The 71,692-nt window shown below is 42.1% G+C and overlaps 4 protein-coding genes and 1 pseudogene across 10 annotated transcripts in view; 3 read left to right on the top strand and 2 right to left on the bottom strand.

Annotated features, from left to right (window-relative positions):
- The first annotated feature begins 19,146 nt into the window (after positions 1-19,146).
- On the top strand, positions 19,147-34,763 carry LOC124015378 (annotated as a pseudogene).
- Positions 34,764-43,779: 9,016 nt separating this feature from the next.
- Positions 43,780-46,776, bottom strand: LOC124015042 (protein SCO1 homolog, mitochondrial-like). Its single transcript, XM_046329915.1, has 7 exons — positions 46,327-46,776; positions 46,056-46,175; positions 45,802-45,892; positions 45,429-45,626; positions 45,142-45,234; positions 44,917-45,032; positions 43,780-44,799 (listed from the first exon to the last, which is right to left on the bottom strand). Exons 1-7 carry the CDS (start codon positions 46,486-46,488, stop codon positions 44,665-44,667), a joined length of 915 nt encoding a protein of 304 aa, XP_046185871.1. The 5' UTR covers positions 46,489-46,776; the 3' UTR covers positions 43,780-44,664.
- Positions 46,777-47,035: 259 nt separating this feature from the next.
- On the bottom strand, positions 47,036-49,042 carry LOC124015043 (transmembrane protein 220-like). Its single transcript, XM_046329916.1, has 6 exons — positions 48,525-49,042; positions 48,282-48,311; positions 48,106-48,166; positions 47,765-47,888; positions 47,614-47,673; positions 47,036-47,500 (listed from the first exon to the last, which is right to left on the bottom strand). The coding sequence occupies exons 1-6, from the start codon at positions 48,633-48,635 to the stop codon at positions 47,371-47,373; spliced, it is 516 nt and encodes a 171-aa protein (XP_046185872.1). The 5' UTR covers positions 48,636-49,042; the 3' UTR covers positions 47,036-47,370.
- On the top strand, positions 48,756-66,955 carry LOC124015041 (dual specificity mitogen-activated protein kinase kinase 4-like). Of its 7 annotated transcripts, XM_046329914.1 has the most exons (14): positions 49,231-49,451; positions 49,627-49,784; positions 50,697-50,732; positions 52,194-52,226; positions 54,124-54,226; positions 55,367-55,538; positions 55,918-56,037; positions 56,194-56,313; positions 56,435-56,486; positions 56,658-56,785; positions 65,342-65,419; positions 65,579-65,727; positions 66,024-66,069; positions 66,269-66,955. In XM_046329914.1, the coding sequence occupies exons 1-14, from the start codon at positions 49,444-49,446 to the stop codon at positions 66,380-66,382; spliced, it is 1,317 nt and encodes a 438-aa protein (XP_046185870.1). In that variant the 5' UTR covers positions 49,231-49,443; the 3' UTR covers positions 66,383-66,955. The 7 variants fall into 7 exon arrangements, with proteins under 7 accessions (XP_046185866.1, XP_046185868.1, XP_046185870.1 ...); XM_046329910.1 differs by lacking the exons at positions 49,231-49,451; positions 52,194-52,226 and adding an exon at positions 48,756-48,892; XM_046329912.1 differs by lacking the exon at positions 52,194-52,226 and having other exon boundaries at positions 49,226-49,360.
- Positions 66,956-70,379: 3,424 nt separating this feature from the next.
- LOC124015584 (zinc phosphodiesterase ELAC protein 2-like) overlaps positions 70,380-71,692 on the top strand; it is an 8,521-nt gene continuing 7,208 nt past the window's right edge. The window contains exons 1-3 of the mRNA XM_046330926.1: positions 70,380-70,878; positions 71,005-71,055; positions 71,141-71,211. Coding sequence (XP_046186882.1) covers positions 70,550-70,878; positions 71,005-71,055; positions 71,141-71,211 — 451 coding nt within the window. The 5' untranslated portion in view covers positions 70,380-70,549. The remainder of the gene's footprint in view (positions 70,879-71,004; positions 71,056-71,140; positions 71,212-71,692) is intronic.

Genomic DNA, 71,692 nt, shown 5'->3' with positions numbered 1-71,692 from the left:
TAAAGACATGACATAATGACCCCTGAAGGAAGCTGAGCACCACAGCCAAGTAAAGACATGACATAATGACCCAGCTCTACCTCACACATAATGGAGCAGAGACCAGGATAATATGAATCAGAGGGGGATGGATACTCTGTTAGAGAGACATATACAGAAATATATATCAAGGGATCAAGCTATTTTACGAGGTCTCAGAACAACAGTGTGCTGAAATGAAATGGTATTAAGCCTCACTAGGTGGGTATCTGCGGTATCATCAACAGAATGCTCTGCCACATATAGGGAGCCCATGGCGGTGCTGTCATACTCATTCTAGACCCATGGCTGTCTCCATGAATGCTTTGCATTATCCAAGCAGACTGAGTTATGGACTCAGATACAGGCAGTGTAATCTGAGCCCACTTCCTGTTCAACACTACTTCACCCTCTCTAACCTTACCCCCAATCCGCCCAATCTCTAACTTCCTGGGGCTTGTCTCCAGTGCCGGGCCGGGGCATCCAGAGCCCAGGGAGGATTCCGGCTGGACTAGCCAGGCAGAGAGATCCCTCAACCTGGGCTTCATTACTGCCTGCCTCCCCTGGGAGGATTAGTCTTGTCTGGTCTGACAAATCCCTACAGCTGGCTGTTCTCTCCCTGGTTGTTCTCCCAATGTGTGGAGAGAACATGCCAGCAGTGGACTACCATCTACTGGCCTCGGATGGTGTTCCTCAGACATACAGTAATGAGAGGCAGAACCTGAAATGCCCCTAAATAAGCCAACAAGTGTTCCAGCTAGCTAGGTCAAGTTAGATTGCTATGGCTTCAGTTGTACAGCTACTACACAGCGAAGAAGAGGAATTGCTATATCGACGCAAGCAACACTTTTGACACTTATTTAACTCAATAGATATGGTAGATTTAAATCAGAAGAGGCTTGATGTTACCTTCTGGTAAGGAGTTTCTTTGTGCAGGTGGTCTCACTGGGATTCCATAAGTAGCAGAGGGACGTTCCCATGTTGTTTCTGGAAGGACACATAAATGGTTAAAGCCAAATGAGGAGTAAGGCACAATGGACACACAGTTCCACAGTTTCCCTGAACGCTGAATGAAACTCTAAAGAACACAGGTGGAGAGCACAACCATTCAGAAATGTTCAGAAAGTATTGTAGAGGACATGGTCACACAGGACTATAGCAGGCGACTACAGTGTTCTGTTAAACAGTGTTCTCGTTCAGTTGAGAACAGAGAAACAAGACGAGAATACTTTAAATGAAAAGTATTGAAATGAATGATTCACTTGCAGAAAAAACTATTGATATTCTTGACATTCTCTGAGAATGTTCCCGGGGCATCAAAGAAACAAGCAAGAAGTCCTTTATTATCTGAGCAGTGTTAGAGAGGCTTTCTGACTATCAATCAGGCAGACACACTGCATATACAATCATCTGATAACGTCGGCACATTACATGCTCTTGAGTAATAAAAGTGTTAGATTTGCTTGAAAATACAACTGAGTGCCCTTTAAAAATAGCATCTCTAATCAGTGTAATTCAAAAACACATTCTAATCATTATGCAGGTGAATTAATATAATAATGAGTGTTACAGCATGTGGTTTTATAAAATAGCCCCTGGGTCTTTATCTCTACTACAGTGTGTGGTGTGCCAAGGTGCAGTGTTCTGCCAGAGTGTTGGAGCTGCCGTGGGTGAAGCCTGGCTTTGTCCTGTGGGAAACAGTCTTTTTCTCTGGCTCCTATCCCATTGAGGGGCACGCACACGCACACGCACGCACACACACACACGCACACACACACGCACACGCACGCACACGCACACGCACACGCACACACACACACACACACACACACACACACACACACACACACACACACACACACACACACACACACACACACACACACACACACACACACACACACACACACACACACAGAGAGAGCTCTGTCTGTGTAGTGCAGACCACCAAATGAAAAGGGTTTGATAAGCATCTGGTTGGCTGCCTATTAGCCCTGGTATTAAACAAGCAGGTATTTCTTCTGTCTAGTAAACAGGGGTTGTTTAAATGTCATTACACAGGACGGCTTTGTGGAACACATGGGTTGAGCTGCTGAGGTACCTGCAGCAGTGGCTGCCATCACCACACATTTGGGCTAATCAGATGAAAGTGGATGAGATGTTAAGCCCTCCTTCAGATGAATGTGCTGGAGAGATGTTGATGATGGGGAATGGTAATGAGCTCCCCGAGACGGCAGCATTTCACAGCAGAATTGGAAACTATGGTTACCAAACAAAAACGGACAAATGAAACTGATGGTTTCTGATTTAACATTTGTGAACGCTAACCTGACGCAGTAAAAAAAATGAATTAAGCTTTATGTGTGTGGACCCATCACACTGTTTTTGCTCGTGAAAGGATGAAATATGTTTTGGTTCCAGCATAATCGGGAGGTTATATAGCTACAGTAGTAATGCAGATATATACATTATATATACATAGTCAGAGAGGTATTGTAGAAATCTATGGTGCTGGCAGAAGGTGAATCACAGCCAATAGGAGTGGAGGATCTGCCAGATTTCTTCCACCCTCCTCATAATATTGACCCTCCTCTCACATGAGTGAGCATGTCAGTAGGGTTGTGGTGGAGCTGTGTGCCTGGCTTACCTTTGCTGCCGGTGTTGACATAGTACCTGCATCCCTCGGGTGACTTGTAACATCTCCAGCCTTGGGGAAGAGGGACACTCTTACTCTCATCCCCCGGTGCAGGGCTGGTGGCCGCTGACTTCTGTCACAAACATACCACTCGTTTCACTACCAGATAATTCATATAAGCTGGGACTGTTTCCCAGTCTTGCTCATATAAATGGTGAGTACAAATATTAACTATTCATTGAGAAATGTTGATTTTGTTCTGTTTTTTTTTACTGTAATTGATTTGCGCACTTGATTAATACACATAATATTCCATACTACGTATATGCATATCGAGGGGTTGCATCAGCCTCTAATGTTCCCAATTAGCAGTGTCTGCTCATTTCTACCCAGTTACAGTACAAAGTACTCCAACATTTCTAAAGCAGGCTGATCACAGGCGCAGACACAGCTGTGTAGGAAAGATCTGTTTTAATTAGGAACAATGTCATAATTAACATAATGATTAATTCAGGAAATATTGAACTGTGACAAGGAATGGGAAAGCTTGTTTGATTGTAGGAAGGGTGTTCTTTTCTTGGAACCCTTCATGTGGTTGTTGGTAAACTGAGAAGACCCCACTGCTGAAAGAGACAAAAGAAAGCCCCATTGCACTCTGCAAACCCCCACCTAAACAAGCCTAATGGAACCAAATGAGAGCTCTTTGACAACACAGATCTGCCTTATGTTTATCGATGAGCAAAGGAAGCAAACAAAGAAAAGAACACACTCCCTACAATTAAACATGGGCAGGTTTGAAAACGCTGTGGATTTGCTTAGGTGCCTCTGGTACTGGGGGCCTTGAACGTGTGCAAGATATCATGAAATCAGCAGATTATCAAGGTGTTCTGGAGTGCAATGTTCAACCCAGTGTCCTAAAACTGTGTCTCTGTCAGTGGTGTAAAGTACTTAAGTGAAAATATTTTAAAGTACTAAGTCGTTTTTTAGGGTATCTGTACATTACTTTACTATTTATATTTTTGACAACTTTTACCTCACTACATTCCTAAAGAAAATGATGTACGTTTTACTCCATACATTTTCCCTGACAAAGTACTCATGACATTTTGAATGCTGAGCAGGACAGAAAACGGTCCAATTCACACACTTATCAAGAGAACATCCCTGGTCATCTCTACTGCCTCTGATCTGGTGGACTCAGTAAACAGAGAACATCCCTGGTCATCTCTACTGCCTCTGATCTGGTGGACTCAGTAAACAGAGAACATCCCTGGTCATCTCTACTGCCTCTGATCTGGTGGACTCAGTAAACAGAACATCCCTGGTCATCTCTACTGCCTCTGATCTGGCGGACTCAGTAAACAGAGAACATCCCTGGTCATCTCTACTGCCTCTGATCTGGCGGACTCAGTAAACAGAGAACATCCCTGGTCATCTCTACTGCCTCTGATCTGGCGGACTCAGTAAACAGAGAACATCCCTGGTCATCTCTACTGCCTCTGATCTGGCGGACTCAGTAAACAGAGAACATCCCTGGTCATCTCTACTGCCTCTGATCTGGAGAACTCAGTAAACACAAATGCTTTGCTTGTAAAGGATGTCTGAGTGTTGAAGTGTGACCCTTCTATCCATAAATAACAAAAACAAGAAAATTGTGTCGTATGGTTTGTTTAATATAAGGAGTTTTAAATTATTCATACTTTTACTTTTGATACTTAAGTATATTTAAAAACCAAATACTTTTAGACTTTTACTCAAGTAGTATTTTACTGGGTGACTTTCACTTTTACTTTTTTTATTAAGGTATCTTCACTTTTACTCCAGTATGACAATTGGGTACTTTTTCCTCCACTGATCTCTGTTGAAGGTTGTGGGTCTTCCAGCAGAACAACCACCCAAACACAAATGAGAAAGCACCCAGGAATGGTTCAATAATAAATAGTGGACTTCTGCAGTGACCAGCAATGAGTCCAGATCTGAATCCCATCAAAAACCTATGGTGAGATCAGAAAACAGCAATTGGTGAAAGGCTTCACTCAAACATTGAAAAATTGGTGCAGTTTGCAGCTGAAAAATGGGCCGTATTGCCATGTGCAGCAACCCCATTGATGATTACAATAAGTGTTTTTTTGCAGTCATGTTCGCCAAAGGCTGTTTAACCAAGTATTAGCCCTGGGTGCCATGTATTTTGTCCATGCCATTTGTTGAAATGTTATTAATATATATTAATAAATATATTTGTCCACCCTTGAAATCAAACCAAATTAAAGTTTATTTGTCACGTGCGCCGAATAAAATAGATGTAGACCTTACAGTGAAATGCTTACTTACAGGCTCTAACCAATAGTGAAAAAAAGGTGTTAGGTGAACAATAGGTAAGTAAAGAAATAAAACAACAGTAAAAAGACAGGCTATATACAGTAGCGAGGCTACATACAGTAGCAAGGCTATACACAGTAGCGAGGCTATATACAGTAGCAAGGCTATATACAGTAGCGAGGCTATATACAGTAGCTGGCGGAGGCTATATACAGTAGCAAGGCTATATGGCGGACAGTAGCGAGGCTACATACAGTAGCGAGGCTATATACAGTAGCAAGGCTTATATACAGTTAGCGAGGCTACATAACAAAAACAGTAGCGTATGGTTTGTTTAATATAAGGAGTTTTAAATTACATACTTTTACTTTTGATACTTAAGTATATTTACATACACTAGTATTTTACGAGGCTATATACAGTAGCAAGGCTCCATATACAAGGTTGAGGCTATATACAGTAGCAAGGCTATATACAGTAGTGGACTTCTGCAGTGACCAGCAAGGCTACATACAGTAGCGAAAGGCTATATACAGTAGCAAGGCTATATACTGTTTTTAGTCGCCAAAGGCTATATACAGTAGCATGCCATTTGGCTATATACAGTAGTGAGGCTACATACAGTAGCGAGGCTATATACAGTAGCAAGGCTATATACAGCAGCGAGGCTATATACAGTAGCGAGGCTATATACAGTAGCAAGGCTATATACAGTAGCGAGGCTACATACAGTAGCGAGGCTATATACAGTAGCGAGGCTACATACAGTAGCGAGGCTACATACAGTAGCGAGGCTATATACAGTAGCGAGGCTATATACAGCAGCGAGGCTATATACAGTAGCAGGGCTATATACAGTAGCGAGGCTATATACAGTAGCGAGGCTATATACAGTAGCGAGGCTATATACAGCAGCGAGGCTATATACAGTAGCAAGGCTATATACAGTAGCGAGGCTATATACAGTAGCAAGGCTATATACAGTAGCAAGGCTATATACAGTAGCAAGGCTATATACAGTAGCAAGGCTATATACAGTAGCGAGGCTATATACAGTAGCGAGGCTATATACAGCAGCGAGGCTATATACAGTAGCAAGGCTATATACAGTAGCGAGGCTACATACAGTAGCGAGGCTATATACAGTAGCGAGGCTACATACAGACACCGGTTAGTCTGGCTGATTGAGGTAGTATGTACATGTAGATATGGTTAAAGTGACTATGCATATATGATGAACAGAGAGTAGCAGTAGTGTAAAACCTACACTCGATCCCTCCGATGTCAACAACTACAGACCAGTATCCCTTCTTTCTTTTCTCTCCAAAACTCTTGAACGTGCCGTCCTTGGTCAGCTCTCCCGCTATCTCTCTCAGAATGACCTTCTTGATCCAAATCAGTCAGGTTTCAAGACTAGTCATTCAACTGAGACTGCTCTTCTCTGTATCACGGAGGCGCTCCGCACCGCTAAAGCTAACTCTCTCTCCTCTGCTCTCATCCTTCTAGACCTATCGGCTGCCTTCGATACTGTGAACCATCAGATCCTCCTCTCCACCCTCTCCGAGTTGGGCATCTCCGGCGCGGCCCATGCTTGGATTGCGTCCTACCTGACAGGTCGCTCCTACCAGGTGGCGTGGCGAGAATCTGTCTCCTCACCACGCGCTCTCACCACTGGTGTCCCCCAGGGCTCTGTTCTAGGCCCTCTCCTATTCTCGCTATACACCAAGTCACTTGGCTCTGTCATAATCTCACATGGTCTTTCCTATCATTGCTATGCAGACGACACACAATTAATCTTCTCCTTTCCCCCTTCTGATGACCAGGTGGCGAATCGCATCTCTGCATGTCTGGCAGACATATCAGTGTGGATGACGGATCACCACCTCAAGCTGAACCTCGGCAAGACGGAGCTGCTCTTCCTCCCGGGAAGGACTGCCCGTTCCATGATCTCGCCATCACGGTTGACAACTCCATTGTGTCCTCCTCCCAGAGCGCTAAGAACCTTGGCGTGATCCTGGACAACACCCTGTCGTTCTCAACTAACATCAAGGCGGTGGCCCGTTCCTGTAGGTTCATGCTCTACAACATCCGCAGAGTACGACCCTGCCTCACACAGGAAGCGGCGCAGGTCCTAATCCAGGCACTTGTCATCTCCCGTCTGGATTACTGCAACTCGCTGTTGGCTGGGCTCCCTGCCTGTGCCATTAAACCCCTACAACTCATCCAGAACGCCGCAGCCCGTCTAGTGTTCAACCTTCCCAAGTTCTCTCACGTCACCCCGCTCCTCCGCTCTCTCCACTGGCTTCCAGTTGAAGCTTGCATCCGCTACAAGACCATGGTGCTTGCCTACGGAGCTGTGAGGGGAACGGCACCTCAGTACCTCCAGGCTCTGATCAGGCCCTACACCCAAATAAGGGCACTGCGTTCATCCACCTCTGGCCTGCTCGCCTCCCTACCACTGAGGAAGTACAGTTCCCGCTCAGCCCAGTCAAAACTGTTCGCTGCTCTGGCTCCCCAATGGTGGAACAAACTCCCTCACGACGCCAGGACAGCGGAGTCAATCACCACCTTCCGGAGACACCTGAAACCCCACCTCTTTAAGGAATACCTAGGATAGGATAAAGTAATCCTTCTCACCCCCCCCCCCCCTTAAAATATTTAGATGCACTATTGTAAAGTGGTTGTTCCACTGGATGTCATAAGGTGAATGCACCAATTTGTAAGTCGCTCTGGATAAGAGCGTCTGCTAAATGACTTAAATGTAAATGTAAATGTAAAAGAAGGGTTGACGTGTGGTGGGTGGCGGGACACAATGCAGAAAGCCTGTTTAGCCAATGTGCGGGAGCACTGGTTGGTCAGCCCAATTGAAGTAGTATGTACATGAATATATAGTTAAAGTGACTATGCATGTATGATAAACAGAGAGTAGCAGCAGTGTAAAAAGAGGGTTTGGGTGGTGGGGGGGCACACAATGCAAATAGTCTGGGTAGCCTTTTGATGATCTGTTCAGGAGTCTTATGGCTTGGGGGTAAAAACTGTTGAGAAGCCTTTTGGTCCTAGACTTGGCACTCCGGTACGGCTTGCCATGCGGTAGTAGAGAGAACAGTCTATGACTGGGGTGGCTGGGGTCTTTGACAATTTTTAGGGCCTTCCTCTGACACCGCATGGTGTAGAGGTCTTGGATGGCAGGCAGTTTAGCCCCAGTGAATGTACTGGGCCGTTCGTACCCTCTGTAGTGCCTTGCGGTCAGCAATTGCCGTACCAGGTAGTGATGCAACCAGGTAGGATGCTCTCGATGTTGCAGCTGTAGAACTTTTTGAGGATCTCAGGACCCATGACAAATCTTTTTAGTTTCCTGAGGGGGAATAGGCTTTGTCGTGCCCTCTTCACGACTGTCTTGGTGTGTTTGGACCATTCTAGTTTGCTGTTGATGTGGACACCGAGGAACTTGAAGCTCTTAACCTGCTCCACTACAGCCCTGTCGATGAGAATGGGGACATGCTCGGTCCTCCTTTTCCTGTAGTCCACAATATTCTCCTTAGTCTTGGCTACGTTGTGGGATAGGTTGTTATTCTGGCACCACACGGCCAGGTATCTGATCTCCCCTCTATAGGCTGTCTCGTCGTTGTCTGTGATCAGGCCTACCACTGTTGTGTTGTCTGCAAACTAAATGATGTTGTTGGAGTCGTGCCTGGCCATGCAGTCATGGGTTAACAGGGAGTACAGGAGTGGACTGAGCACGCACCACTGTGGAGCTCCAGTGTTGAGGATCAGCGTGGCAGATGTGTTGTTACCTACCCTCACCATCTGGGGGCGGCCCGTCAGGAAGTCCAGGATCCAGTTGCAGAGGGAGGTGTTTAGTCCTAGGTTCCTTAGCTTAGTGATGAGCTTTGAGGGTATTATGGTGTTGAACGCTGAGATGTAGTCAATGAATAGCATTCTCACATAAGCAAACAACATCCGTTCCGATGTGCTGTTATTATTTAGAAGCTATTATTTTTGGCTCACAGTGCTTTCTTCAGGGCTTTCACAGTGCCTTCCCTTGGTTGGAGGGTGTTATTCACAATGATCCACTATCTGGATAAATAACAATAACAGCTTCTGGGACCTTATCAGCAGTTCCCAGAAGGCTCATACACACCCATAAAGCTCCTGGTCACAATGCAACTGCAGAATTTACTGTAGTGTACTTTATAAGGCAAAAATCCTCTTTAATCTACAGGGATGGCCTGACGGACGATTCATTGTCATTAACAACAGTGTGTTGCCCAGTCAAAGCTGTCTGCTGTATCTGACAGAGGGCCTGCTGAACTCTGCCTGTACTACTTCTAACATGGTGACTGGCTGCTAGTCACGACCCTACCCCAGATCCACTGCGTTTTGTGGGGACAGAGGGGGAGGAGAGAGGGAAAGGGAGGAGAGGAGGGAAGGATAATAATGGAATGATAAAGCAGAGAGATCCTGCTGATATCTACACTCGTTTGATGTACAAGATAAAAGGGATTCCTTTCTGTCTCTTTTTCTGATATAAAGCACTGGGCTTGCAGTGAGCAGTTTGCAGTGAGTACAATACAAAGCACCTCGTCTTCATTGACGAGCCATGCTGTTCTGCAGGAAACTGTCCTCGGTCATTTATCATGAGCTCATAAAATGCATTATCTTTCCTCAAGCTCCCAATAAGGACATACTGTATGTGATTTTCACTATGTCAGACAAATCATGAACATACTGTATCACCAAGGAGCACAATGTCCATTAGCTTAACATAAATCAGACTTTATACAAGTATAATGGTCCCTACTAACCCTGACCTAATGCATCTTAGGCAGCATACCATCCTCTGAACCATGGAATAGAAGTGAACTGGTACTTTTTGCCCGGAGGCATGAATCGTTAACTAATTAATCCTCCCAGAGAGATGTAAATGACAGATTCTTATCTTGAGATTTGTATCATATGTGATTTATCTCACTTCCCTGAGCTGTAGCGATTTCACATGTCCCCTGGCAAAAAAACTGTTGAATAAAGTGGAACGGCATCCAAGCTTTCAAAGAATTTAAAAGGACAAAATCCTCTGGATATCTCCTGCCAAATCCCACAATCCTTTGGGGTGGTGCTCCCACTGCAACCCCTGGGAGGAGGCTCTTTATAGAGTATACTCCCCTCCAGTTTCCTCAGTTCCCATTGAATACCAACAAAGCAACAGGACAGGGGAGAGTCTGGGCTCTTGCTGTTAGCATGCCCTTCTGTGGCTTCATTGGTATGACTGGGAATGAATGAGAGCATTAACCCCACATTGTGCTACCTGCAATAGGGGGATTATTATAGTACAGCACCTGAAGCTGGTTAGAGACAGGGGTACTAAAGGAATCAAATCAAATCCAAATCAAATCAAATGTTATTTGTCACATAGACATCGTTAGCAGATGTTAATGCGAGTGTAGCGAAATGCTTGGCATAGTTAAAGTGGCTAGTGATACATGTATTACATAAGGATGCAGTCGATGATATAGAGTACAGTATATACGTATGCATATGAGATGAATAATGTAGGGTAAGTAACATTATATAAGGTAGCATTGTTTAAAGTGGCTAGTGATATATTTACATAATTTCCCATCAATTCCCATTATTAAAGTGGCTGGAGTTGAGTCAGTGTCAGTGTGTTGGCAGCAGCCACTCAATGTTAGTGGTGGCTGTTTAACAGTCTGATGGCCTTGAGATAGAAGCTGTTTTTCAGTCTCTCGGCCCCAGCTTTGATGCACCTGTACTGGCCTCGCCTTCTGGATGATAGCGGGGTGAACAGGCAGTGATTCGGGTGGTTGTTGTCCTTGATGATCTTTATGGCCTTCCTGTAACATCGGGTGGTGTAGGTGTCCTGGAGGGCAGTACCCAGTTGCACAGGAAGTCCAGTACCCAGTTGCACAGGGCGAGGTCGAGACCCAGAGTCTCGAGCTTGATGACGAGCTTGGAGGGTACTATGGTGTTGAATGCCGAGCTGTAGTCGATGAACAGCATTCTCACATAGGTATTCCTCTTGTCCAGATGGGTTAGGGCAGTGTGCAGTGTGGTTGAGATTGCATCGTCTGTGGACCTATTTGGGCGGTAAGCAAATTGGAGTGGGTCTAGGGTGTCAGGTAGGGTGGAGGTGATATGGTCCTTGATTAGTCTCTCAAAGCACTTCATGATGACGGAAGTGAGTGCTACGGGGCGGTAGTCGTTTAGCTCAGTTACCTTAGCTTTCTTGGGAACAGGAACAATGGTGTCCCTCTTGAAGCATGTGGGAACAGCAGACTGGTATAGGGATTGATTGAATATGTCCGTAAACACACCGGCCAGCTGGTCAGCGCATGCTCTGAGGGTGCGGCTGGGGATGCCGTCTGGGCCTGCAGCCTTGCGAGCGTTAATACGTTTAAATGTCTTACTCACCTCGGCTGCAGTGAAGGAGAGACCGCATGTTTTCGTTGCAGGCCGTGTCAGTGGCACTGTATTGTCCTCAAAGCGGGCAAAAAAGTTATTTAGTCTGCCTGGGAGCAAGACATCCTGGTCCGTGACTGGGCTGGATTTCTTCTTGTAGTGATTGACTGTAGACCCTGCCACATGCATCTTGTGTCTGAGCCGTTGAATTGAGATTCTACTTTGTCTCTGTACTGACGCTTAGCTTGTTTGATAGCCTTGCGGAGGGAATAGCTGCACTGTTTGTATTCGGTCATGTTACCAGACACCTTGCCCTGATTAAAAGCAGTGGTTCGCGCTTTCAGTTTCACGTGAATGCTGCCATCAATCCACGGTTTCTGGTTAGGGAATGTTTTAATCATTGCTATGGGAACGACATCTTCAACGCACGTTCTAATGAACTCGCACACCGAATCAGCGTATTCGTCAATATTGTTAACTGACGCAATACGAAACATATCCCAGTCCACGTGATGGAAGCAGTCTTGGAGTGTGGAGTCAGCTTGGTCGGACCAGCGTTGGACAGGCCTCAGCGTGGGAGCCTCTTGTTTTAGTTTCTGTCTGTAGGCAGGGATCAACAAAATGGAGTCGTGGTCAGCTTTTCCAAAAGGGGGGCGGGGCAGGGCCTTATATGCGTCGCGGAAGTTAGAGTAAGAATGATCCAAGGTTTTTCCACCCCTGGTTGTGCAATCGATATGCTGATAAAATTTAGGGAGTCTTGTTTTCAGATTAGCCTTGTTAAAATCCCCAGCAACAATGAATGCAGCCTCCGGATAAATGGTTTCCAGTTTGCAAAGAGTTAAATAAAGTTTGTTCAGAGCTATCGATGTGTCTGCTTGGGGGGGGGGATATATACGGCTGTGATTATAATTGAAGAGAATTCTCTTGGTAGGTAATGCGGTCTACATTTGATTGTGAGGAATTCTCAATCAGGTGAACAGAAGGATTTGAGTTCCTGTATGTTTCTTTCATTACACCATGTCTCGTTAGCCATAAGGCATACGCCCCCGCCCCTCTTCTTACCAGAAAGATGTCTGTTTCTGTCGGCGCGATGCGTGGAGAAACCCGTTGGCTGCACCGCATCGGATAGCGTCTCTCCAGTGAGCCATGTTTCCGTGAAGAAAAAAAACGTTACAGTCTCTGATGTCCCTCTGGAATGCTACCCTTGCACGGATTTCATCAACCTTGTTGTCAAGAGACTGGACATTGGCAAGAAGAATGCTAGGGAGTGGTGCATGGTGTGCCCGTCTCCGGAGTCTGACCAGAAGACCGCCTCGTTTCCCTCTTTTTCGGAGTCGCTTTTTTTTGGGGTCGCAGCATGGGATCCATTCCGCTGTCCTGTTTGAAAGGCAGAACACAGGATCCGCGTCGCGAAAAACATATTATTGGAAAACACTAGCCTGGCCTAGTGTTAAATCCTCACCACTGACTGATTTTCTCTACACTCAGCTCTGCATGTCAATGTATCTCTCTGCCTATTGTATCCATCCTACTTAGGGCCGAGCTCTCTCTCTCAGTGGTGTGGCCCGGTGGACAAAGCCCTCTCACTGTCACTCCAGTTTTAAACTGTTACAGGTATTTGGACATAAAGATTAACTTTATCAAACAAAACAAACATTTATTGTGGAACTGGGATTCCTGGGAGTGCATTCTGATGAAGATCATCACAGGTAAGTGAATATTTATAATGCTATTTCTGACTTTTACTGACTCCACAACATAGCGGGTATCTGTATGGCTTGTTTTTGTGAGCGCTTTACTCCGATTATTGAGCACTGTACTCAGATTATTGCATGGTGTGCTTTTTCCGTAAAGCTTTTTTGAAATCTGACACAGCAGTTGCATTAAGGAGAAGTATATCTTTAGTTCTATGCATAACACTTGTAACTTTTATCAAAGTTTATGATGAGTATTTCTGTAAATTCATGTGGCTCTCTGCAAATTCGCCGGATGTATTCGAGGCACAACATTACTGAACATAACGTGCCAATGTAAACTGAGATTTTTGGATATAAATATGAACTTTATCGAACAAAACATACATGTATTGTGTAACATAAAGTCATATGAGTGCCATTTGATGAAGATCATCAAAGGTTAGTGATTCATTTTATCCCTATTTCTGCTTTTTGTGACTCCTCTCTTTGGCTGTATGTTTTTGTGACTAGGCGCTGACCTAACATAATCGTATGGTGTGCTTTCGCTGTAAAGCCTTTTTGAAATCGAACACGATGGCTAGATTAACAAGAAGTTAAGCTTTAATCTATTGCAGAGCTCAGCTTCCTGACCCTCAGTGACATTATCAGCTTGTCTGTCTCCTTCCGAAGCCTGGGCGGTTTAATAACCCACCATGTTATTCCAGCCCACTGTCCGCTCCTTTCTCACCCAGTGTCCTATAGTGTATTGCACATTATCTTGTGAATGTATGAAAGTTAAATATCTCAAAAAAATATTTCTGTATTACGCGCTCTGCCATTTCAGCGGATGTTGTCGAGGGGTTCTGCTAGCTACACTACAAACATTACCAGGTTCCTTTGAAGCAATTGTAAGGACAGTCCACCACAACATAACCAAGAGTTAGTGAGGCGTAGTCTGTGTAAGGCGTAGTCTGTGTTTAACCCACTGAGGTATGGTTTAATTTCATTATATATTAGAAACAGTTTAAGATCATTTTGAGAGGATTTCGCCAGTGGTTGAATGGGGAATTGGGCTTCTCGGGAAAATGTTGTCCGAGGTTGCAACAGTAACCAAGGGAGGCAGGGCTTAGCAAAAGGTAATTGGGAAATGTTCCAGAGAACGAGAGTGGGAGGAAGAGATGAAATTCCACTGCAAATGTGGTACTTGTGCTAGCTTTGAGTCATCAGTCAATCGAGTTTATTGTCATTGTATGACCCTTTGTTTAGAATGTCTACATACTGAGGGAGGTGATTTCAAAAACACTGCATCTGCATTGATTCAACCTGCTACCTCAGGCTCTGCTATGCACATAATATCTTCCATTCTGTCCAATCGAATCAATTCAAATGAAGTTACTGTGGTGCTTGTTGTCAGTCACCCACATTTGTGTACGTGTTAAATAATATATTGCAACAGAATGTTGCATCCAAGTTCAGTAAGGTAAGTGACTCTTGATCTGAAACACTCACAAAACATTAGACTAAATGTCATTTGTTTTTACACGATTTTCCCTGTGGCTCCAGGGCATGTACAGTACTAACTGTACTGTAAGTTTCAGTAATTATGAGAAAAGTCTTGCAAAACAACATACCGTAACTCCACACATGATAATGATAAAAAGGGCAAACATGGACAAATCAGTGAGCCCTGTTTCTTACACAGGCTAATGAACATGACAATAAACAATCCAGACTTCATTTAACAGGTTCTGTTTTTTAATTTGAAGGGAAACAGAGCCTTCCTGAAGACACAGAAGAAGAGGAAATTTGATTGAGCTAGGAGAGCAGGGTGGCTGAGGCACAGAGGGACATTTAAAACCAACAGTGAAGATCAAAGTGTTTTGGCAGGCCCCCCGCCCCACACGGCACACATTGTGCTGCAGACGAAGCGGGATATGAGAGCTATATCTGGACAGAGACAGACAGACCATGTCTAAGCAGAATAAAAATCCACCAAACTCAAAAGAAATGAGAAATAAAATACAACTCCATCCGACACAAAGGCTTGAACAGAACCAATGAATCTCCGGTACCCATTCTGTCTGAATATCACAATTGTTCCACTGAAGCAACAGTGCTCCATTGAAGCAACTCATTAATATGTCAAAAAATGTAACACCGCACATAAAGTACTGTCAAAAATGTCACTGATAACAGAGACCCGATAATAATAGCATTAAAAACAAAGCCTTACCATGTTGGGCTAAGACTACGTCGTCAGGAAGCAAACAGCCAAATGAGAGAAGTGTCCGTTAACTAGTCACAGTGAACACTGAGTGGGACAAGGCTCTTTTAGAACCAGGAGGAGGAAACATTTGTCACACATATGGGTTCTCATTACTGGCCAGAGTGACATGGCACCCAGGGTCAAAGCTAAGACATGGAAGGAATGGACAGACACTAAACATCTTTCTACTCCGCCTCGTTTCTTTATTTACAAAATGAAGAATAAAACGGTCCAGGAAGAACCATCTTGTGGTATGAGACGTTTTCTATGAGTCTTTGTTAGTGTCCAGCAGATGTAAGGGTCTGGAAGCCCGTTCCCAGATGCTGCCAGGACCCTGCTCCATGGCAGGCCACACAATGGCCAACACTGTGAGACAGAGCTGTGAGGCACTCGCAGGCAACAAGGCCCGTTTGTGTTGGTCCGTCCCTCCATTTCTTATAAATCAAATTGACCCTGTGTGAAGTGTGTTCGAGCTGTCACACTCCCCTCTGATACTGACTGATTGTGACTGACTATCTCTAAGATGGCATGCAGCCGGCCAGGCTACATCATCTGGCAGCTGGCTAGACAGAGATCTAAATGAAAAAGCGATGAGAACTGGAGAAGACAGCAGACACATTTTCAATCTTTTGAAACCCAACTCCCAAGCGGAGTCGTCCTGTTCAACATCAAGTTTGTTTATAGCCAGGATGTCTGACATGCCCTTAAGAGCCCATCAAGGCCATGGGGGACTAATATGTTTATAAGGCCTATTTGTGCCTTCTCACAATCATTCAGCTAAATGCAAATCAGAACAAAGGCTTACATTACCTATAAGACACAGAACTCATACTGATAGCATTAAGTTCCCAAAGCCTGTTACAGTAGTATATCTGGGTACACAATGTGCACTATAGGGACGGCTTCATGATGAGATTCTTGAGATGTTGATGGTTGACAACACATGACAATGTCTGAAACGAACACGTTGTCCTCTTGCATTTGGAATATGAGTTAGAACACATAAGCTCACACTAAACGTTCCATAAATGAGGACACAGTGTTTCTTGTTGACTGAACTTGTTGACAGCTGGCAAAGTACCGTTGATTAGATCCAGAGCATACTGGAGAGCATACTGGAGCGTTATTGACCGACTTCAATGGAGTGTTTCATGTTATCAAACAATCTTCACTGAAGGAGCAGCAAGAATTCAATGTTGGTTCTCTCGTCTGATGTGAGGGGTACAAAACACAAACATGCACCAAAAGCAGCTGTGGAGTATCTGTATCTGATCAGTTAATGAGTGGATCAGACTGATCAGTTAATGGTTAATGAGTTGATCAGACTGATCAGTTAATGGAGTTAATGAGTGTATCAGACTGATCAGTTAATGGAGTTAATGAGTTGATCAGACTGATCAGTTAATGGAGTTAATGAGTTGATCAGACTGATCAGTTAATGGAGTTAATGAGTTGATCAGACTGATCAGTTAATGAGTTCATGAGTTGATCAGACTGCAGAGCATATTGCTCAACTTTCAAATACACTTCATATAGTGTACCTTTGATCACTAAAGTGTAAAGTGTACTGTATATATAGGTACATCACGTGTGTGTGTGTGTGTGTGTGTGTGTGTGTGTGTGTGTGTGTGTGTGTGTGTGTGTGTGTGTGTGTGTGTGTGTGTGTGTGTGTGTGTGTGTGTGTGTGTGTGTGTGTGTGTGTGTGTGTGTGTGTGTGTGCGTGCGTGCGTGTGTGTGTGCGTGTGTGCGTGTGCATGCATTCGTGTGTGGAGGAGGCCTTCTCGTCAGGCAGGCCCTGTTACTGTACATTTTGAAATGAAAGACGACAGGTTTGAAAGGGTTGTTTATTGCCATCGACATCTTGTACTAGAAAAGCTTTTCACACCAGAAGGTGATTGATGTAGCTACGTTAAACTCAGTAAGTAAGCGCCCTCTTGTGGAAGATAACGGTGAAACAAGCAGTGTGATGCTTTCACTCATACAGAATGAAAAGGAATAGCCTTTAGAAGATTTGATTTGACCATTTAAAATCCATAAAATGTTACACCAAGCAACAGATACATAAATAAACACAGTATCTGACATCTCAGTACATGATCTGTAATTCTTCAAATTGAATTACGTTTGTCACCCCAAAGCACAATATTCAGTGTCTAACAACTTGAACTACAATATCTTATTTGATCGTTCTCAGTTTAGGTATGTATTCATTCATTTGTTATCTCATACATTCATTGTGTAAGGACACCTTGTGTGTGGATATTAAGTTCAAAGCCCTTGCAGACTAGGCTATCCTGCTGTCCATGACATATCAAATGTTCAATCAAAGTGAAATATAAATCCTGCTTCATTCATTTCTAGTTGGCATAAGACCTGGATGTCACTATGTGAATACACTGTCCTATCGCTCACCTTGCTGTGACATTGCACTCTACAGTCACATGGTATCATAACGTTCTGATGAAGCCTTGTCTTAAAGGGGTACTTTGGGACTTCCCCAGAGTGAGATGAACTTGTGGATACCATATTTATGTCTCTGCGTGCAGTTTGAATGAAGTTGCTAACCAGCCCAATTGCAAACTAGTGTTAGCTCACTGACTAGGAGCCTACGAATATCTGCTAGCATGCTAGTAGATATCCATAGACTTCCAGTCAGGGGCGGCAGGTAACCTAGTGGTTAGAGCTTTGGCCCATTAACCAAAAGGTTGCTCTGAGCCGACAAGGTAAAAATCTGTTGTTCTGAGCAAAACAGCTAACCCTGTTCCCCAGGCGCCATGGATGTTGATTATGGCATCCACAAATTCATTTGACTCCGAGGAAGTAGATAAAGGGCCAAAATCCCAAAGTATCCCCTTAACAATGAACAAAAGGTCACATGAAAATGATTAACTTTACTTCTTTGTGAATATTGTGGTCAGTAGAGTGGACATATAAGTTATGCTGGTTAATTATGCCACTCTGATGAACAGGAGAAGAACAGGGTTCATACTGTAACTGCTGTTCATACTGTAACTGCTGCTGTATTCTGCTCTCAACAACAGCAGATGAATGCTTTGACAGATATTACTGGCGAAAATGTTTCCCCCCCTATCTTTTGGCTTTTGTTACTATATCATCTTTATATGTAAGTTACAGTATTTCAGCTAGTTTCTCATCCGTGAAATATTGGGAGTATCATGTAATATTGTCATTACTATCCGTGGCTCTATACAATATATTATATGTATGTATAGAGAGAGAAACTTATGACCAGACCACTGAGCATAGAGCTAAACAGTCACAGTTCGTTGCAATCTCTTAATAATGCATTGATGTCAGGTTCTTTATTGAATGGAAATGTGACATATTATAGTGTGCGAGTGGTAGGCCTAAATATAACCATAGAGTACCTTGTGCTTAATGGAGTTATCCATGGACAACAGGTCCATGCAGCTCAAACAATGCATGCCCATGGAAAGGAAGGAGGATTCTCACCAAGGACAATGGCCCAGTATAAAAGAGGCTTCTGCAGCAGGCTATGCTCACCCCCTTAGCATCAGCACCAAGGTAAGTCTCCCCCTGCTTGACAAGAATAGCTGAATTCTTATAACTTCATGTTAAAAAGCAGATTTCCGTGTTATGTGGTTGCATTCTCAGACAGGCTTCTGGACCGTTCAAGCGCACAGCTTTTTTTGGTGTCAAGGGATTCAGTGATTGCAGTAAGCTGCAAGAAGTAGGTAGGTAGATTGACAAATGCCAATTTAATCTTTGACTTTCAAGGGGGGAAAAGCCTGAGGTTAAATGTGTTATGTTATACTGTATTCTTAGAGGCCAAAATGAGCAGGGATGGAGAAATGTCCATCTTCAGGCCAGCTTCCCAGTACCTGAGGAAGTCAGAGAAGGAGAGGATGGAGGCTCAACCTTCGCCCTTTGATGCCAAAACAGCCTGTTACGGCAGTGATGACAAAGAGCTCTATGTGAAGGGGCTCGTCCAGAACATAGACAGAGACAAAGTCACCGTCCAGACCCTGGATGACAGAGTAGGTCCACGGTGGAACCACTGTAGCAGTCAGTGGCAACATGGGCTCATTTCCATTCAATGTGCCAGATTGGAGGCTTGCCTTCAACAGCTTTCAGAACCCTGCTGTATTTTGTTTCTATTTTCCAGACTGTAACAGTCAAGGAGGACCAAGTCTCTCCAATGAACCATGCCAGGTTCGATAAAATGGAGGACATGGTTAGGATGACCCACCTCAATGAGCCCTCTGTGCTTTCTTTTGTATTGACAGACCTACTCTGGGCTGTTCTGTGTGACCCTGTGAAGTGGCTCCCGGTCTGTAACCCAGAGGTGGTGAGCGCCTACAGAGGGAAGAAGAGGATTAGAGGTCCCACCTCACATTTTCGCCCTCTCATGCTAACAGGTATGTCACCCACTGCTTTAAATGTCTATTCATTACATATTGGGATTTTGAACATCCAACTCATTGTGCTTATTTTTCTTTAGATCGGGAACAGTGGAGAATCCGGTGCAGGCAAGACAGTAAACACCATACGTGTCATCCAGTACTTTGCGACAATCGCAGTGTCTGCGGACCAGAAACAAGAACCAGTCAGCAAGATGAAGGTAAGTTTATACCTTTTGTAGTGCAGTGGCTTTGACCGGTGCTGTGCAGAAATTGGCTTTGACAGGTGCTGTATAGAAATGGGATTTGTCTGGTGCTGTACAGAAATGGGATTTGTCGGGTGATGTACAGAAATGGGATTTGTCTGGTGATGTACAGAAATGGGATTTGTCTGGTGATGTACAGGAATGGGCTTTGACTGGTGATGTACAGGAATGGGCTTTGACTGGTGATGTACAGGAATGGGCTTTGTCTGGTGATGTACAGGAATGGGCTTTGTCTGGTGATGTACAGGAATGGGATTTGTCTGGTGATGTACAGAAATGGGATTTGTCTGGTGATGTACAGGAATGGGCTTTGACTGGTGATGTACAGGAATGGGCTTTGACTGGTGATGTACAGGAATGGGCTTTGTCTGGTGATGTACAGGAATGGGCTTTGTCTGGTGATGTACAGGAATGGGATTTGTCTGGTGCTGTACAGAAATGGGATTTGTCTGGTGATGTACAGAAATTGGATTTGTCTGGTGATGTACAGGAATGGGCTTTGTCTGGTGATGTACAGGAATGGGCTTTGACTGGTGATGTACAGGAATGGGCTTTGACTGGTGATGTACAGGAATGGGCTTTGACTGGTGATGTACAGGAATGGGCTTTGACTGGTGATGTACAGGAATGGGCTTTGTCTGGTGATGTACAGGAATGGGATTTGTCTGGTGCTGTACAGAAATGGGATTTGTCTGGTGATGTACAGAAATGGGATTTGTCTGGTGATGTACAGAAATGGGATTTGTCTGGTGATGTACAGGAATGGGCTTTGACTGGTGATGTACAGGAATGGGCTTTGACTGGTGATGTACAGGAATGGGCTTTGACTGGTGATGTACAGGAATGGGCTTTGACTGGTGATGTACAGGAATGGGCTTTGACTGGTGATGTACAGGAATGGGCTTTGACTGGTGATGTACAGGAATGGGCTTTGACTGGTGATGTACAGAAATGGATGTCAGATACATTTCCTTTCTTGTGGCAGGGAACCCTGGAGGATCATCCAGGCCAACCCTCTGCTGGAGGCTTTTGGGAATGCCAAGACGGTGAGGAATGACAACTCCTCTCGCTTTGTGAGTCAAACCAGAATCCAACGGAATTGTTTTTTTTACCCAGAAGCGTAGAAATAAGAGCTGAACAACATTAAACTTACAGTAAGACATTTTTTTTCTTCTCAAAAAGGCCAAATTCATTAGAATACACTTTAGTACAACGTACTAAACTGGTAAACTGGCCTCAGCAGGTATTGAAGTTTGTAAGTACAACATTTGTTTTGTTGCTAAAAATGCATTTCCTGACTTTATCCATATACTGTATGAGTGATGTTGAATGAATTCTGCATTGTTACTGAAAGATCTGCTGGAAAAACCTCGAGGGACATTTCAATTGGGTGCTGAGAGGAGCTACCATATATTCTACCAGCTAACTTGTAACAAGAAGCCAGAGCATATTGGTATGTAGAATCTTGACATACTGCAGTATCTCTCTTACTAAGCCTCTCTCACACAAACACACACACACACACAAACTAGCAAATAATATGGGACCCCCATCATACGGGACCCCCATCATACGGGACCCCCATCATACGGGACCCCCATCATACGTTAACATGTCATGTCATCGGGTGAATCATAACTCCAAACACATTTTCACTAAGAGCATCTTTTATATACAGTATATATATTTCCACACTACAAGGTTTGATTAATACTGTGAAATTTCGAAACATATGATAATGTTCTTTTAGTGTAAAAATGTCAGCCTGTTTTGGTGGTATGGAGTTTTGGCCTTCTATGGCGACATCACTCCATGGTGACATCATTTATTCATTAATAAACCAATAAGAAAGAGAGTTCCAAACCTCTCTGCCAATAACAGCAAATGTTCCATTTTCCCCTCCCCAATCAGACCTCTCCCAGACAGTCCTAGCAACATTCTTGCTTGAGAAATTGCTCTTTGCTAAGAAGCTACTTTTGTTTCTTTTTGACCATTTTAATTGAAAACAAATAACGGCACTTAATTACACAGAAACGATTTGATATTGAGATAACATGCACTGGTACAGTATCCTGTTTGTGGGTGCTTTTCAAAGTCTACGAATGTCAGATACTCCAGTTAGTGTAACTGGCTCCGGTGAGTGTAATTTGCTCAATATTAGTAGTCGAGAAATAAAGTGAGAACGAAGATATTGTCCTCTTTTCTACTGTAGGTACTGTATGTCATTCTAAACTTGTCTATTCTGTTGCTGCTAGCAATATTCATAAAAACATTGAGAAAAATGGACTTAAAAAAATAAATAAATTGGGGACCCCAGTCTAATTGAATTTCCCCCTTTCAGATATGCTTCTCATCACCCCCAACTCCTATGACTTTGCCTTTATAAGTCAAGGAGAAATCACTGTGAAGAGCATAGACGATGCAGATGAATTGATAGCTACTGATGTGAGTTGAGTTAAGGGGATCAAACACGCATGGTTTCTTTTCAGATAGCTTTCATTTGATGTCCCTCTTATATGGCACAGGAAGCTATTGATATCCTGGGTTTTATTGCTGATGAAAAAGTGGGCATCTACAAGCAGACTGGAGCCATAATGCATCATGGGAACATGAAGTTCAAGCAGAAGCAACGTGAGGAACAGGCAGAACCTGATGGCACCGAGGGTGAGGGGGAACACTCTAAAAACCCTTCATCACATGATTGTGTATATCATAACATAACATAATCAAATACAAGTAATCAGGTAGTCATCAATCTTTGTCATAGAGAACAGGTATTAACAAAACAAAAGTTGTAATGTCATAAATTGACAGTTGTCTGCTCTGTTTGTAAAGTATTGTTGTGTTCTCTATACAGAAGCTGATAAAGCAGCATACCTGATGGGCTTGAACTCTGTTGACCTGAGTAAAGGTTGGGAATGAGTATGCCACTAAAGGACAAAGCGTTCAGCAAGTAAGGCAATAAGACATGGACAATACATGTCTTTAGACTAAGCAATGGTCAACTTAGAGGATATGTTCTATATAGTATAAGAGTATAACTCCATTGGAGCCCCTGCCAAATCAGTCTATGAGAAGATGTTCTTTTGGATGGTCTTAAGGATCAACCAACAACTGGATACAAAGCAGTCCAGACAACATTTCATTGGTGTTCTGGATATTGCTGGATTTGAGATCTTTGAAGAATGGTTCCAACACATTGATATCTTTCATTACTAATGTTTTGTGAACTGAAACAAGTATACATTGATCTTCAGGCATTCATTTGCATGATACTTTCATATTCCCTCAGTACAACACACTGGAACAGCTCTGCATCAACTTCACTAATGAGAAACTACAACAATCACCACATGTTTGTGTTGGAACCAGAGGAATACAAGAAGGAAGGAATAGACTGGGAGTTCATTGACTTTGGTATGGACTTGGCTGCCTGTATTGAGCTTAGTGAGAAGGTATTGTCAAAAACCATATAGATTGATTTAATCATGTTGAATGCCCTGCATTTGACTAGTTATTCTCAGTAATTAATAATCTCTTGTCCACCAACCAATGGGCATCTTCTCCATCCTTGAAGAGGATGTTCCCTAAGTCAACAGACACTTCTTTCAAGAACAAACTCTATGACCAGCATCTTGGAAAGAACCAAGATTTCAAAAAGCCAAAGATTATCAAAGGCAAACCTTTAGCCCACTTGTCCCTGGTGCACTATGCTGGTACTGTGGACTACAGTTTCACTGGCTGGCTAGAGAAGAACAAGGACCCATTGAATGAGTGTGTTCTGCAGCTGTACCAGAAGTCATCTGTCAAAATACTGTATGCTTTTACGCAACCTTCTCTGCAACAGACGGTAACCATGCATTTTCTGTTTATATTACCTGATCAAATTAGATCAACTGACTATGAAGACCATCTTAATTCATCTCACATAGCTAAAATAACAGGCCATGCCGTATTGATAATTATTTCAACATTGTTTCTTCAGAGCCTGCGGCAGGTGGTGCGGCCAAGAAAGTTACTAAGAACGGGAGCATCGTTCCAAACAGGTTCCGCTCTGATCAGAGTAAGGTGTTGATCAATGTGCAGTGCTACATAGACAAAATAAGACATCATTCTCTCACCACATGAGCGATTGTATATAGTCTATATACCTACACTTCCTGATACATTTTTACCTTGGCAAGCGCATGACAAACTTGAGAACAACCCATCCTCACTTTGTGCAGTGTTTGATTCCAAATGAGACCAAAACACAAGGTGCTCAGGATAATCTGCTCAATATCAACTCCATTGAACTTTACTGCCTTGAGATACTGCTAAATGTCATTTTATGCTTTCATCATAGGTGCAATGGAAAACCAATTGGTTATCCACCAGCTGCGCTGCAATGGTGTGTTGGAGTGTATCAGAATCTGCAGGAAGGGATTCCCAAGCAGAATCCTTTATGGAGACTTCAAGCAGAGGTAAATTGGGGGGGACATGTTAATGTAACGGAGTTAAGAATGTGCCTTAAGCTCACTCCACAGCTGGCTTGAAATGTCGCCTATGGAGCTATTCAATTTCTACCTTTTGTATAGCTCAAATGGTTGGTAAGTTGTCAAGGAGGGACGGCTGTGTGTTTATGAGCAGAGGATCAATGGTTCGAGGTCGGTATGGGGACAGGGACAGTGGAGGAAGCTAAACTGTTAGCAGCACACTGATGTCGGTTTCATTACGGACTACTTGGTATACGGTTTCTAGTGTATTCAGTAATAATGCTTGGTCCCATGTTTCAGGTACAGGATCCTGAATGCCAGTGCTATCCCAGAGGGACAGTTCACGGATAACAAGAAGGCTGCGGAGAAACTGCTAGGCTCCATTGATGTGGATCATACTCAGTACAGGTTCGGCCACACCAAGGTGCACTTTTCACATTGCATACAACATTCACACTGTAATAGTAATGCACAATCCCTATATTGATAGTAAACCAAACTCCTCTTTTTCAGGTGTTTTTTAAAGCTGGTCTCCTGGGTGCTCTGGAGGGGATGAGAGATGAGCGCCTAGCCCATGTTGTGACATCCACTCAGGCACTGTGTCGAGGATATGTTGTCAGACTGGAGTACCAGAAGATGATGGCCAGAAGGTATGGAAACACGGGTATTTTGCAATATCAACACCGTGAACTCTGGGATATCATTTAAGTCAATTTTGAATGAAAACTAACAGAATAATCTTGACTTTACTTTGATAGGGAGTCCCATTTACACCATACAATATGATTTCTGCTAAATCATGAACGTGAAACACTGGCCATGGATGAAACTATATTTCAACCTCAAGCCTCTTCTGAAGAGTGCAGAATTGGAAAAAGAGATGGCCCAAATAAAGGTGGACTTCACTAAAGTGCAACGAGGAACTGGCCACATCAGAAAGCAGGAGAAAGTAGCTTGAGGAGAAGATGGTCTCTATTGTCCAAGAGAAGAATGACCTTCTCCTTCAAGTTCAGGGTGTAAGTACTCCCAAAATAGTTGAATAAATAGTGAAATACATCAACTAACATTATAACACTTTAGTAGTTGTTATTTCATCAACAAAATGATATTATTTCTGACTAATTAGGAATCCGATCATCTGCTGGATGCTGAAGAGAGATGTGAGGGCCTAATCAAAAGCAAGATCCAGATGGAACAAAAACTTAAGGAGGTAACAGAAAGACTGGAGAATGAGGAGGATGGGAATGCTGAGCTGACTGCAAAGAAGAGGAAGCTGGAGGATGAGTGCTCTAAGCTCAAGATGACTTAGAACTCACCTTAGCCAAAGTGGAGAAGGAGAAACATGCCATAGAGAACAAGGTAATCCACCTACTCCCATTAGGCTTTCTCAGGGTTTAAACCATTTCAACAGTTTCACAACAACACTTCATTATTATTTCAGGTCCCAAGGTGAGAATGGCGTTAAACTGACCAAGGAGAAGAGAACCCTTCAAGAGGCCCACCAACAAACACTAGATGACCTGCAATCAGAGGGGGACAAAGTCAACACTGAACAAAGCCAAATCCAAGCTGGAACAGCAAGTTGATGATGTGAGTTAGTTTATTAAATGAACATGGGTGTGATGATGTGTGAAATGTAAAATAAGGTACATGTACAGTACTCTGTATTTTATCTGTATGAATGTAGCTTGAAGGTTCCCTGGAACAAGAGAAGAAGGTTCGTATGGACCTCGAGAGAGCCAAGAGAAAGCTGGAGGGCGACCTGAAGCTGTCTCAGGACACCTTAATGGACCTGGAGAATGAGAAGCAGCAGCTGAATGAGAAGCTCAAGATGTATGACTACTTTTTCCCCCAAACACATGCACAAAACAGGATCAAACCTTTAACATAAAACTACACCAGTATTGTATGAACCTCACAGTAGTTTGACATTGTCTAATGTTGCATTAAACAGGAAATACTTTGAGGTGTCACAGCTGCTGGGTAAGTTTGAGGAGGAACAGTCTATTTCTGCACAACTTCAGAAGAAAATCAAAGAGCTTCAGGTGAAGAAATTCTTCCGGTATTTGTCTAATGGGTTAATTAACTTGAGGATCTGTTATCTGTTATGGATAAATGCACTATGGATATGTTAGGCAAACTGAACATAGTTTGTTAACCTGTAGGGTCGTGTTGAGGAACTTGAGGAGGAAACTGAGGCTAATCGTGCTGTTCGGGCCAAGCTAGAGAAGCAGAGGGCTGACCTCTCCAGGCAACTTGAGGAGATCAGTGAAAGACTTGAGGAGGCTGGTGGAGTCACTGCTACTCAGGTTGAGATGAACAAGATGCATGAGGCTGTTGTTTCAGAAGCTGCGTCGAGACCTGGAGGAGTCGTCTCTACAGCATGACGCTACCTCTTCTACTCTGCGTTAAAAAAACATGCCGACAGTGTGGCAGAACTGGGAGAGCAGATTGACAACCTCCAGAGAGTTAAGCAGAATCTGGAAAAAGAGAAAAGTGAGCTAAAACTGGAGGTGGATGACCTGTCAAGCAACATGGAGGCTATTGCTAAAGCAAAGGTAAGTTAACAAATATTTGTTAATGTTTGTTTTTGGTTTTGAAATATATATTGAAATAGCTACAGTTTTTTTAATTTGTGAAATCTACAATTTTACAGATCAATTTGGAAAAACTGTGCCATTCTCTTGAAGATCATCTGAGTGAAGTGAAAACTAAAGAGGAAGAACATCAAAGATTAATCAATGATCTTTCAAGCCAGAAGGCTCGACTCCAGACAGAAAATGGTGAAAACTTAACGTCCAAATAGTCAAAGCCAATGTTCACATCTACATATTTCTGAACTTCTATTTTGATAATTTTCAGGGGAGATGTCACGACTGCTTGAGGAGAAGGATTCCTTAATGTCACACCTAACTCGTGGCAAACAAGCCTATGTCCAAAAAATTGAAGAGCTGAAAAGGCAGAATGAGGAGGATGTTAAGGTCAACATAATATATGCTACTAAAATGTTATGTTTGTGAATAAAAAGCCCATGACATTTGCTTTCCATATTAGGCTAAGAAAGCCCTGGCCCATGTTTCGGGAGCAGTATGAGGAGGAGCAGAAGTCCAAGGCTGAGCTGTAGCTCAGCATGTCCAAGGCCAACAGTGAGGTAGCTCTGTGGAGAACCAAGTATGAGACTGATGCCATCCAGTGCACTGAGGAACTTGAAGAGGCCAAGTAAGATCCAACATAACTGATCTATTTTCTCCATGTGATCGCTTCAACCAGAGGGAAAGGTATTATGGAATTCCATGTTTCCCACTACAGGAAAAAGCTAGCCCTATGTCTTCAGGAAGCAGAGGAAGCTGTTGAGGCAACCAACTCCAAGTGCTCCTCATTGGAGAAGACCAAGCAAAGGCTGCAAGGGGAGGTGGAGTATCTTATGATGGACGTTGAGAAAGCCAACTCCGCTGCTGTCTCTTTGGACAAGAAGCAAAGAAATGTTGATAAGGTGCAAGATAGCATACCTACTATTTTAGAAATAAATGTTTATGATGCTTTAACATGTGTTTATTTATATGACAAATATAGCCTGTCTATAATAAGTAATATTTTGTCATTTGCAGATCTTGGCAGAGTGGAAGCAGAAATTTGAGGAGTGTCAGGCAGAGCTGGAGGCATCGTTGAAAGAGGTTTGCTCTATGGGCTCTGAGAACTTCAAAAGGAAGAATGGCTATGAAGAATCTCTTGAACATCTCGAAACACTCAAACACGAAAACAAAAACCTGCAACATATGTTAAGGTTCTTTATTAAGTAAATGCTCTCATGCCACGCACAATCTTTAAGTATAGAAACAATTATGCTTACTGATTTCTTTTCTATTCTAGAGGAAATTATGGATCTTACTGAACAGCTAGGGGAAACAGGAAAAAAACATGAATGAAAAGTCAAAGAAACACAGGAGAAGACAGAGAAGACAACAGGAGAAGACAGAGGTTCAGACTGCCCTGGAGGAGGCAGAGGTAATAGTAAAGATGGGCACCTCATATTTATCCTGATTCCCAACTACAATACCTTCCTGTCTCATGTGACTGTATGTTAACTCCCATTCAGGCATCTCTGGAGCATAAGGAATCTAAGCTCCTCCGTGTACAGCTGGAGTTGAACCAGGTGAAGTCTGAAGTGGACAGAAAGATTTCTGAAAAGGAGGAGGAGATTGACCAGCTGAAGAGAAACAGACAGAGAGTTATTGATTCCATGCAAACCAATCTGGACTCTGAGGTCAGGAGCAGGAATGATACCCTGCGAGTTAAGAAGAAGATGGAGGGAGACCTCAATGAGATGGGGATTCAGCTGAGCCATGCTAATAGACAGGCCAGTGAGTCACAGAAACAGCGGAGATATATACAAGTTCAGCTCTAGGTTAGCTAATGGAAACATACTGTACATGGAATATACTGTATGTCTTGCAGTTATAGGAGAGACTTCACCGTTTTCTCCTCCTTTGATCAATTCATTCCCCCATAGGAAGCACAACTGCACCTTGATCATGCTATTAGAGGACAGGAGGATATGAAGGAGCAGGTCATCATGTCTGAGCGCAGGAGCAACCTGTCGCAGGATGAAATTGAGGAGATGAGGGTACTCTGGAGTATACTGAGAGAAGCCGTAAAACAGCTGAGCAAGAACTATTGGGTGCTAGTGAGAGAGTGCAGCTATTGCACTCACAGGTACAGTACTCCACTTTCTTAATAATCTAAGTCCTAATGTAAAAACTAATTAAATCTAAAAATAGAAAATGTCCCCATTATAATTTGCTGAATTACATTACAAGCCTGATCAACAGTTTCAAGAATCGTGAGACTGATCTCATCTCAATTCAGGGTGAGTTGGAAGACAGTATTCAGGAGGCCAGAAATGCTGAGAAGGCCAAAAAGGCTATCACTGATGTAAGTTTATATTCTACCTTATTTACTGTCAGTGTCCCTTTTATGGTTATCAATGTGCTAAACTGTTTTTATGGTTTTTAATGTGCTAAACTGTTTTTATGGTTATTAATGTGCTAAACTGTTTTTATGGTTATCAATGGACTAAACTGTTTTTATGGTTATCAATGTGCTAAACTGTTTTTAGGGTTATCAATGTGCTAAACTGTTTTTATGGTTACCAATGTGCTAAACTGTTTTTATGGTTATCAATGTGCTAAACTGTTTTTATGGTTACCAATGTGCTAAACTGTTTTTATGGTTATCAATGTGCTAAACTGTTTTTATGGTTATCAATGTGCTAAACTGTTTTTATGGTTATCAATGTGCTAAACTGTTTTTATGGTTATCAATGTGCTAAACTGTTTTTATGGTTATCAATATGCTAAACTGTTTTTATGGTTATCAATGTGCTAAACTGTTTTTATGGTTATCAATGTGCTCAACTGTTTTTATGGTTACCAATGTGCTAAACTGTTTTTATGGTTATCAATGTGCTAAACTGTTTTTATGGTTATCAATGTGCTAAACTGTTTTTATGGTTACCAATGTGCTAAACTGTTTTTATGGTTACCAATGTGCTAAACTGTTTTTATTGCTATCAATGGGCTAAACTGTTTTTATGGTTATCAATGGGCTAAACTGTTTTTATGGTTACCAATGTGCTAAACTATTTTTATGGTTATCAATGTGCTAAACTGTTTTTATGGCTATCAATGGGCTAAACTGTTTTTATGGTTACCAATGTGCTAAACTGTTTTTATTGCTATCAATGGGCTAAACTGTTTTTATGGTTACCAATGTGCTAAACTGTTTTTATGGTTACCAATGTGCTAAACTGTTTTTATTGCATGTTCAGGCTGTCATGATGGCAGAGGAGCTGAAGAAGGAGCAGGACACAAGTGGTCACCTGGAGAGGATGAAGAAGAATCTGGAGATCACCTTCAAGGACCTGCAGCAGCGTCTGGATGAGGCAGAGAATATTGCCATGAACGGTGAAAAGAAGCAACTCCAGAAACTGGAGACAAGGGTAGTGTTTTTATAGTTAATATTATAATACAACCTTGACTACAATTGGAGATGCAGATGACAATGTTATTCTGTTATAGTGTGGTGGTAATAGTTGTTGGTTTCAATCAGGTGAGAGAGCTGGAGAATGAGCTAGAGTCAGAGCAGAAACACATCTCAGATGCTGTCAAAGGCATACGCAAGTATGAGTGCAGAATCAAGGAGCTCACCTATCAGGTAAATGTCAGCTGGATGGATACACTGCATGCAAAACTTCACCATTGATTTCCTCATCACCACAGTTCTTTGGTGAGTCCTAAGAACTCTTTTTTTGTAAACAATCTGAGGAAGATAAAAATAACATCATTAGACTTCAAGAACTGGTGGACAAGTTACAGCTGAAGGTTAAAGCCTACAAGAGACAGGTGGAGGAGGCTGTGAGTACAACTCAATCCAGACCAGTTTACACATGGTTTGGAACCTCCCTTAAAAATGTTGATACTTGATCCAATTAAATTTTATAGGAGGAGCAAGCCAATTCCCACCTGACCAAGTTCAGGAAGGTGCAGCATGAGTTGGAGGAGGCTGAAGAGCGTGCTGACATTGCTGAGACCCAGGTCAACAGATGCGGGTCAAGAGTCATGACATGGGCAAGGTGAGTTGATGGGATAGCAAACTTACTGCATTGTATTTTGTTCATACAATAAATCTGACTAACCAATCCTGATATACTGAAGTGGCATACAATATATTCCTTACTATTTCCTTATTTTAGTGGGAAAAGTCAGTGAAGAGTAGCAGATGGCTGGCATTCTGAAGAAAACGTGGGCAATGCCTGCAACATTAATAAGCAACATCCTCTTAACCAACTTCCAAATACCTTGTTTGTTTAGTCTAATAGATATTGATGGGAACTGCAAGAAAATGGTCAAGAGGTGAAATGTAGAAGTTGTAGATGTATTATTTTTGGTTTGCAGTAGTGGATGTATGTTGCCCTATAATAATACACTTTCAACATGATTTGTGTTTATTGATTCATTGTATGGATACACAAAAGTTAGCTAATGCTATTTGACAGAATTATTCGTAAAAAAATAAATAATAATAATAGCCTGGTATTTATTACTGCTATATCCCATTTTGAATGACGCAAAATCCACTCAACATTAGGGCCTACCTACACAGAACAGGTTCACAGTTGATAAACCTAGGTCTTGCATTCCATTTGCAGACATGGTGGCTTACCGGGCATTCAGCTCAAAAAAACATGTACAAATTTCTCTATAGAAACGTTTTTTCTTTCACATTCTGCCCTCAACTTCAACCCATTAGCATTGCAGTATCCTAATGGAATTCCTATTGCTGAAAAATAAACTAAAAATAATCACTTAATAAATCCAACACTGATACAATTCTTAATGATTTGGTGGACTCATAACCTAGCCATGGATGATTACATAATGACTACCCACTGGGCACAAAGTGGTTGTATAGTGACACAATGTATGTGACGTTGAATATAAGTGGAAAATACATTGAATTTGAAAACAATGTCAACTGTTGTTTTGAGGGTGATATTTCAACCACATAGACCATGTCATCATGGTAACCAAATTTCTACATAGACAAAAAATATGTAGAATTTGTACCTTGAAAACAATGTCAGATATCTATGTTATATCTACGTTACATGGGCTGGGCAGCACCTCCTACTGGACTGTTCACTCTGCTACCGCACCAGAAGCGGTACCGGAGCGCCAAGTCTAGGTCCAAGAGGCTTCTAAACAGCTTCCAACCACAAGCCATAAGACTCCTGAACAGCTAATCAAATGGCTACCCAGACTATCCCCCCCCCTCTGCATGTACATAATTACCTCAACTACCTCGACACCGGTGCCCCCGCACATTGACACATTGACTCTGTACTGATACCCCCTGTATACAGCCCTGCTATTGTTATTTACTGCTGCTCTTTAATTATTTGTGTTTCTTATCTCGTACTTTTTTTGTAGGTATTTTCTTAAAACTGCATTGTTGGTTAAGGGTTTGTAAGTAAGCATCTCACTGTAAGGTACCTGTTGTATCTGGCGCATGTGACAAATAAAAATGTATTTGATCTACCTACTGCTACCCTTTGGTCTCGCATCCAGGGTTTTAACTAAGCCCAACACTGCTTGGCTTTGATATTTGTCACTTACTATTAGCCGTGCTATCATGAGAATGATTGTTTAGAGATCTCCACTTAAAAACGGGTAGGTGTAACATATATCATATATCATTTAGGCCTATATAGCATATGCACATTCAACAGCTATTGTTTCAATTCAAGCCTCGATTCAACTAAAAATAGACAATACATATAAGACTTCGGATTCAAGTTCTGTTTGATTTCAAATGTAATAATATTGAATTGTGTTTGGTTGTAAACGCAAACAAATATACAGTCGTGGACAAAAGTTTTTGAGAATGACACAAATATTAACTTTCACAAAGTCTGCTGCCTCAGTGTCTTTAGATATTTTTGTCAGATGTTACTATGGAATACTGAAGTATAATTACAAGCATTTCATAAGTGTCAAAGGCTTTTATTGACAATTACATGAAGTTGATGCAAAGAGTCAATATTTGCAGTGTTGACCCTTCTTTTTCAAGACCTCTGCAATCCGCCCTGGCATGCTGTCAATTAACTTCTGGGCCACATCCTGACTGATGGCAGCCCTTTCTTGCATAATCAATGCTTGGAGTTTGTCAGAATGTGTGTGTTTTTTTTTGTCCACCCGCTTCTTGAGGATTAACCACAAGTTCTCAATGGGATTAAGGTCTGGGAAGTTTCCTGGCCATGGACCCAAAATATTGATGTTTTGTTCCCCGAGCCACTTAGCTATCACTTTTGCCTTATGGCAAGGTGCTCCATCATGCTGGAAAAGGCATTGTTCGTCACCAAACTTTTCCAGGATGGTTTGGAGAAGTTGCTCTCGGAGGATGTGTTAGTACCATTCTTTATTCATGGCTGTGTTCTTAGGCAAAATTGTGAGTGAGCCCACTCCTTTGGCTGAGAAGCAACCCCACACATTAATGGTCTCAGGATGCTTTACTGTTGGCATGACACAGGACAGATGGTAGTGCTCACCTTGTCTTCTCCGGACAAGTTTTTTTCCCGGATGCCCCAAACAATCGTTAAGGGGATTCATCTGAGAAAATGACTTAACCCCAGTCCTCAGCAGTCCAATCCCTCTACCTTTTGCAGAATATCAGTCTGTCCCTGATGTTTTTCCTGGAGAGAAGTGGCTTCTTTGCTGCCCTTCTTGACACCAGGCCATCCTCCAAACGTCTTCGCCTCACTGTGCATGCAGATGCACTGCCTTGCTGACATTCCTGAGAAAGCTCTGTACTGGTGGTGCCCCGATCCCGCAGCTGAATCAACTTTAGGAGACGGTCCTGGCGCTTGCTGGACTTTCTTGGGCGCCCTGAAGCCTTCTTCACAACAATTGAACCGCTCTCCTTGAAGTTCTTAATGATCTGATAAATGGTTGATTTAGGTGCAATCTTACTGGCAGCAATATCCTTGCTTGTGAAGCCCTTTTTGTGCAAAGCAATGATGACGGCACGTGTTTCCTTGCAGGTAACCATGGTTGACAGATGAAGAACAATGATTCCAAGCACCACCCCCCTTTTGAAGCTTCCAGTCTGTTATTCAAACTCAATCAGCATGACAGAGTGATTTCCAGCCTTGTCTTTGTGTCACGATCGTTATAAGGAGTGGACCAAGATGAAGCGTGGTATGTTTCCATCCTTTATTTGGAAGAGAAAACACAAAGCACAAAAACAATAAAGCGATTAAACTAAATGAGTCTGCAGTGCAGAAAGCAACTCCACACAAACATAGTCAAGATCCCACAAAGCACAATGGGAAAATGGCTACCGAAATATGATCCCCAATCAGAGACAACGATAAACAGCTGCCTCTGATTGGGAACCATATCAGGCCACCATAGAAATACAATTCCCCTAGATAACCCACCATAAATCACACCCCGAGAATAAACACACCCCGAGAACAGCTCTCTATAGTCAGGGTATGACAGTACCCCCCCAAAGGTGGCAAAACCTGACTACATAGGGGAGGGTCCGGGTGGGCATCTACCATCGGGGGCGGCTCCGGTGCGGGGCGCGTCGCCGGATGCTCCGGACCATGGATCGTCCCCGGAGGAACCAGACCGTGGATTGTCCCTGGAGGAACCGGACCGTGGATAGTTACCGGAGGAACCGGACCGTAGAATGTCACCAGGGACTCCGGACCGTGGATAATTTTGAAAAGATCTGTGGTTTGTGATCAAGATTATTTCTGAGCACTTTCCAGCTCCGACTGTGACTCTTCATACTTCTGCTTCCAGACAACTAGAATCTAAAACTATGTAATGATCAATGAGTATCGTCACTAATACATTAAAAAATGTAATCAAACTTTTATATTACCTTGTCAAAGTTTCTCTGTTTCTTATCAACCATGAGATCCTCCATTTCACTCTGCAGTCTCTGCTTAGTCTGTTCCAGTGAAGCACATTTTATGTTCACCGCCTCAATTTGTTCCTCAGCCTCTTGGAGACGTTGGGCAAGCTTTTTCCTGCGGGAAGTGAGACCGTTCTTCATGATCATGCATAGGGTAACTTATGGCAAACAAGTAGAACATCTATAAAAAGTTGGCAATTACTTGACCTCTTCAACTTCCTCAGTTGTGCTGGATGGCATCAGTCTCATACTTGGTTCTCCACAGAGCTACCTCACTGTTGGCCTTGGACATGCTGCGCTGCAGCTCAGCCTTGGACTCCTGCTCCTCCTCATACTGCTCCCGAAGCAGGCCACAGTCATGGCGGGTTGATTGTAAACCATGGGCCAGGGCATTCTTAGCCTAAAGCCAAAGACAATTCATAAAGTTAGTCTTAGCTTATATCGTCGTTGTGAAATAATTATGGCTTGCAATGGGCAAGAGTTTGTCTAACCTTAACTTCCTCCTCCAAAAGTCTCTTCAGCTCTTCAATCTGTTGACTTCTCACTAGTTTCACTCTGCTCAGCTGGGACACAGTTAGCTCCTTCTCCTCAAGGTGGTGTTTGAGCTCACCTATTCAAGAGATATTGTAAAAGTAGCACACTAGCTGCGTAGTTCTCAAACTATGCATCAAGTCCTTGGTGTCCTTCATGTAAATGGGATTTACATGAAACTTACCATTCTGTTTGCAAGCGAGCATTCAGGGCAGTGTAATCATTTAGACACTCATGGGCCTCGTCAGATTTGTTCTTGTACTCATTACTTTGGGCTTCAAGTAAATGTTATGTTTCGTATGGCATGTATTCATTTGCAGATGTCCATCGTCCATTTCTATGATATGTCACAAATTGTGTTATGTTACGAATTTACATATTCCAATTTTATGTGGCTAATGTTAGCTATGCTAGGATTTAAGGTTTGCGTTAAGAGTTAGGTTAAAGTTAGGGTTAGCTTACAGCTAAGTAGTTGCAGAGTAGCTACCCACCCACATAACCTACATTTTGCTCGACGTTCGCATTATACACCCGACCTACTTTTGTTTTTTCATTAAGCAACCTTCTGTCTTATATAACCATACCAAACTTAACATATCATACTCATTTGAACTTCCTGGATTTACTTTACTATGTTACCGCTAGTCTATTAGACCAGGCTGGTGTATAGTGAATGGGTTTCTTTTGTATGTTGAATATCAATAATATAATATAATAATAATAATATAATATATGCCATTTAGCAGACGCTTTTATCCAAAGCGACTTACAGTCATGTGTGCATACATTCTACGTATGGGTGATCCAGGGAATCAAACCCACTACCCTGGCGTTACAAGCGCCATGCTCTACCAACTGAGCTACAGAAGGACATCAACATGATCAACATCTGATGAACCTATATAGCTTTTCTATATTTGGATAAAAATCAAATCTGTCTCATACGCCACCGTGGAAAAGTAAAGTATGTCCATTTTGTATTTTCAACTGTCTATCTATAGCTGTATTGTGTCACATTTAAATGTTTTCATTTGTAACCCTGCAGACTGTCCATTAAAAAGCAATGATGGCTTAAGGATGGCAGCTAAGGGGGCTTTGGGGCCGGACACAACATTCCTCATTTTCTGGGATCAGGGAAGATTAGGTCTGTTAGGGCATTGCTCAGATTCTGACATTGGGCGACTGGGATCACGGTCATTTAGGGCTCACTGGGAGGGCATGGCCCGATACGGGCTGGGGTTCACAGGTGGCAGTTAGCACGTTCCAGACAGACAGAGACATGTCTGTCTGCGTGTATTCCATTGTCATTCAAAGACCTGAGACGAAGAGATGTTATCAAAAACCTTTTCAGTTTTGCTTTCAAGACTATTGACCTAATGCTAAACTGAGCTAATGTTGTTCTATGAGATTGGATTGAGTCACCATGACCAATACACAAATGTGCAATAAAAATAAAACATGCTGACACAGCACATTTGACATAGTAATTCTGAACAAAAATGATCTACTAAACTGAATACCAGAGGCCTTTGTCGGCTCTGTAATGAAGCATGCTGAAGCAATACAAGACTTCTGATAATACAAACATCTAAGCTGCTTCCTATTGTGACGTCACATGTAGTAAAACGCTTTACAGACGACCTGAATACATCTCATACAAAAGCAGCCCATGCCTCATCATGGATCCAAACAAATCCAGGCCTCCGTTTAAGCACGGCCGAGAGAGCATTCCAAACAACAGGGGTAACAACGAATCCAATAAAGCCCTCCAGATCCATACAAAATCCAGAGTGGATTTCTGTTACTCGGATGGTATCGCGCCGTCCCAACCTTCGCTCTCTCTCCCCCTTCTCCAACCTATCTCCTGATTCTGCCTCCTCAACCCTCCTCTCCTCCCTTTCTGCATCCTTTGACTCTCTATGTCCCCTATCTTCCAGGCCGGCTCGGTCCTCCCCTCCCGCTCCGTGGCTTGACGACTCAATGCGAGCTCACAGAACAGGGCTCCGGAAGGCCGAGCGGAAATGGAGGAAAACTCGCCTCCCTGCGGACCTGGCATCCTTTCACTCCCTCCTCTCTACATTTTCCTCCTCTGTCTCTGCTGCTAAAGCCACTTTCTACCACTCTAAATTCCAAGCATCTGCCTCTAACCCTAGGAAGCTCTTTGCCACATTCTCCTCCCTCCTGAATCCTCCTCCCCCCCCCCCCTCCTCCCTCTCTGCAGATGACTTCGTCAACCATTTTGAAAAGAAGATCGACGACATCCGATCCTCGTTTGCTAAGTCAAACAACACCGCTGGTTCTGCTCACACTGCCCTACCCTGTGCTCTGACCTCTTTCTCCCCTCTCTCTCCAGATGAAATCTCGCGTCTTGTGACGGCCGGCCGCCCAACAACCTGCCCGCTCGACCCTATCCCCTCCCTCTCTTCTCCAGACCATTTCCGGAGACCTTCTCCTTACCTCACCTCGCTCATCAACTTATCCCTGACCGCTGGCTACGTCCCTTCCGTCTTCAAGAGAGCGAGAGTTGCACCCCTTCTGAAAAAACCTACACTCGATCCCTCCGATGTCAACAACTACAGACCAGTATCCCTTCTTTCTTTTCTCTCCAAAACTCTTGAACGTGCCGTCCTTGGTCAGCTCTCCCGCTATCTCTCTCAGAATGACCTTCTTGATCCAAATCAGTCAGGTTTCAAGACTAGTCATTCAACTGAGACTGCTCTTCTCTGTATCACGGAGGCGCTCCGCACCGCTAAAGCTAACTCTCTCTCCTCTGCTCTCATCCTTCTAGACCTATCGGCTGCCTTCGATACTGTGAACCATCAGATCCTCCTCTCCACCCTCTCCGAGTTGGGCATCTCCGGCGCGGCCCACGCTTGGATTGCGTCCTACCTGACAGGTCGCTCCTACCAGGTGGCGTGGCGAGAATCTGTCTCCTCACCACGCGCTCTCACCACTGGTGTCCCCCAGGGCTCTGTTCTAGGCCCTCTCCTATTCTCGCTATACACCAAGTCACTTGGCTCTGTCATAACCTCACATGGTCTCTCCTATCATTGCTATGCAGACGACACACAATTAATCTTCTCCTTTCCCCCTTCTGATGACCAGGTGGCGAATCGCATCTCTGCATGTCTGGCAGACATATCAGTGTGGATGACGGATCACCACCTCAAGCTGAACTTCGGCAAGACGGAGCTGCTCTTCCTCCCGGGGAAGGACTGCCTGTTCCATGATCTCGCCATCACGGTTGACAACTCCATTGTGTCCTCCTCCCAGAGCGCTAAGAACCTTGGCGTGATCCTGGACAACAAACTGTCGTTCTCAACTAACATCAAGGCGGTGGCCCGTTCCTGTAGGTTCATGCTCTACAACATCCGCAGAGTACGACCCTGCCTCACACAGGAAGCGGCGCAGGTCCTAATCCAGGCACTTGTCATCTCCCGTCTGGATTACTGCAACTCGCTGTTGGCTGGGCTCCCTGCCTGTGCCATTAAACCCCTACAACTCATCCAGAACGCCGCAGCCCGTCTAGTGTTCAACCTTCCCAAGTTCTCTCACGTCACCCCGCTCCTCCGCTCTCTCCACTGGCTTCCAGTTGAAGCTCGCATCCGCTACAAGACCATGGTGCTTGCCTACGGAGCTGTGAGGGGAACGGCACCTCAGTACCTCCAGGCTCTGATCAGGCCCTACACCCAAATAAGGGCACTGCGTTCATCCACCTCTGGCCTGCTCGCCTCCCTACCACTGAGGAAGTACAGTTCCCGCTCAGCTCAGTCAAAACTGTTCGCTGCTCTGGCTCCCCAATGGTGGAACAAACTCCCTCACGACGCCAGGACAGCGGAGTCAATCACCACCTTCCGGAGACACCTGAAACCCCACCTCTTTAAGGAATACCTAGGATAGGCTAAAGTAATCCTTCTCACCCCCCCCCTTAAAATATTTAGATGCACTATTGTAAAGTGGTTGTTCCACTGGATGTCATAAGGTGAATGCACCAATTTGTAAGTCGCTCTGGATAAGAGCGTCTGCTAAATGACTTAAATGTAAATGTTAAATGTCTGTTAATGTTCCTCACTTGTCAATATAGCACAAGTATGTGTTTCAAGTGTACCATATGTCACACCCATGTGATGCCTGTGCTAACAGAGTGCTTTGGAAGGGCCATATAATGTTTTGTTGAATAAGTCATTTATTTCATCTATACGGGTGGCATTTCAAGAATGGAATGACAAACAATACAATGCATTCACAGTGCTGTAGATGTTTTCAATTAGATTATGTTCTGTTTATTCGTGCGTTTGGCCGTGTGCAAGAACAATTCTAAATTCTATGAAATAAACATTTTACTGGTTCAAATTCAAACTTATTTTGAAAACAAAATTGACTGATATACTGTGGTGCATTCTGAGCACAACATGATCTCTGGTCCAGGGTGTTAGTGCGCATTAGTAGTGTCAAGGACACTGCGAGATTGTGGGAATTTGAAGTCACAGTGCGAATGAGAGAAGAAGTAAGGAGACATTCCCCGTTGGCTGGTTCTGTCCGAGGCAGACTGATGCCTGCCCCAGGTGGAAAATAGATCTGAGGATGGGAGCATCTGCCTTAGATTAGAGGGTCAACGGACAGGAGACCACAAAATAAAGCTTCTGATAACCACTTCTAGTCTGAAAGAACACCCAATTTTAGGGGGACTGTCTCAGACAAGACATCCACAGGGACAGACACTGATCGTATCATCAAACTCAACTCTCCAGGGCAACAGTGTACATTGAATAAGGCACAAGGGACTTCTGTCCATTTTGCAAAGAGATGGGCATTTACTGTAGGTGGGACACAACAACTTAAGATATGAAATGGTTCAGTGGGTGAAATCATGAGCATTCAATAAAAAAATCTCATAAAGGATGATTTGATACTTTGACAGCTGATCTCTTCTCATCTAGAAGAGTATTTCTTCCCAGTCATCACAAACCACCAACCAGCCAGGAATTTACAATCTAAACTAGATGCCCTCAATCTCACACAAATCATCAAGGAACCCACCAGGTACAACCCTAAATCCATAAACATGGGCACCCTCATAGACATTATCCTGACCAACTTGCCCTCCAAATACACCTCTGCTGTTTTCAATCAGGATCTCAAGGATCACTGCCTCATTGCCTGTATCCTCTATGGGCCCGCGATCAAACGAACACCCCTCATCACTGTCAAACGCTCCCTAAAACACTTCTGCGAGCAGGCCTTTCTAATTGACCTGGCCCGGGTATTCTGGAAGGATATTGACCTCATCTCGTCAGTCGAGGATGCCTGGTAATTCTTTAAAATAAATTTCCTCACCAACTTAGATAAGCATGCCCCGTACAAAAAATGCAGAACCAAGAACAGATATAGCCCTTGGTTCACTGCAGACCTGACTGCCCTTGACCAGCACAAAAACATCCTGTGGCGGAATGCAATAGCATCAAATAGTCCCCACGATATGCAACTGTTCAGGGAAGTCAGAAACCAATACACGCAGTCAGTCAGGAAAGCAAAGGTTGGCTTTTGCAAGCAGAAATTCACATCCTGTAGCTCTAACTCCAAAAAGTTTTGGGACACTGTAAAGTCCACGGAGAACAAGAGCACCTCCTCCCAGCTGCCCACTGCACTGAGGCTAGGTAACATGGTCACCACTGATAAATCCATGATAATCAAACATTTCAATAAGCATTCCTCAACGGCTGGCCATGCCTTCCTCCTGGCTCCTCCAACCCCGGCAAACAACTCCGCCTCCCCCGCAGCTACTCGCCAAGCATCCCCAGCTGCTCCTTTACCCAAATCCAGACCATAGATGTTCTGAAAGAGCTGCAAAACCTGGACCCGTACAAATCAGCTGGGCTAGACAATCTGGACACCCTCTTTCTAAAACTATCCACCGCCATTGTTGGAACCCCTATTACCAGCCTGTTCAACCTCTCTTTCGTATTGTCCGAGATCGCTAAAGATTGGAAAGCTGCCTCGGTCATCCCCCTCTTCAAAGGGGGTGACACCCTAGACCCAAACTGTTACAGACCTATATCCATCCTGCCCTGCCTATCTAAAGTCTTTGAAAGCCAAGTTAATAAATAGATTACTGACCATTTCGAATCCCACCGTACCTTCTCCGCTGTGCAATCCGGCTTCGGGAACCTGTCACGGGTGCACCTCAGCCACTCTCAAGGTACTAAAAGATATCATAACCGCCATCGATAAAAGACAGTACTGTGCAGCCATCTTCATCAACCTGGCCAAGGCTTTCGACTCACCGAATTCTTATCGGCAGACTCAATAGCCTTGGTTTTTCTAATGGCTGCCTCACCTGGTTCACCAACTACTTTGCAGACAGAGTTCAGTGTGTAAATTGGAGGGCATGTTGTCCGGACCTCTGGCAGTTTCTATGGGGGTACCACAGGATTCAATTCTCAGGCAGACTCTTTTCTATGTATATATCAATGATGTCGCTCTTGCTGCGGGCGATTCCCTGATCCACCTTTACGCAGACGACACCATTCTGTATACTTCTGGCCCTTCCTTGGACACTGTGCTATCTAACCTCCAAACGAGCTTCAATGCCATACAACACACCTTCTGTGGCCTCCAATTGCTCTTAAACGCTAGTAAAACCAAATGCATGCTTTTCAACCGTTCGCTGCCCGCCCGACTAGCATCACCACCCTGGACGGTTCCAACCTAGAATATGTGGACAACTATAAATACCTAAGTGTCTGGCTAAACTGTAAACTCTCCTTCCAGACTCATATTAGACATCTCCAATCCAAAATCAAATCTAGAATCGGCTTTCTATTTCACATCAAAGCCTCCTTCACTCACGCCACCACACTTACCCTAGTAAAACTGACTATCCTACCGATCCTCAACTTCGGCGATGTCGTCTACAAAATAGCTTCCAACACTCTACTCAGCAAACTGGATGCAGTCTATCACAGTGCCATCAGTTTTGTTACCAAATCACCTTATACCACCCACTGCGACCTGTATGCTCTAGTCGGCTGGCCCTCGCTGCATATTCGTCGCCAGACCCACTGGCTCCAGGTCATCTATAAGTCTATGCTAGGTAAAGCTCCGCCTTATCTCAGTTCACTGGTCACGATAACACTCACCTGTAGCACACGTTCCAGCAGGTATATCTCACTGATCATCCCCAAAGCCAACACCTCATTTGGCCACCTTTCCTACAGTTCTCTGCTGCCAGTGACTGGAAAGAATTGCAAAAAACGCTGAAGTTGGAGACTTTTATTTCCCTCACCAACTTTAAACATCAACTATCTCAGCAGCTAACCGTTCGCTCCAGCTGTACATAGTCCATCTGTAAATAGCCCACCCATTCTACCTACCTCATCCCCATACTGTTTTTATTTTATGTACTTTTCTGCTCTTTTGCACACCAGTATCTCTACTTGCACATCATCATCTGCTCATTTATCATCATCTGCTCATTTATCACTCCATTGTTAATCTGCTAAATTGTAATGATTCGCTCCTTTGGCCTATTTATTGCCTACCTCCTCATGCCTTTTGCACACACTGTATATATACACTTTTTTTTCCTACTGTATCATTGACTTGTTTGTGTTATTGGCTTGTTTACTGTTTACTCCATGTGTAACTCTGTGTTGTTGTCTGTGTCACACTGCTTTGCTTTATCTTGGCCAGGTCGCAGTTGCAAATGAGAACTTATTCTCAACTAGCCTACCTATTTAAATAAAGGTGAAAAAAATAACAAACAATAATGAGTGGAGTGCTTTGCCGAAGAGTGCTGAACAACTGCTGTGCCCTCTCTAGTTCAGGTTACCAAGGGGGAACTCATCAACAGGTTCTTGCCTAAAATACAGTCATCAGCTACATATTTAGTTTGCAAGGATATTGAGAAATAATTTGTATGTATTGTAAAACACAAACATATGAGTGTGTGTGTGTGTAAATTCATTGAAAATGATTTGTTACTATGAGCCAATCATGCACTATGGATATAACCAAAAAGAGGCTCCTGTAATTACCATTTATTTGCAGAACAATGGGCCCAGTCAAGACACTGTCCTGGCGGTCATATCAATAGCAACATGATTACAAATCAAGCTGTTAAATTAATTATCTCAGACAGTACTCTACTCTTGACAACTCCTATGAACAACAAACTCTAACCAGCACGTGTTTGCCACTAGGAACAGGCTAGTCTACAATATGGTTGTACAAAGTGAAGCCCTGATAACCTGCATGGTAGCCTACGACTACATGGGCAGTAAAAAAATAAATAAGACAGACAGACATACAAAATTGTAAGTTCAAGTTTAATAAATTAAACATTACTTTGAAAATTCAGTTGAAATATGACTGATTTATGAATAGTACAAATCGAGTAACCAAAGAGTTATTACAGTGCATAAATGTTTCTGGTGTCACTGAGACGAGTCCAGGTATTGGGCCAGACATAAAAGAAGAATTAGTGTAAAGGAAGTAAAGCCGAACTGTAACTGCAAAACAACAACTATTTATGTTTTTTTTCCATTAGGAGTGTCCAATGTTAAACACTGGAAACCTTTAGTTCTTCAGTATTGATTTCCAGGGAATACTTTCCCCCTACATTGTATGGTAGTTACATTTGTTTAGGTACTTAAAATCAAGTATTTCTGGTTGGCTCATATTTTACATCGAAACAATTGTATTTTACATTGATTTAAATAATGGGTAAAGCAGAAAAAGTAAACACTTAAGTGTTGTCCACACCCATTTGCAAACAATCACTTTAAATCATCTTAGACTTAAATATGATATTAGAGACCATGTTAAATGGTGAACCGCAACAAGGAAATGGTAAGTCGTAGACATCTGAATTCAATGAAAAGCTGTAATGCAGATAAATATTCCATGTCATTGACATAATATGGCAGCGGCCAGTGGCTGCTGGGCCAGAGGCTGCTGGGCCAGAGGCTGCTGGGCCAGAGGCTGCTGGGCCAGAGGCTGCTGGGCCAGAGGCTGCTGGGCCAGAGGCTGCTGGGCCAGAGGCTGCTGGGCCAGAGGCTGCTGGGCCAGAGGCTGCTGGGCCAGAGGCTGCTGGGCCAGAGGCTGCTGACGGTCTCTGAAGGCTGTGAGAGGCACACAAGAGGTGTTCCCAGACACAGACAGTACACTTGACCAGTTCTCCTTCATCTCACCTCTTAATTCCCCTTCTTGTACTTCCTCATGTGTGATGCAATGGAAGAGGAGATCTCAGCGCTCCTCTTGTTCTGTCCAAAATACTCTTTGAACTCTCCGTCCGGACCAACCAGGTACATGATGATTGTGTGATCAACCTGCAATCAAGAATAAAGAAGGTTTCATTTAGATATCAATTCAGCTGGGAAAAGTGGGAACTTTACTATGAACAAATGAGAGTTCTGAACAGGGGCAGGATCAGACAATGAACTCACAATGTAGTCATTGTCTTCATCCTTTGGTCCCTGGCTGTAGTAGACTCTGTAGGCTCGAGAGACCTGGTCAATTTGGGCCATTGTCCCAGTCAGGCCAATGAGCTTAGGGGAGAACTCTGGGGATAGAGGACAGAGGGGGAATGTTATTGTTCCACCAATGTGAGTCTAAGCCCCCCTTTTACCATGACATGGAAGCTACAGTAGTTAATATCTTGTTCTCTTTACCTTTCACATATGTCCCCATGGCCTCTGGTGTGTCCCTGTCAGGATCAATGGTGATGAGGATGGGGGTCAGGTTTGGAAGAGACTGTATCCTGTCTGGGAAACATGGAAAGACATGGTGTTGATCACAACAAATCTCCTGGACATCCCAGGGTTGTAAGCATTAACATTATGCTTTGTGACAACATGATATGAGTGACTGACTGGATACTCACTCAACCATCTAATTTCCATGACATTCATAAATAATATGATGCATTATAAGAGACGTTTAAAATAAAACACTTTACCTATTTCATCAACCACCTCAATCATTTTCTCGATTTCATCAGGACAGATGTCAGGGCAGTGTGTAAACCCAAAGTAGATAAGGACCCACTGGCTGAGGAAATCCTCACTTTTACAGGGTTTATTATTCTGATCCACAAGAGAGAATGGACCCCCAAGTGCTGGTTTCCCCATTGACTTTGTCCTTTCTCTTTCAATCACTGCAGTGAATGTGTAAAAAAGACAACATAATGTAAAACAGATTGTTACCAACATGTACAGAAACTGACGATTAACTCCAGTTCAGTTCGGAACATAAATTAATGTGTGTAAATCCACTGTTGGATGTAGCCTACTGCATGATGGTGAGCATGCTAAGAGGTGAAATGTCCTTACATTCTTCTTTTTCTTTCTTGAAATATTTCATTCCGGCAAGGAGAACACCCCCGAATGCAAATGTTATTGCTAATGATTTCCAAGTCACTGGCTGCAGAGGACAGATGAATGGAGACAAGCAGAGCAACAAGGTTAAAGACAAAGCAAAAGGCACAGTGCTTTATTTTATCCATAGACATTAAAACCAGGTTTTATCAGGTGCCCAGACACAGTTGTTTACGTATCACTCAGAAATGAATTGATACGTTACATACCCCTGTCTTTTTGGTTTTATCACCAGAAGGGGGCGGTGGAGGTAAAGACGAGAATGATCTTGAGTCGTAAAAAGACAACCACTGTGATGTCCGGCACGTCCAACTCCCACATAGATTTACCTGCACAGTGCATGAGTACACACAATATGTTAACATGATGGATAGGTACAAAGTACAATGATATATGTCTTCAAGCTGTTAGTCATTCCGCGCTTCAAACCGTGAACACATTTGATTCCAGTCTGAGTGTTGTAAGCCATGTATGACCTACCAGACGGTGGACTGTCCGTGGTGAGAGATCTGTGTACGGAGAGCTAGTCCTTCTCGATAAAGCGCGTGTAAAGTTGCAGATTGTGCTCACGCTTTGGTGCGAAATCATACGGTTTAACAATCGACAACTCAACGTCTGATAAGATATTAGGGACACTGCCATGATAAGCTAGTTTGTCAAGATCTCAATGCGGAAGTGGTGGCAGAATTTTACACAACGTGAATCATGAAAGTAAAAAGGCATTCAAATTCCTGATCTTGGATCAGTATACATTTTACAACGATGCTCATTGACCGAGTGGCTCGCAATATCAACATTTTAAGCTGACCCTGGACCTGCCGGCGAATACAGTTATTTCTGGCTGTTAGAACCGGAAATTACGCACCGGAGTCCAATTTTTGTACTGTGTTCTCTGGGCGCTACTGATATCTAGCTATTGTAAAACACAGTACAGAAAATCAACTTTTCATTGGCAGTAGCCTACATTAGCTGCCAACTTTAACAAGTTAGGAGCACCAAAAATGAGTTTGATTTAAATGTATTTAAATATAGCCTACATTACTTTTAAAGCACATATCATGTAGCTATGGAGACGCAGTGGTGCTAAATAAAAATACCTAATTATTTGGAGCCTTGAGTAGGTTACAGTACATGCATTTCTTTCAATTTCGATTTCTAATGCAAAAATAATAATAAAAAGCCATTTATATTTCTTATTAAATTGCTTTATTTTACTGTGATTACACCAGATATCACCACAAGTGCAATGGGTTGCCTACAACAACAAAAATGTTCAGAAAGAGAAAAGTATGATTCCAGTAAAAAAAAGGAAAATGTATCAATCATATACATTCTAATTTATGACATTGTCACTTATTTAGATGTATTGTTTAGTAGGGGTGCTTTTTTTTACAAGTGTCTTTTTTAAACAATGCATTCATGATTTCCATACTGCCACTGTAGCTAGGTCATATCCTCTTGTAAATGTTCCAACCCGCAGATATGTTGCTCACTCGTCACTGGACCATCTTAATGAATGGATATCTACAGTGCAGCTTTACAATGCGGGGGCCAGCTGGTCCTCAGCTCCTTGTTAATGTAGTAGTACAGCCAGGCCACAAAGGGGAAGATTGTGATGGCAACAGCAACAGACAGTCTGAGAGCCCCAATAGAACTAATAGAAAATAGTTACAGTACAGATATCAGTGATGTACTGAGTTTGAGTCTTTTTTTAAATAAGGTATTTCATGTTGGGATAAGGTCCAAATCTATGTTGAAAGTCCTTACCTTCCAGAGTGTTGACACAGGAGAAGCCAGACAAGTATCAACATGAGACCAGAGAATTCCCTGGGGATAGAGAGAAACAGTTGTGACCAAAAATAATTATTGCACACAATGCTCATCTAAACAGAAAAATATATTGACTGTGAGACTATACCTTCCCTCCTCTTGCTGGAAGATATTTGTGATGTGCTCTTTATACAGAGTCCATCCCATCATGGAAACAACAGCAGTCGAAATAAGCACATGAAGTTTAGCAATTCTCCTCCAAAGTAGTGTCTCTGAAAAACAGTCTCTCAAGCATTTAAACATTCAGGGTGCAGTGCATGCTCATGCATATATATTTCTAGCTTTAACTACACATGATATAGCTACAAGATACTAAACAGTCAATGGCCTTTTTCACTGGCCAAAAATGTTAAAATGGAAATGTTATTTAATAGGGAAAATAGGCAAAGGTCATTAATGGATCTCTATTCATCCATAATGCCCACATACCTGTTACATGTGGTTTAATGGCAATCAATAAACACAGATTTGCTGGAATAGCATAGGCAACCTGGAAACAGAAAATGTGTGTACGTGGATTACTGTAAATAAAATACATTTTAAAAAGCACTTTGATTATAGTAATTCATAAGAACATTAAACGACTAAAATAAGCGTGATCCTACCATCCATAACACTGCATCCGGATCGTTGATCTATGCCAATAAAAAAGACAAAGGATAAGACATGGGATTTACTCAGTTGGGCCAAATATTCAGAGACAGACATACACCATGTTCACTCATTAAATTACTCTGCTAAATCCATGAGTTCAACAGAAGCAGATATGCCTACAGCTAACGCCAAATACAGTAGGCTATAGATACAAAGTATCTCAAACAATGCAACCAAATAAGGGAATCACTTGCCTGCACATAACTTGCTAGAGCAAAGAACAATGACATGCATACATTGCAAACTCTCCAAATGATCAGAGAAAAGTTCGTTTTTGTGCACTTAACTTCACTAGGTTCGTTCATTGTCACTGTCTATAACTACAGAACCAGTTTCTAGTAATCAGCAATTCGACAGCAAATTTCCCTCCTGGACTTTGAACCATAAACTTTGCGTTGAATCCGTATCCGTTAATTTTTTAGAGTGAGGTTTGAGGTATGACGTTTCGACAACTTTACATTTATAGGCACGATTGCAAAGTCGCCAAGACGCGTTGTTTTCTATCTTTTTTATCCTGGAAAATGCTTTCTGAATATATATGACTAAGGAAAACGATTAAAAGGTACATATGTGTTACTGTTACATTAAATACTGATTTGGCTACTTTAAAATAAAAACAATTCTGGACAGTATTACACACTACTTCAATGTACGTAAACTGACATTTTACTGTTCACTGTATGGTAATTCATAGCCTAATGCTAGAAATCGCCCCTACCCACTGATACACGGTCAGATATGTGTCTTCCACCTACTGCTTTAAGTAAGTTAACGCTGGCGGTATGGTTAACTGAGCCTAGAGTTGTGTTCCTCGAACTCGGCCCACAAACACAGCAGCGTCGCGTTGGAAGCTGTGGGTGTTCACGTTCGCAAGTGACATTTGGTCAGCTGATAGAGTCTCGACCAGAGACGGAAGAGGAAGCGGACACCCCACTCGCTGATTTTGTCTGTTTTTTCTGGTTCAATTAAATTAAGTAGACCAGACCAAGCTGCTATTGCATTGGTGTCTATGGGAGACACACCCAGTTAAGTAAGCCGGAACTGACATTTTTTCAATGGTAAAAGGCCTGACTGAATAATCTTTATTTATCCACAATCTTTGGTCTCGACTATATGGAAAGGTGGTTACTGGACTGTCTAACACTGTCCCGATTTCTTACTGTTTGTTGGTAGTTACAGTCTTGTACAGTGGCGCTCTCTACATCCACTACGCACATTTTGAGTGGAAGAAGTCTAGCCAGTTTGATTATTCTCCAGTCTTGTTTTGTAAGGGTGAAGTTGCTCTCTGCATTGCAGCCTAGTGCTGCTGATGGAATTCAAATACACAATGGCGACACCCAGCCCCAGCAACTCAACAACATCTACCAGCTACAACAGCAATAACGCAGGATCTACAGGCTCACATCACCATCAATCCCAGTCGCAACACATAACAACAATGAGCAGTATGCAAGGTAAGGATTGTAAAATACCAGCTTGTTAATAACTAGATCTTTTTTGTGAGTGGTGTTAACGGAAGTAACCTAATGACTATGCTAACGAACTAGCTACCTATACTGGCAAGCTAGCTATCTACTTACTAACAGATAATTTGCCTCAGTTGTATCCACACACTTACTAGTTTGTTATTTAGTTAGTTTGGTGTCTACAGTTAACGTTAGCTAGCGACTGTCAAAATCAGTTGCCCTCACACCCAAAACATTGTCTTCTAATCAAATAACGGGTTCTGAAAATGGGTTTTGTTAGAAATAATTAACACCAAAAGCAACGTTCGATAACCACAGCTTACGTTAACTAGTGAATAGTTGGTAAGTTAACTCGCTAGCTAGGTAACGTTAGCTAACAAGCGGCATTGCTAGTTAGCCTAAATAACGTTAGCTAGCTAGAATATAAGAAGGCCTGTCATGATTTATCTGGATGTGGTCATGTGTTGCTTACTGTCTTTCAATGTCATGTAACTACAATATGTTGCCGTTCTAAAAATAACAAGATCATGTCGGGATGTGTTTTGGGGAAATTCATTGTATCTACTAACATGCTACTGTAGCAGTTACCATATAATTCCGGTCATTGCACTAACGCTAGTTAGCATTAGCTCTCGAAACTACGTCAACTACTGGATGCAGAGACAAATATTATCCATGGTTTGATCTGACTCTTGTGAAGTGGATAAAGGGCTTTATTACTAAAATCCCGAAGTATCCTAGTCCAGGCAGTTATTGGTAGCCAAGTGAAACTTGTGCATGAGAATCCCTTAGATGTCAAATAACGTTAACTTACATCCACCAGGAGAAATCAGTTAAATGTCCACCCAATGCATATTAGCTAGCTATGTTTTTACAAACTATATATTTCTTAACTTACAGAATCCAACACGTGCTGGAGATGTCAGAGTGAAACAGGTAGCTAACGTTACTGTCAAAATTACACATTTTATAAAGATATATATACATTTTTGTTGTTGACGCTTTAATAACAATAACTGTCGTAGCTCGTTAGTTTCTTTTGGATCTGGTTCTATACTTTTGCATGCCGTTCTCAATCTGATATTTAACAGGTAGTAAATGAAAGAAACATATGTTATGGTCCGCTTCTGTTAGTGTCAAAGTATTGAAACTACATTTCTGTGATGTTTTTCTTCCCTTTCCTTAATGCTACTAACTTCCCATAACCCTCCTGACTTGATGCTGATCGATGGTGAGCTGTCCCAAGAATAGTTTCTTCAATTGTCATTGTCTCTCCCTGCCAGGATCATTTTGTGGATGCATTTCATGTTCTATCTCACACCCCTCCATTTAAAAAAAAAAAATCATTTGAAGGTTGTTATTTTTTTATAAGTCTACCCCAATTATCTCCACTGAATCTGCCTGAGCTAATCCTCAATCATACCAAAGTTATCTTGGTTGTTTCCTGCTATATGTGTGTGCATGTAATTTAATCTCCCCCCTAGCAATACATTTTTTCTGTGTGGTGGAATGCTCAGCGTAAACGTTTATCAGTTATGTCACTGATGTGAGACCAAGTTATAAAAGTTCATTAGTTCACTCAGCAGAAAATAATTTGAGTATGTCACGAGGCCATAGCCACACTTGTTTACAGGGACATTTCAAAGTGCAGTGTTACATTTGACAGTAAAAAAATAACAGAACACGGTCTTCTAGATTTGAATAATAAATGTTTTTAACTCTTCAGTTATTGGTTGGTTTCTTTTGGAAAAGTACATACAATGGGGTCTGGAAAATGTACCATCAATAGCATAGAGAAGACACGTGCAAGAGGTAAGCCTACGTTTTTAGTAGGCCTTCCTTAGCACCAGTGCCTATTCAGCCAGTTGTCTCTGTGTTCTTATTGTATAATTTGGGGTGCTTAAGCAAAGGAGCTTGTACTGCTTCAAACTAAGTACATTTATGATGATTAACTCTAACATGCAACATTGATAACAAGGCTGCTGCCATTTCAGCTGGTAACATCTGATAAGTACCCTAATTATTTAGTTAAGTATTGCATGTAGGTTAGGCCCAGATAAAATATTTCCGGTCAGCATTTCTTCAATTGGGCTAGTTGGTCATGTTTTAGTGTGTGTAGTAGTTGTCCACACTTGGCATCAAACTGTGATTCATCAAACTTTCCAGGAATGAAGCCTCATTTAGCAAAATCAAGTTGATTTGAGATACTTCAAATAGTTGTCAGTCAAGGTGGTGCCGGGTGTTGGGAAACAGTGCTGCATCGTTGCCTGGTCTAAGCTGAAAAGAACAGTGTTTGTTCACCACGTTTCCTGATAGAACTTTTTTTTTTTTATCGGTCAAACAGTAGCCTAAATAAAGGTGAAATATGAAAAAGAAATGTTCTCTTCTCACCTCTAGGGTTTCAGATAAACCTGTCTGGAGCTCCCCCCAAGTAAGCCAAACCTCTTTTGCTACAGTACCAACAGTTCTCAACCTTTTGCTTCCGCCTGATGGTCTGGTATGGGGGAGTCTGTCCTCTTTTCTCAACTAATCCAAGTGAAGAGTTGTTGGGGTCAAGTAGGCTTGAGCCGGTTTTGATAGTTACGGCTAATAGTTGAGGCTAAACATTGATTATCCTAGAGTTAGAGTGCAGCTTATGTTGGTCTGAGATTTAAGACATTAGGTCATAATATTTTACTGATGCAAAGCAAGTGAATGAAAGACTTGTCCAACTGTGAGTCTTATTGATTTAACTTCTCTGTAGTTTAAAAAACAACAGTTTGTGTTAACTAATAGTAAGGTAAAAACATACAGGATGGTTATCACCAAATAATTTAGTTTCATAATGTTCATTTACCATTTCAATCCATATTCTGATCATCCATCATCGGCACAAGCCTAGGGCTAAGAGCTTCCATTAGCATTGGTGTATATAGATTCACACTTTGGCTTTCAACTGGTCTTTACCACTGTTTTGGTTCGGCCTGAACTGATAACCTACACAAAATAGCACGGTGTTGGAAATGTATTTTATCTTGACAGAAGTGTAGTCCTTCTGCTTGTATTTATTTATTAGGTGTGTTTTTACCTTTTTTAGTTTGAGTACTTTTAGTCAGCTTGCTACTAACAAGCAACACTAGCTAGTAATGCTTGGGGTTTTGTCACACAGTTTGCAGCTGTTTTGTTTTGAACACGTAAGTGATTTTTGGCATGAGCTGTACTTAAACACTTGCCTGTTGAGACATGGAGACACTAGTGTAATTTCCAATGGCGTGTGCCATCTTATTGGAATTTGAGTACATACATTCTTGTGGTGTTTTGGGTGGAGAGAACAGAAGGCATCCTTCATTTCAAGGTGAACTCAGAACAGTTTTACTTGGGAAGCTCCTTCTCCTCTGGCAATATTTTCCAGTCTGCAGTGTAGGCTATTTCTCTTATGTATGGTTATGAGCCAAAAGTCACATTTTCTATTATCAAAGATACAGTTCTGTCAGATCAATGCTTTTGTTCAGTTAGAATTTCATGACCCAATGTTGTCATGTTTCACAGTCTCTGGGTAGTAGCCTAAATGAAGAAAAAATAAAAAGAGAAGAAAGTAAAATTCAAGAAATTGTCAGTTTTTAATTTAAATTCTCACCTATTCCCTCATTATTGCTTAAATTACCAAGCAAAACCTACTAAAACATGGTAGGTGAGTGTTGGATTTTAGCTAAGCCTCCAGCCTGAATAGCCATGGTATGTGATCTAGTACTAGGCTATGGTTTAGAGCAGATGTCTACTGAGAAGTGTATGCCTCTGCATCAACTTCAGTTAACTGGTCAAAGTATATACCTACCATCTGCAATGAGTCACTGGTACAACCAGGACATGTCTTGTAAAAATACCTCCAGGGGGTTTCTGTTCCTGGCCACTGAGGCTGTAGCATACACACATTTGATTGAGAACCTGTTATTAGACCTACTTGTGATTCATTTTAATTTGGTCAAGACCTGTTTTGTTGACTATCCCATATAGCTCAGTATCAGCCAAAATCTCAAAAGCAACATCTATAGAAGAAATGTATGTTCTCACAGAGAAATATAAAGAGGGATGCCTTTGGTAAGAAGCAGGTCATTACTCTTACATCTATCGTCCCTAGATGTGGATTGCATGACTTCAGTAAATTTACTTGAATACTCTTGTTAAATTGACCTCTCCATTGCTTTACTGGTCTCTCATTCTGTGGTATGGTAACTGTTTGTTTTCATGTTGTCTTTGAGTGTGTAAGTGTTGTTTTCTGGTTCTTGGTTCTACACCTGCCAAAAATGTCTTGTGTGCAATCTGACAAACTCTGCCTCTTCCCTATCAGGTAAACGCAAAGCACTGAAGTTAAATTTTGCCAATCCCCCGATCAAACCAACGACCAGATTCACTCTGAATACAGCAGGACCCCCATTCCAGAACCCCCACATGTAAGTTGACCTCCGAACTTTGCATGGATGTGGTTTTCTGAAGATGTACATGGAGTAGAATTTGCAGTAGCTACAATGCAAACTCCTGCATAATGAATTGTTATATGACTCTCCACTCTAGTCTACAGTCTGCTGAGACTCTTCATCTCTAAAGCGACACATTGTCAATGTAACATTCAGTACTGTATAGATACCCAGGCAATCTGTCACAATAAAGACAGGCTAAGTGAGGTTGGAATGATTAGCAGTTGTTGTATTTCTATCTCCACCTGCTCATGGAAAACCGACAGTAACTGAATGTAGCATCAAGTACCTGTTTGGGCAACACCATTGTAGTGAATGTGAATAAGCCCTGCGTCTTGGCTGTGTAATTAGAAGATAACATGAACCTGCTAAGTGTACCCTGGACAAGCAAATGACTGATGCTGGATAATGCAAACTGAACAAACGGATGCCAACTAACAATCCTTTTTCAGGTGCAGTATTTTTATATATATCCCTGTTAGTGAGCACTTTATCCTTTGTCTAGATAATCCATCCACCTGACAGGTGTGGCAAATCAAAAAGCTGATTAAACGTTGTGATCGTTACACAGGTGAACCTTGTGCTGTGGACAATAAAAGGCCACTCAAAAATGTGCCGTTTTGCCACAACACAATGCCACAAATGTCTCAAGTTGAGGCAGCATGCAATTGGCATGCTTACTGCAGGAATGTTCACCAGAGCTGTTGCCAGAGAATTTCATGCTAACTTCTCTACCATAAGCCGCCTCCAACGGCATTTAAAAAAATATTTTTTTTAAATTGGCAGTACGTCCAAATGGCCTCACAACCGCAGACCACGTGTAATCACGCAAGCCCAGGACATCCACATTTGGCTTCTTCGCCTGCGGGATCGTCGGAGCCTATGCCATCCCAGGCCCACCCATGGCTGCACCCCTGCCCAGTTATAGGAAATCCATAGATTAGGGCCTAATTTATTTAAACTGATTGATTTCCTTTATATGAACTGTAACACAGCAACATCTTCGAAATTGTTTCATGTTGCATTAACATTTTTGTTCAGTATATGATTGAGGTGAAATTAACTCAACTAACAAAGATAGTTTCTTATCTGTCTCCCACCTATTTCTGTGGCCAGAGAGAGGCTGCGTACGCATAGTATCGAGTCGTCAGGGAAGTTGAAGACCGCCGGTGGCGATTGTGACTTCACGGCTGAGGACCTCAAGGACCTGGGGGAGATTGGGCGGGGTGCTTACGGCTCTGTCAACAAGATGGTGCACAAGCCCAGCAACCAGATAATGGCTGTCAAGGTGACTGCCCCTTGCTGACCTCTTATTGACTAAACTACAGGAAGTGTTCAGGGCAAGATTTATGTCTGCTCATCAGTCTTCGGCTATATTGCGAAATGAACACTCAGTAATCATCATAATCCCCAAAGTGTAACTGACTCTCATTGCAGGATATGGTAACATGTTGCTCATGGTAAGGGGAGGAAGGCTTGTAATAATGGCTGGAACAGAGCGAATGGAAACCATGTGTTTGATGTTGATACCTTTCCACTAATTCCACTCCAGCCATTTACCACGTGCCCGTCCTCACCAATTACGGTGCCACCAACCTCCTGTGACTTTCAACCATGGTCGCAATTGAAAGCAACAAGCATCTGATTACAATTTGTGTCTCCCACAGAGGATTAGGTCAACGGTTGATGAGAAGGAACAGAAGCAGCTGCTAATGGACCTGGATGTGGTCATGAGGAGTAGTGACTGTCTCTACATAGTTCAGTTTTACGGGGCTCTTTTCAGAGAGGTGACCATGCAAGTTTTTCACCTCTGTGTTTTGTTGATTGATTTCTCTATATAGGAAATGCATTGGATGTCAATCAATCGTTCTGTGTAGTTAGCAATAAGCAGTGTATTGTCTTCACGCAGTAATGTTATGTCTTATGATTCTTTCCTTTGTCAGGGCGACTGTTGGATATGTATGGAACTTATGTCTACCTCCTTTGACAAATTCTACAAATATGTATATTGTGCTTTAGATGATGTGATTCCAGAGGAAATATTAGGCAAAATAACATTAGCTGTAAGTTTTCATGCATTTTCTCCTTACATAATTTACACGGATTAAATTTACACAGATTAATTTGACAGGAAGGGTTCATATTTCTCTATATTAATTTAGTTGCTATGTGTTTTCATTACAGACTGTGAAAGCACTTAACCACTTAAAAGAATACTTGAAAATAATTCACAGAGGTAAGATGACTCCTAAATGGAGACCCTGTTCTTTATTTCCTCATTTGAGATGTGTATTACCGTTATTACCTCACAATGCTCCATTTACTGTACCACAACAGAAGTGGCACTTCCTTTACCCAGAACTCTTAGCCTAGCTTTGTCATCTCTTCTATATGTTTCTCCTCTCAGACATCAAGCCATCCAACATCCTCCTGGACAGGAATGGCAACATTAAGCTTTGTGATTTTGGCATCAGTGGGCAGCTGGTGGACTCCATTGCCAAAACCAGAGATGCAGGGTGCAGACCGTACATGGCAGTAAGTTTTATTTATATATATATATATATATATATATGAGGATTTCGGTGCATTGTTTCATTAATGGCTGAAAGACTAGACAAGTGGAAGATGTACAACTCAGACTCTTTCTAAGAATACATTTCACTTTCACACGATCCAGTACGTAATAAGAATTCAACTGTTTTGGTACTTAGTGACTTGGTGGTGATCGTCAGTTGTAAGGAGACTGTAGTGTTGTTGTTATTGGGGGGAGTCAGGTAGTTAAGATTGTTGGGCCAGTAACCGAAAGGTCGCTGGTTCGAATCTATGAGCCGACAAGGTGGAAAAATCTGCCCTTGAGCAAGGCAGTTAACCCCTAACAACAACTGCTCCCCGGGCGCTGATGAAGTGGATGCCAATTTAAGGCAGCCCCCTACACTTCTCTGATTCCCCTTTCCTTATTGTTGATGGCAGCGTTGGTAATTATATTATGGTCGCTACTGATATCTGTTCTTGTTGTCTTGTTCCTATTTTGGATTAGCTGCAGAGGAATCTCATGCCGTCTGTGTGCATGCGACATGGTTGAAGTCGTCCAAACTGCTGGCAGTGCAGTTGAATGAGCTCATCGTGTCGTCATCACAGGGTTAATTTTCTGGCGGTGGTATTGCTGATGGGAGAAGGGAGCCGCGGCCCCTCCAGTTTCCATTCTAAATTTGGCATCTCCCTATCAGGATGTAGGGCACACATCTGCCATATCTCTGCCACGCGTCTACCAGAAGGCCAAGGAAGAGCTGGGTTGCTTCATTCATGTCTGTCAGAATAAAGCTGTTTGGGTTGGTGCTCCCACAGCTGTGAGCTCACAGTGCAGGAATCCAACCCGCATGACTCCAGTTCCCTTTTTCAAATATAAAAATTGCTGACCTGCCAGGTGCTTCTTGGCCACCCCATTGCTAATTGCTTTAGCACTATTTGTCTCTGTTTGGTCTAGATATTAGAGAGGGATTGATTTCACTTCAATGGAATATTATGTACTACACTACAATTAAGTAGGTTAGATTTGGTTCATGGTATTTGGTTCAGGTGACAGTCTAGCTCTGTTCTTCTCTGGTTGTTATGATTTAGATCATTTAGCTGGCAAGTGGCCACATGTCTGACATGTTTATGTTGGAATATGCTCACTAATTCTTTTGCACACTAGTGTCAGGTTAAGGCTACTACCACACTTGGCTACTACCATTGTGTACCAAAGTGTTCTTAAATCAACAGTTATTTCATTTTAATTAGGAAATACTTTGTATTTGAAAGCAATTAAACATCTAAATTAAATGTGCACCGATGTTGTTCTGAGTTGATAATATACACTGAGTACAAAACATTAGGAACACCTTCCTAATATTGAGTTGCATCCCCTTTTTCCCTCATAACAGCCTCAATTCGTCAGGGCATGGACTCTACAAGGTGCCGAAAGTGTTCCACGGGTATGGTGGGCTGGCCCATGTTGTCTCCAATGCTTCTCACAGTTGTCAAGCTGGATGACCTTTGGGTGGTGGACCATTCTTGATACGCACAGGAAACTGTTGAGCGTGAAAAACCCAGCAGTGTTGCAGTTCTTGACAAACCGGTGTGCTTGGCAACTACTACCATACCCTGTTCAAAGGCACTTAAATATTTTGTCTTGCCCATTCACCCTCTGAATGACACACATACACAATCCATGTCTCAATTGTCTCAAGGCTAAAACATCCTTTAACCTGTCTCCTCCCCTTCATCTACACTGATTGAAGTGGATTTAACAAGTGACATCAATAAGGGGTCATAGCTTTCACCTGTTCAGTCTGTCATGGAAATATCAGGTGTTCTTAATGTTTTATACATGGTGTAGTTGTGTTTTGAGTTCATAACATGTCTGAGCTGTGAGCTGTGTCCTAGGTGAGAGCTGGGCAGCCAGATCTTTTTCAGCCTTGGCAGAGGTGAGCTGGTGCTGTAGCCACTATGCCATAAAACATCGGTCAGGGAATTCTGTCCCACTGCTATGAATGGGTGACATCATCTATTTCTGGTGCATGAATGAATGAGCCAGAGGAGAGGTGCTCCCTCCACTCAGCAGCATGGCTGGTAGAAGTCTGCTTCTGATGACCTTGGCACTGTTTGGAACCACTGCATTTTTCTTTATATGCGTGGAGGTGAGGTCATACGTGAAGTAACTGGCTGAGGTGATTATTATGAAAGGCATGTAGAACCAGGAAATGAGGACATGGACAGGGTTTTCCGTTGGGCTGTCCCAGACTAAAAATGTATCTTGGTCGACAAAGAGTAGTCTTTTCTTTCAACCATTCTGTTGGTTGAAATTCTTACATTTTATATTTTTTTTATATACACACCCTATGTGTTTTAAAACGAACTTTGTGTATTGAGCTTGTCTGGTACTTTAAGCACAGTTTGATTGAAATAATGAACACACATATGTCTCAAGGGAGCCAGTGATCTACCCCCGCTGGCTGCGTTATGCTCCTGAAGTTGCCGGTAAATAGGCTACACCAGGGGGTCGACAACCTTTTCTATTTGGAGTGCCATTTTATTTGACAATTTATACCGATCTGCGTGCCAGTTATGATTTTCATATGCTCATTTTCGTGGAACAGTTTCATTTAATTTATAATGGTTTTTGTATCTCCAATCTCTGTCATGTGGTTAATGTAAATTCTATCTAAATGAAGAAAAAAAATACTACAAATATAAAATAACTTCTATTGCCAAAGATGTAAGAATAGCCTACATAAAACCAACAAATAAAAACATTGCAACCTGCAGGTAAACAATATCCTGACTAAAAATAAATATCTTATAAATCACATCAGTTACGCGTGGCCTGTCTGCAACAAACTTCAAACGTTTTCAACAGTCCGACCCAAAGCTAGCCAATTTGCAACATTGTATCAAATATTCTGGGCCCTCAGAGTTTCCCAGGACAGGGACATGCACAATTAGCCTACAGCTGTGTAAGGGAAAATATGTAATCCGGTTTCCACTGGAACAGAGCATTACATTGTTTCCTTTCATGTCAAGTGGTTATCGGAAGGGAGAGCGCTGGATTTATGTTCTAATACGTTGAGTACCTATTGTCATTTTCAATGGATTCTAAAAACAGACTTTGTTTACTTGCAGTTTGAGGTCAAGAAAATATTACTTTGAGAAGCTCTACAGCTCATTAGTCATGGTGGGATAAGACAATCAGAAATACTATCAGACATCTCAAATGGGCACATTTATAGGCCTACATTTGCCCACAGTTCAGGTAACCTAGGCCTACTTCTATATGCGTAATCGGGTGTGCTCCAAAGAAAAAAACTGAATTAATTGACAACTCTTAAATGACAGGAAATAAACCAAAACTTGTTTCTCACACGTGTAGCATAGGTGGCGAGCTCTGCAAATGTTTCCACTTTGACAATGGGAAGGGTAAATGACTAATAATATATTGAATGCATTAACAGAAATGATAGTAACCAAACAAACATGTCGATTATACATTATGGGAATTAATGGTAAATGTAGGTTACTACTGGTGAGCCTATGTAATGGGAAATTGATGTACACTAATAATTAGGGCAAACGGTAAACAATGAAGTTATGAAACAATGAATGCGCAAGAGCGCATTCTCGAGAGACGTGTCTTGTGCATTTTAGTAAAGATTATAGATATACTGATAAGGTACAAAAAAAAAAATATTTTCCACTGAGTTGGGCCTCTCTTCCCCTCTGATCTTAGCCACACTCCCCTTTTTCTAGGAACGTGGCATCCCAGAGTCCTCCATAGTGGATTAGTCCACTCAGTAGTGCAAATCAGACAGGTGTGCCATAAAATAAATGTTTACGACTGCTCGACTAAACATCTCAGTTGACCAACAGCCCATCGACTAAACAATCGACCAGTTGACTAAATGGGGTCAGCCCTTGGGTGTATGTTGTATTCTGTTGAATAGACAGAATTGAGTGCCATATGTATTTGGACAGTGAATCTATTCAAGACAAAGGAGATGATTGTGGACTACAGGAAAAAGAGGACTGAGCACACCCCCATTCTCATTGACGGGGCTGCAGTGGAGTAGGTTGAGAGCTTCAAGTTCGTTGGTGTCCACATCACCAACAAACTAACATGGTCCGAGCACACCAAGACAGTCGTGAAGAGGGCACGACCAAGCCTATTCCCCCACAGGAGACTGAAAAGATTTGTCATGGGACCTCAGGTCCTCAAAGTTATACAGCTGCACCATTGAGTGCATCCTGACTGGTTGCATCACTGCCTGGTATGGCAACTGCTCAGTCTCTGACCGCAAGGCTGAGCATCACTGGGGCCAAGCTCCCATCACTGAGCATCACTGGGGCCAAGCTCCCATCACTGAGCATCACTGGGGCCAAGCTTCCTGCCATCCAGGACCTCTATACCAGGCAGTGTCAGAGGAAGGCCCTAAAAATTGTTAGACTCCAGCCACTCTAGTCAGACTGTTCTCTCTGCTACCGCACAGCAAGCGGTACCGGAGCACCAAGTCTAGGTCCAAGAGGCTTCTAAACAGCTTCTACCCCCAAGCCATAAGACTAAGAACACCTAATCAAATGGCTACCCAGACTATTTGCATTGCCCCTCCCCCCTTTTACACCGCTGCTACTCTCTGTTATCATCTATGCAAAGTCACTGTAATAACTCTACCCAAATGTACATATTACCTCAACTAACTGGTGCCCCACTGTATATAGTCTCACTTGTTATTTTACTGCTGCTCTTTAATTACTTGCTACTTTTATCTCTTATCGGTATATATTTTTTTCTTCAGCTGCATTGTTGGTTAGGGGCTCGTAAGTAAGCATTTCACTAAGGTCTAGCGTAGTCTGTTGTAGTCGGCTCATGTGACTAATAAAATATGATTTGATAGTGATATTTAGGTTTGATACCGGCGCTCCGAGGCATGCTTCAAAAACTGCTTAGCGATCACTTTGTAGCAGTGTGCCAATGCATGTATCTTTTATCAGAAGTATGTCATCAGTTACATCCGACTCTTTGTTTGATCATGTGTTTTTTCAAACCGTGTGCTGCCAAATGCAAAATGTGTGGTTCCGGGTGCTTTCTTCAAATCCAAGCTGCTTTCAAACACCGCATTCTACTGGACACTACTTATAAATATAGTTAGGATTTTTGCACATGTAGTTTCACCTGACAAGTAGTTTAGCAAATAGAGTAGGGAACAATGGAACATACAGTTACTGTATTTATTATGGATCCCCATTAGCTGCTGCAAAAGCAGCAGTAATTCTTCCTGGGGTCCAGCAAAATTAAGGCAGTTTATACAATTTAAAAAAACATTACAATACATTCACAGATTTCACAACAAACTGTGAACCCTCAGGTCCCTGCTCCACCACTACCACATCTAAAGTATGTTATCGTGTGTATGCGTGTCTGTGCCAATGTTTGTGTTGCTTCACAGCTGTTCCATAAGGTGTTTTATTTTCAAATCTAATTTTACTGCTTGCATCAGTTACTTGATGTGGAATAGAGTTCCATGTAGTCATGGCTCTATGTAGTACTGTATGCCTTCCATAGTCTGTTCTGGACTTGGGGACTGTGAAGAGACCTCTTGTGGCATGTCTTGTGGGGTATGCATGGGTGTCTGAGCTGTGTGCCAGTAGTTTAGACAGACAGCTCGGTGCATTCAACATACCTCTCATAAATAAAAGTAGTGATGGAGTCCATCTCTCCTCCACTTTCTGCCAGGAGAGATTGACATGGGTATTATTAATATTAGCTCATTGTGTACATCCATGGGTCAGCCGTGCTGCCCTGTTCTGAGCCAATTGCAAAAGTCCATTTTTTTTTGTGGCAGCTGACCACACGACTGAACAGTAGTCAAGGTGCGACAAAATTAGGGCCTGTAGGACCTGCCTTGTTGATAGTGTTGTTAAATAGGCAGAGCATCGCTTTATTATAGACAGACTTCTCCCCATCTTAGCTACTGTTGCATCAATATGTTTTGACCATGACCGTTTACAATCTAGGGTTACTCCAAGCAGTTTAGTCATTATTTTTTACAAGATTTAGTTGAGGTTTAGTGAGTGTTTTGTTCCAAATACAATGCTTTTAGTTTTAGAAATATTTAGGGCAAACGTATTCCTTGCCACACACTCTGAAACTAACTGAAGCTCTTTGTTAATAAGTGTTGCAGTCATTTCAGTCGCTGTAGTAGCTGACGTGTTTAGTCTTCCGCATACATACACTCTGGCTTTACTCAAAGTCCGTTGCATGTCATTAGTAAACAATGTAAAAAGCAAGGGGCCTAAACGGCTACCTGGGGAATTCCTGATTCTAACTGGATTATATTTGAGAGGCTTCCATTAAAGAACACCCTCTGTTTTCTGTTAGACCAGGAACTCTATCCACATTATAGCAGGGGGTGTAAAGCCGAAACACTTACGTTTTTCCAGCAGCAGACTATGATCGATAATGTCAAAAGCTGCACTGAAGTCTAACAAGACAGCCCTCACAATCATTTTATCATCAATTTCTCTCAGCCAGTCATGTCATTTGTGTAAGTGCTGTGATTGTTGAGTGTCCTTCCCTATAAGCATGCTGAAATTCTGTTGTCAATTCCTGTCTTTTCATAATTTGGTCCAATATACTTGGATGTGGAGTTTCAGCATTTGTTGCTGGCATGTCATCCCTAAGTTAGCTTATGGAAATGGAAAAAGTCATTAAAGTAGTTTGCAATATCAGTGGGCTTTGTGATGAATGAGCTCCATTCAATAAATGGAGCAGAGTTGGCTTTTTCCCCCAAAAAATGTAATTTAAGGTGCCCCAAAGCTTTTTGATATCATTCTTTATATAATTTATATTTATTTCATAATGTAGTTTATTTTTTAAATCTAGTTTAGTCACATGATTTCTTAATTTGCAGTATGTTTGCCAGTCAGTTGGGCTGCCAGACTTAATTGCCATACCTTTTGCCTCATCCCTCTCAACCATACCATTTTTCAAATCCTCATCAATCCAAGGGGATTTAACAGTTTAGTCAATTTCTTAATGGGTGTGTGTTTATTAGTAACTGGAATAAGTAGTTTCATAAATGTGTCAAGTGCAGCATCTGGTTGCTCCTCATTACACGCCACAGACCAGCAAATATTATTTACATCAACATATGAATCACTACAAAACTTCTTGTATGACCTCTTATACATTGTATTAGGCCCAGCCTTTGGGACTTTGGTTTTCCTAGATATGACTATAATATTGTGATCACTACATCCTATGGATTTGGATACTGCTTTAAAGCAAATATCTGCAGCATTAGTGACGTGAGGGTATCAGGTCAAATACCATTGAAGAGACACTATTTCTAAAATTATTTTGTGAAACCACACTTTCTACACTTCAAATTTGTTTTATTTAGTATAGTAAACATTTCTGTCTCAAGCATCCTAAATAATGCCATAGATTCCGTTTTTGAGAAATGGTTAACTTGAAGGGCAAAAAAAAGAAGCCTGAAGTCTGATGTGAACCTGGTAATTCCAACTGATCATAAGCTACTAAATCCAACCATTTACCGTTGCGCCACTGAATCTTTATGAAAACAGTGGAGAAAACAACAATATTCTCTGATAATCACACGCAGATGCCACTAATGTGCATTGTGAACAGATAATGACGCTCTGTTTAATGCAGATGCCACTAATGTGCATTGTGAACAGATAATGACGCTCTGTTTAATGCAGATGCCACTAATGTGCATTGTGAACAGATAATGACGCTCTGTTTAATGCAGATGCCACTAATGTGCATTGTGAACAGATAATGACGCTCTGTTTAATGCAGATGCCGCTAATGTGCATTGTGAACAGATAATGACGCTCTGTTTAATGCAGATGCCGCTAATGTGCATTGTGAACAGATAATGACGCTCTGTTTAATGCAGATGCCGCTAATGTGCATTGTGAACAGATAATGACGCTCTGTTTAATGAACCATTTTTCGGTGAAAGCACCGATGCCTTTCCCCTCACTACTATTCACCATTCTCTTACAATTGAACAAGACCTGGCCTAAAAGTTCAAACGCACCCAAAACAAACTGCAAATGCATCCAAAAAGCAAAAGAGTTTATAGAGTTACAAGCTTGATACAGTTGTGTGAGAAATGATATGGAACCAAAAATGAACCTTCAGATAACAGTGAATTTGTCCAAATACTTGTGATTTCTTAAAATGGGGGAACTAGATACATAAAGTGCTTTTTTTTTTTCTTCAAAAGGACAAAACAGACACCCTCAAATATATGGTGTTATTTTATACCATTACTTCAGTCATTTGATTGATTATCCAAAATACTTGAGTATAGAGCCAAAATAAGATGAGCTTCACTGTCCAAATGCATATGGTGAGGACTGTATACACACTTGTCTCACAAGTCTGTTTTGATTTTTTTTTTCTCAAGTTGTCTAATTTTTAAAATTTTATTTTAATGTTTGTTCTTCATTTCAGTTTCTCTTTAAAGGCCCATCTAAGATATCACTATGATGAATTGTAACATGTTTTCCTTGTCTCTTCCACAGCCTGAGAGAATAGACCCAAGTGCCTCCAGACAAGGCTATGACGTCCGGTCAGACGTCTGGAGTTTGGGGATAACACTGGTGGGTCCTCAACCCTCTTGTCCACGTTCTCTTTAACATTCAACGAGCTATTTGAAGATACACTGAATGTTAAATCCACAAGACAAGATAGTATATTCTTTGTTTTTGTAATATTGTAACTGTTGACTCACCGTGTTTTTTTTTTGTTTTTTTTTACAGTACGAGCTGGCGACTGGGCGGTTTCCCTACCCAAAGTGGAACAGTGTGTTTGACCAGTTGACACAGGTGGTGAAGGGAGAACCTCCACAGCTTACCAACTCAGAAGACAGGCAGTTCTCCCCCAAATTCATCAACTTTGTCAATCTGTGGTAAAGGACAAAGATGCACTGCTTCAATGTTATTCTCACGATGATATAGTATAAGTTGAAGTATATTGAATTGCAGAGCAATATTGTCAAAGTAAACTACTACATACTTTCACCGTATTCACCCACAAATAATAAAAGATGTGAAATTCATAAGGTAATCTTCTGAATGAGACATCATCTGGATTTGATTTCCCCCTGGTGGACAAAACATGTAATGTCTGTTTTTAAGTCTGAGACCCATGATGTGGTTTATTGCAGAGCAGAATTTTAATTATTTATTCCCTTTGCCCCTTTAGCCTAACAAAGGATGAGTCAAAAAGGCCAAAGTACAAAGAGCTTCTGGTAAGTATATACGTCCCGTGTGGCTCAGTTGGTAGAGCATGGCACTTACAGTTCAAGGTTTGATTCCCACAGTACGAGGGGGTGTATGATAATGTATGCATACGGGCGTCTGCTAAATTAATAAATATGAATGAATGTAATTGTATTACATGCAGAGCTACTTATTGCCCGTACATGTTTCTGGTTCTCTTCAATACAGAAACATGCTTTCATTCTGATGTATGAGGAGCGCTCAGTGGATGTTGCCAGTTACGTCTGCAGAATCCTGGATCAGATGCCTACTTCTCCCAGCTCCCCCATGTACGTCGACTGACTGTAGAACAAGTAATGACAGAAGCCTGGAACAACAATGACCTAAAGAGTTGCTTCATCCCATACTGCAGTGTTAAACTAAGACAGGAACTGTACAAACTAAAACACCACGTGTACTAAGACTGGTGATCAGTCACATCTGTATGCTATCAACATTCTCACACTTTTCTCTATCCTACACACACTTACATGTAAGTACAACTAGTAACTGAATGAATATACCATTGTCTTGGTTCACCTCAATGTGAGACCTCATCTCTAATGTGGATACAGTACAGTGATTTAAAATCTGGACATGTATTTATAGTGTTTAATCACTTGTGGAATATATGATTTGGAGATACTGGAATCATGCTCTTTGACTCTTCCCACCTCTTCCATGTATGTGACTTTAAGAATTGTGGTTGGTATCTTAAATGAAACCTTGCTTCTTATGGTGTAAAGCAATTGAAAACATAACGGCATTGATGGACAGGATCATGTGGCCTCCATCCAATGTTGTGAGGGTGCTGCCGTCACTGTGCAATGGACTTTGTGCTGATATATAAATAAAAGAGAAATAATTGTGCTTTGAGAGACATTTAGTTACTCTGCATCTATTTGAGCTCAGGTTAATCCATTGATATAAGAAGGCAAGCAACCACACAAACACACTCACTGGCTCTCTCAGCCATGGCATATGCAACACTCTCTTTAAAAGCTAAGCTGTATGTATGTATGGTGCTGTTGATCTGTAATTATTCATAATGCCATCTTGTATCCCTGTATATAGCCACACATTTATCTGTAATGAAATTGCCTACTGTTCTGGATGTTGCAACCATTCTAATGGACCTGACCGGCCCCTAATTATTTCAGCCGATTGTTTCTTAAATGCATGGTACCTGAACTGTTTTCAGACTGATTGATTGACTCCTACAATATTCACAATGTACACAGAATCTAGAGGTTTAGTTGCACTGTGTAGTTCACATCTTTTTAGATTACCAGATATAATTGAAACTTCGTTGACTGCTGGTAAAATACTGGTACAGTAGTAAACTATTAAATTGGCTGGATATCATTGCATACAACATGCATTTCAATGTAGAACATTCAAATTAGAATATCTTGCTGGGCAGAATGTGTAAAATATTTAATGACCTGAGAATATTAAAATGAGCTTATGAAATAAGGATGATGTATCTTTCATCTGACTGAAAATATGAGTGTACATTGAGCTTTGTGTCACAGAATGTAAGAACTATCCAACAAATAAAACCTGTACAGGGATTTGACTTACTGGTGTTCATACAGAGTAACTCTGGCAAGTAGCAATGGAGCATTTGAAACACATGAAGACCTTATTTACTAGTTTTTGCTTTTGTAATTAATTATTTAGACCATTCCTTTTGGTCAGGATAATTGCTGCGCAATAAAGGAAAGCAACGGCCTGTAAGTCTGAAAGCACAATATGAAGAAACATGTAATATAAAAAGATTGATATTCAAAGAAATAGCAATGACAATATCTAATTAAAAATGTATTTTAGTGGTCAAGGGGTACAAGCTAGCAGGATAAATGGTAAAATAAGACAAATAGCCCACAATGGTGTCCCTCTCTTTTAGCAAGCCAGTGTGAAGTCTGTAGCCCTATAAATAATGACAAATTCATGATATTAATAAACATTTACATATAGTCTTTTAAATTCATAACATATAAATTTGACTATCCAACTATAAATGTTTATTTTTAACATCATGAATTTGCCATACAATTTATCAGTCTACCTGACTTGCTACATATGAAGCTATTGATAAGCTCTGTTATATTACTGAATATAATGCTGTCAGATATTATTATTATTATTAGTTTATTTATTGGTTGTATTATTGCTATATTGCAAATCAATGCAAAAGAACAGTGAGACCTCCCACATTTATTAATACTCAGCTGGCCCCTCCCTGGATGTTGTGTTAAACGCTCAACAACAAACATTCTCTACCCTTAAACTTGCTCTGAACACCTCCAAAACAAAGGTCATGTGGTTTGGTAAGAAGAATGCCCCTCTCCCCACAGGTGTGATTACTACCTCAAGAGTTTAGAGCTTGAGGTAGTCACCCCATAAAAGTACTTGGGAGTATGGCTAGATGATACACTGTCCTTCTCTCAGCACGTATCAAAGCTGCAGGCTGAAGTTAAATCTAGACTTGGTTTCCTCTATCGTAATCGCTCCTCTTTCACCCCAGCTGCCAAACTAACCCTGATTCAGGTGACCATCCTACCCATGCCAGATTACGGATACATAATTTATAGATCGGCAGGTAAGGGTGCTCTCGAGCAGCTAGATGTTCTTTACCATTCGGCCATCAGAATTCAATCAATCAAATTTATTTATAAAGCCATTCTTACATCAGCTGATGTCACAAAGTGCTATACAGAGACCCAGCCTAAAACACCAAACAGCAAGCAATGCAGGTGTAGAAGCACGGTACCTAGGAAAAACTCCCTAGAAAGGCCGGAACCTAGAAAGAAACTTGGGAGAGGAACCAGGCTATGAGGGATGACCAGTCCTCTTCTGGCTGTGCCGGGTGGAGATTATAACAGAACATGGCCAAGATGTTCAAATGTTCATAGATGACCAGTCCTCTTCTGGCTGTGCCGGGTGGAGATTATAACAGTACATGGCCAAGATGTTCAAATGTTCATAGATGACCAGTCCTCTTCTGGCTGTGCCAGGTGGAGATTATAACAGAACATGGCCAAGATGTTCAAATGTTCATAGATGACCAGTCCTCTTCTGGCTGTGCCGGGTGGAGATTATAACAGTACATGGCCAAGATGTTCAAATGTTCATAGATGACCAGTCCTCTTCTGGCTGTGTCGGGTGGAGATTATAACAGTACATGGCCAAGATGTTCAAATGTTCATAGATGACCAGCGGGGTCAGAAAATAATAATCACAGTGGTTGTAGAGGGTGCAACAGGTCAGCACCTCAGGAGTAAATGTCAGTTGGCTTTTCATAGCCGATCATTCAGAGTATCTCTACCACACCTGCTGTCTCTAGAGAGTTGAAAAGAGCAGGTCTGTGACAAGGTAGCACGTCCGGTGAACAGGTCAGGATTCCATAGCCGCAGGCAGAACAGTTGAAACTGGAGCAGCAGCACGACTAGGTGGACTGGGGACAGCAAGGAGTCATCAGGCCAGGTAGTCCTGAGGCATGGTCCTAGGGCTCAGGTCCTTGGAGAGAAAGAGAGTGAGAGAGCATACATAAATTCACACAGGACACTGGATAAGACAGGAGAAATACTCCAGATATAACAGACTGACCCTAGCCCCCCAACACAAACTATTGCAGCAGGGTAGCCTAGTGGTTAGAGCATTGGACTAGTAACCCGAAAGGTTGCAAGTTCAAGTCCCCGAGCTGACAAGGTACAAAATCTGTCGTTCTGCCCTTGAACAGGCAGTTAACCCACTGTTCCTAGGCCGTCATTGAAAATAAGAATTTGTTCTTAACTGACTTGCCTAGTAAAATAAAATAAGTAGTGGTGGCTGCCACCAATGCTCCTGCAACAAACACTCAAACTGGACAGTTTTATCTAAATCTCTTAATTCAAAGACTTGATCATGGACACTTACTGACCGTTGTGGCTGCTTTGTGTGATGTATTGTTGTCTCTACCATCTTACCCTTTGTGCTGTTGTCTGTGCCCAATAATGGTTGTACCATGTTTTGTGCTGCTACCATGCTATGTTGTCAAGCGTTGCCGCCTTGCTATGTTGTTGTTTTAGGTCTCTCTTTATGTAGTCATGTGTGTTTTGTCCTATATATATATATATATATATTTAAGTTTAATCCCAGCCTTCGTCCCCGCAGGAGGCCTTTTGGTAGTCCATCATTGTAAATACGGATTTGTTCTTAACTGGCTTGTCTAGTTAAAGGTTAAATAAATACAAAATAAGCACACCAATGAGCGAGAGCGTGATGAAGACGTCATCAATCTACGCCGGAAGAAACACAGTTGAGCGTCAAATCACATGTCTCAACCGCTGAAGTCCTGACTGAATGTTTATATTTCAATGATATGTGGGCTGATAGGTAAAATTATATTTTCATAAAGATTATGCAATAATTGTCGATACGTTTGCTGTCTTGTACGACGAGCAGAACTGACTTCCATTAAACCGAATGTTTAGTATGACTAAAGTGTCTCTACACTGTAAATCTATTGCATGGCTATTTGTGAGACACACACCTACGGGTTGCCTACAAAGCTTCGCATGCAGTGAACATCTTTTTCAGTTTCTGCGGACAATGTCTACGAACACAACAGACAACCAACATCGGGGATCAAAGAAACCCAGAGCACCCAAAGAAACATTGCGACATGTGAAGTCTAGAGAACAGAGGAAACGTGGAGTGGATGTACATGGACCAGCCACTGTCTACGCGCAGGTCGTCGGGGCAGGGAGCCGAGATAATGGCGCTTCACTTTATGTCTTCTCTGAGTTCAATAGGTAACTTAACCAGAGAACATGAGTGTCTGACAATTTGTTGTAACATTGCCAAATATATTTGTATAGTGGGTATCAGAAAGGCACTTGGCTGCAGCATATTTGTTTACCCTTTTTCCTCTGTGGAAGGTACCTCTTCAACTGTGGTGAGGGAACACAGAGGCTGATGCAAGAGCACAAGTAAGTTGAATTGCCTCCTGTCAATTTTCAACTAAAATCTATAATTCAGTCTCTGCTCAATAAATCTCAATGTTCCTCTTGTCAGGTTAAAAGCTGCTCGCTTGGACAATATTTTCCTCACTAGAATGAGCTGGGAGAATGTTGGTGGTCTATCAGGTAAGTTGCTTGTTATTCTAGCCACTTGACATCAAGTCAGTTATCTGTCAACCTGGAAACAACTGTGCATACATAATAGACAGATCAAAGCTTGTTGCATGATTAGCCTATGTCTCTGTGTACTGTCATGTGAAAAAGTAAGTAATACCCCATGGAAAGTGGTCATTTTGTTGTTTTTACATATTTGCGCACATTTGAGCTAAATTCCAACCACATTCATTGATAAAGGTAACCCAGTTTAACAAATCACGAAACAAATGTGTTTGGCTGCAATGCCAGATGCCATGTTTGGCTAAAACGAAACACTGCCTTTGAACAGAAGAACCTCATACCAACTGTAAAGCATGGAGGTGGTGGCATTATTGTTTGGGGCTGCTTTGCTACCTCAGGGCCTGGCCAGTTTGCCATTATTGAGTCAACCATGATTTCAATATTATACCAGAGAATTATTGAGGAGAATGTGAGGCCATCTGTCAAAAAG

The sequence above is a fragment of the Oncorhynchus gorbuscha genome, linkage group LG26 (genome assembly GCF_021184085.1).
Source record: "Oncorhynchus gorbuscha isolate QuinsamMale2020 ecotype Even-year linkage group LG26, OgorEven_v1.0, whole genome shotgun sequence".
Lineage (NCBI taxonomy): Eukaryota > Metazoa > Chordata > Actinopteri > Salmoniformes > Salmonidae > Oncorhynchus > Oncorhynchus gorbuscha.
This window is presented reverse-complemented; position numbering and strand designations above follow the sequence as displayed.

Excerpts from the sequence above, each read along its gene's own strand:
- LOC124015042 (XM_046329915.1), bottom strand. The coding sequence starts at position 46,488 with ATGGCAGTGTCCCTAATATCTTATCAGACGTTGAGTTGTCGATTGTTA. Across the intron at positions 45,893-46,055 it reads ATAAAACCAAAAAGACAGGG|CCAGTGACTTGGAAATCATT; the intron begins GTATGTAACGTA and ends TGTCCTCTGCAG. Across the intron at positions 44,800-44,916 it reads ATGAAGACAATGACTACATT|GTTGATCACACAATCATCAT; the intron begins GTGAGTTCATTG and ends TCTTGATTGCAG.
- LOC124015043 (XM_046329916.1), bottom strand. The coding sequence starts at position 48,635 with ATGAACGAACCTAGTGAAGTTAAGTGCACAAAAACGAACTTTTCTCTG. Across the intron at positions 48,312-48,524 it reads CTCTAGCAAGTTATGTGCAG|ATCAACGATCCGGATGCAGT; the intron begins GCAAGTGATTCC and ends TTATTGGCATAG. Across the intron at positions 48,167-48,281 it reads CGGATGCAGTGTTATGGATG|GTTGCCTATGCTATTCCAGC; the intron begins GTAGGATCACGC and ends TTCTGTTTCCAG.
- LOC124015041 (XM_046329914.1), top strand. Across the intron at positions 49,785-50,696 it reads AACAATGAGCAGTATGCAAG|AATCCAACACGTGCTGGAGA; the intron begins GTAAGGATTGTA and ends CTTAACTTACAG. Across the intron at positions 54,227-55,366 it reads CCATTCCAGAACCCCCACAT|AGAGAGGCTGCGTACGCATA; the intron begins GTAAGTTGACCT and ends TTCTGTGGCCAG.